Source organism: Bidens hawaiensis, unplaced genomic scaffold, assembly GCF_021521415.1.
Source record: "Bidens hawaiensis isolate Kalapana, Puna unplaced genomic scaffold, B.hawaiensis_p1.1 tig00039069_1, whole genome shotgun sequence".
Taxonomy (NCBI): Eukaryota; Viridiplantae; Streptophyta; class Magnoliopsida; order Asterales; family Asteraceae; genus Bidens; species Bidens hawaiensis.
Window position 1 is genome coordinate 19,045 of NW_027505591.1, and position 72,089 is coordinate 91,133.

The 72,089-nt window shown below is 38.1% G+C and overlaps 4 protein-coding genes and 3 pseudogenes across 5 annotated transcripts in view; 4 read left to right on the forward strand and 3 right to left on the reverse strand.

Moving 5' to 3' along the window:
• The first annotated feature begins 6,809 nt into the window (after positions 1-6,809).
• Positions 6,810-8,344, forward strand: LOC143614155 (uncharacterized). The gene is made up of 2 exons (XM_077087669.1): positions 6,810-6,968; positions 7,938-8,344. Exons 1-2 carry the CDS (start codon positions 6,945-6,947, stop codon positions 8,190-8,192), a joined length of 279 nt encoding a protein of 92 aa, XP_076943784.1. The 5' UTR covers positions 6,810-6,944; the 3' UTR covers positions 8,193-8,344.
• Positions 8,345-9,194: 850 nt separating this feature from the next.
• LOC143614147 (chlorophyll a-b binding protein CP24 10B, chloroplastic pseudogene) lies at positions 9,195-9,680 on the reverse strand (annotated as a pseudogene).
• A 20,980-nt stretch (positions 9,681-30,660) lies between these two features.
• On the forward strand, positions 30,661-32,455 carry LOC143614153 (F-box/kelch-repeat protein At1g22040 pseudogene; annotated as a pseudogene).
• Positions 32,456-38,496: 6,041 nt separating this feature from the next.
• On the forward strand, positions 38,497-45,485 carry LOC143614154 (protein RAE1-like). Its single transcript, XM_077087668.1, has 11 exons — positions 38,497-38,544; positions 38,640-38,726; positions 39,345-39,422; positions 39,513-39,706; positions 44,210-44,351; positions 44,442-44,522; positions 44,601-44,729; positions 44,813-44,890; positions 44,992-45,063; positions 45,150-45,230; positions 45,349-45,485. Exons 1-11 carry the CDS (start codon positions 38,503-38,505, stop codon positions 45,397-45,399), a joined length of 1,035 nt encoding a protein of 344 aa, XP_076943783.1. The 5' UTR covers positions 38,497-38,502; the 3' UTR covers positions 45,400-45,485.
• Positions 45,486-46,372: 887 nt separating this feature from the next.
• LOC143614156 (BRASSINOSTEROID INSENSITIVE 1-associated receptor kinase 1-like) lies at positions 46,373-50,279 on the reverse strand. Its single transcript, XM_077087671.1, has 11 exons — positions 50,198-50,279; positions 49,429-49,561; positions 49,243-49,314; positions 49,032-49,175; positions 48,852-48,923; positions 48,705-48,776; positions 48,514-48,593; positions 47,748-47,882; positions 47,321-47,662; positions 46,799-47,193; positions 46,373-46,703 (listed from the first exon to the last, which is right to left on the reverse strand). The coding sequence occupies exons 1-11, from the start codon at positions 50,277-50,279 to the stop codon at positions 46,389-46,391; spliced, it is 1,842 nt and encodes a 613-aa protein (XP_076943786.1). The 3' UTR covers positions 46,373-46,388.
• Positions 50,280-52,684: 2,405 nt separating this feature from the next.
• LOC143614157 (BRASSINOSTEROID INSENSITIVE 1-associated receptor kinase 1-like) lies at positions 52,685-57,679 on the reverse strand (annotated as a pseudogene). Its single transcript, XR_013150246.1, has 10 exons — positions 57,545-57,679; positions 55,915-56,212; positions 55,165-55,308; positions 54,723-54,794; positions 54,551-54,622; positions 54,400-54,473; positions 54,058-54,189; positions 53,623-53,964; positions 53,101-53,495; positions 52,685-53,005 (listed from the first exon to the last, which is right to left on the reverse strand). The product of XR_013150246.1 is annotated as a BRASSINOSTEROID INSENSITIVE 1-associated receptor kinase 1-like (transcript).
• A 13,510-nt stretch (positions 57,680-71,189) lies between these two features.
• Positions 71,190-72,089, forward strand: part of LOC143614148 (LRR receptor kinase BAK1-like) — a 2,177-nt gene continuing 1,277 nt past the window's right edge. Inside the window, exons 1-3 of the mRNA XM_077087666.1 lie at positions 71,190-71,345; positions 71,535-71,667; positions 71,754-71,825. Coding sequence (XP_076943781.1) covers positions 71,252-71,345; positions 71,535-71,667; positions 71,754-71,825 — 299 coding nt within the window. The 5' untranslated portion in view covers positions 71,190-71,251. The remainder of the gene's footprint in view (positions 71,346-71,534; positions 71,668-71,753; positions 71,826-72,089) is intronic.

The following is a 72,089-nucleotide window of genomic DNA, read 5'->3' on the forward strand; positions in this document are numbered from 1 at the left end:
GTTAAAATTGACATAACTTGAGTTCTACTTATCCGTTTGGATTGATTCCAGCGGCGTTAGGTTCGTTTTTACTTATACTTTCATACTGCTAAGTTTCAGGTTCTGTTGGATATTCTCGTTCGGCGCGTTAATCGGAAGACCTCTATTTATTCTTGATATTTTATTAACTCGCTTAATCTTTAAGGTGAGTTTTGTCATTCCCTCGTTTTCACATATTTTCAAACATTTTGGGGGCTTATACGTACTTATAGTATTTCGTATTATACATATCTTAATCATTAGCAAACGTTGTATTGTGTGTGAATTGCTATACTTAAATTGCTAATTGATTACTTGTTTAATTTGCGCATTCGGAGAGGTTCACCATGTTCTCATTATAGTATGATCATACGACCGTTTAATTGTAACCGGCGCCCGATTCGCTTGGCAATGGTTCACTTGACACTTATTTGCTCATTGGTTTGGTTTATTTACCGCTTTACTTACGTTTTGCTACTTTTCATATTATATATTATTGCAAAGCTTAATGACTTGCTCACTCAACATATTTGTTGACAAAACTATTGTATTTTCTACGTATATGCAAGTTATCGCATAAACTAAGGGATTGAAGTATTGGATTGCTAGTCGAGACTCTAGGAAATCATAAAGACAATATAATTAAATTTTATTTTGGATTATTTCTTTATTTGACATGGATTATTTGTTATGGTTGATTTGCTATTTTTGGATATCTTTGTTTTATTTGAAATAAAATCAATTATTAGATATTGCCATAATTATTGCATGATAGTTACCTCGAGCTATGAGCAATCATGCTCACGCCCCGGCATTTCCACCTTAGGTTGGGGTGTGACAATGACTTCCATGCTAGGGTTTCGGTAATTATGCGTGCACTCGTAATTACTTATTTCATCGCATGGTCCGCATTGGGTGGGTTAAAAATATTACATACACGTTTAAGAAAAATCTTCTTGAAAATCAAGATAAAATTCGGAATAAAGGTGAAACAAAATTTAACGACCATTGAAAAAAAATAAAAATAAAATAAAATAAAGAAAACCCTTGAAGTCAAATATCAATATAACTAGTGCAACACCAAAACGATTGAACAAGCTTAAATATCAAAATTCTTAGAGTTAATGTATATCGAGATAGAACGTTTGAAAGGCGTAACAAGTTGTCAGGTGTTTAAACCAAAAAAATAAAAACTCTTTTTATAGTAAACGAAAATAATCATCAAAATAGTTAAGTCGAATATACGAAACATTGGGAGTCATGAGAGGCAAAAAATAATAATAATAAAAATAAAAAAAATAAAAATTGTGTAAACATATGATAACCACAAGAACTAACAAAATTAGAGAAATAATGACTCAAAGTCGTTAGTTGTGATTTTCTCGAGTAAGTTTAGCCGTTACAGGAGGGTGTAAGTTTGTGACGCTTGTATTGAGATAATGATAAATCTTAAATGAGGATATAAAATAAATAAAATAAAATAAAATGCATAGGGCTCCTATTAGATAGCTATGCCTTAACCAAGTACACACCCCCCGTTCAAAGTAACCAGTCATAGGCAGCCCAAGTTACAGTTCCTAATAGATAACCATGTCCATAACCATGCACATGGTCCCAATTTCCACTAACGATTACGTTTAAGATCACCGGTCATATGTCGTTAAATTGAGTTGATCATGTGCAAACAAATATAATTCTAAATATAAATATAAGGAATGCATGACGTGCTTTATGAAGGGAGTAAATGAAGATAGATATATCAAATGTAACCATAATTTCATTAATAATATCGAAAATTTGAGTACAATGAGATATTATTCAAATGAGAACAACAAAAGTAATAGATGCCAAAAGGATTAAAAAAAATGTTGCTTACAGCGTATGTCTTCTTGGGGTATGTAGGTCTTTAGGCATAAGGACTAGTGTGAAGTGGTGCCATGATTTCTAAGTTGAAATTCATTGGCGTTGATATGCACGCGTCCTTGCGTACCCTAGTTAGCCTGATTCATTTGGGTTTGCTCGGCTTGGTTTGGTTGAGGCTGAATAGCTTGGATGGGTTGGGCTTGCATTGATTGGGCTTGAACGGCTTAGGCTTGCGGTTGGAAAGTTTGGGCTTGATATATTTGGAGTTGGTTAGTTGGGTTTGAGTAGGTTTGGATTTGATAAACGAGTTTTGGACATGTGTTGCGAAGTTGGTTTGGGCTACCGCAATGATAGCAGGCTCGCATAGTTGGGGTTGTTGATGAATATTGGTAGGGCATATGATTGGTGATATGGTTGAATTATGGGTTAGGGGAAGAATGAGTTGTGCTGGATTTGCATAGGTCCTCGGCATGAGTTGATGAAGTGATCGAAGCGGCCATAATTGAAGCATTTTCGGCACTGTGCAGTAGTGGGGTGGTGAAACTTACATGTGTTACACAAAGGGTGTGTTCCCGCATAGGGCTTTTTGTTGGGTTGACTTTGGATATCTTGGGTTAGTGATGAGTTCGAGTTGGTTAGGGCGTAGTTCCTGTGTTTGCGTTTATTGTTGTTGCTGTTGTAGTTGGCGTTGGTGTGAGTGTGGGTGTTGGTGTTAGCGGGTTGTGATATGGTTTCGACCTTGTCCTTGTTGGAAGATTCGGTCGTTGCTTTTTCGATAGGCTTTTTGGTACTTTTACGCGTTAACGTCCCAGCCTTAACATGGTTTTCGGTGAGGGTACCGGAAAGAGTTATAGCATCGTGGAGGATCTTTGGGTCACGACTCAAGACAGAGTCTTGAATTTGCATAGGCAAGCCGGATATATACTTATCGATGGCTCGCTCGAGAGGAGTGACCATATGCGGAATGAGGAGGCTTAGTTCATGGTAACGGTCGTTATAAGACACATTGTCACCACCTTCTTATTTTAAATTCCAAAACTCTTCTTCTAACTTTTGGAGCTCATATTTCGGGCAAAATTTCTTAAGGTCATCCCATGAAGCCAATGGCGACTTCAGCCCCAAGAGAATGTTTCTCACTATCCCACCAGGTGAGGGCATTCAATTTAAAAACGCTTGAGGCGTACATAGTCTTTTTGTCTTCCGGGCATGCACAGTGGAGGAACACGCTTTCCATGTGCTCGAAACATTGAAGAAGGGCAGTAGCACCCACGGTCACCACCACCGTCCACTACCACCACTACCCACCACAACCATCCATCACCGCCACCCACTGTCCGCCACCACCACCGTCCACCACCACCACCCACCACCACCGTCCATCACCACCACCACCCACCGTCGGCCACCACCACTGTACACTACCACCACCACCGTCCACCCACCACAACTGTCTACCACCACTACCCACCGTTCACCGGCTACCACAACCGTCTATCACCAATCGTCCACCATCACCCACTTTCATAGTTCGTACACCACTACCAATTATTTTAGCAGTCTATAGACGTAAAATAAATTTTATCTACTGTGATATGTGTCACACCCCAACCTAAGGCGGAAATGCCGGGGCGTGATCCGATTGCTCAGAGTTCGAAGATACTATCATATATAAAATGTGACAATATCTAATTAATTATTTATTCAAATAATACACACAATAATCAAATACAACCAAACAATTCAAATGAATAAATACAACCATTTAAATTTAAGTTTGTCTTCAATGTAACCCTATGGTCTTTCTAAGTGTCCGTTCTTCAACTCGGGCAACCTGCATATGCGTAGAAAATGGAGTTTGTCAACAACACATGTTGAGTGAGATGATCACCAATTTGACACAACATTAAATAATATATATATATATATATAGTTGATAAACAATATAATATATATATATATATAGTTGATAAACGATAAATGATAAATGCGCAAACCAACCATGTGATAATAATCAATCAAATCATAACAAACATGCATATAACCAAGTTGTACTCGTGTGCCAATGAATCGTTGCCAAGCGAATCGGGCATTGATTACAATGACTAAGGTTGTCGGTTTACCTTTGCCAAGCGAATCGGGCTCCGGTTACTAAGACGGTCGTATGATCATACTAATGAGAACCCTATACAAAAGGGGATATGTTGGACCTCTCCGAAACATTATCAAGTAAACAATTAAACATGTAGCAATTAGCAAATAGCATTCAACTGATATTCACACAATAATTATGTTTGCGATTTTGAGTATATATAGAGCATAGAAAATATGAGTAAGTACGCATATGTCTCCAAAACGTCAGAAAACAGAGTATGAAAAGCGGAATGATCAAACTCACCTTAGATGGAAGGCAAGTGATTAATAAATACGATAAACGAGTAAGGTTTAAGCGAGTCGTCCACTAACACGTCAAACGAGATAACGAATCAGAACCTGAAACTTTGTGATACGAAAATATAAATATAAACAAACTTAATGCCTCTGGAATCAATCCAAACGGATGAGTAGAACTCTAGTTATGTTGAATTTAAGATTTAAGCGAGCTGGTACTGACCAGAATCCGAACAGCGAGCCGGAAAGTCGGGTTTTGGGAAGTAGCATTAAAATCATGTTTGAAGAATAAAAGTCTTCTGGACCGAACGTTGAATCCGACCAGAAGCATGAGAAAACGCAAAGTTAAACTTGTTGACTGTTTTGCCCTTTAACGGGTTTTGAAGCAATTGACCAGTCAAAACCCTTCATCCATCGAAATTGATTGAAGTTTATTGACTAGGGAATATGTATGAACAATTTTACAGTTTACAACTTACCCGGAAAGTGAAAGGATTGATGAGAAACGAAAGTCAAAGATCCTAAAGCAAGCAAAGTCAACGAACAAGTCTTGAATCTTTAACGAATATGCAAAACCGAAGGGTTTACGAGCTGAGCAGAAGGTAGGACGGCTGGAGTATGATCTTTAGGGTTTGATTAAAGTTTACAGCAGATGGTTATGTCTTGTTTATATAGGAAAACATAAAACGAACCACTTATGGGCTTTTTGGCCCGTTTAAGCAGGTAAATACGTTTTAAGGAAAGAATCACCAAAAGATTCATAAAGATCTGATCTTGGACAAGGGAAAACGAATTAAGAGTTGTATTTTAGTTATATTATGATTGCTTGGTCATTAATCCTCTCTAATATGCCTAAAATAAACGATTTTATACCTTAAACGAGTTAACGAACGAAGACGAACAAAGATTGGGTGCAGTGGGGCCACCGCGCTGCGCGGCCAGCAGGTAGGCTAGTCGTCACGTGGCGCTCCGGAGGGTATGGGGGATAAGTTTCACACGTTGTCACATTTAGTCCCTGTATTTTGGTCTTTAAGCATTTTTATGAACTTTTGATAATATAAATAAGATTTAAACACTATTTAAAGTACAAGGGCTATTAGAAACTTAAATATTTATAATTATTTGATTTTTGATTAATAATAGTGACCCAAAATATTTTCGGGTCGGGTTATACGCAACGAATACAGTTTCGAAAAATCCGAGATGCTACAATATGTATGATAGATAACTAATTTTTAGCTTATGCAGACGATATCTAGTTTATAAAACAAACAGTATTATATTTTCAGATTGCAGACCTTCATACCACATTTTCAGTTGCAGACATAAAATCATATTGATTGTTGAAGTAGGAAGTTGTTTGTAAATGGGTTGAAGTAGGTGTGCAAACGAGTTGATCCGAGCCTAAGCTCGACTAGGCTTGAGCTCGGCTCGTTTAACTTATACAGAGCTCGAGCTCGGCTCGTTTCGAGCTTTATTTTCAAAGCTCGAGCTCGGCTCGAGAATAGTTTTTGAAGCTCGAGCTCGGCTCGTTTACTATTTATCAATTATTTTTTATACAACTACATTTATTGTTATATATTTTTTTATTATAATTTTATGTACAAAATAGTATATATTATTTTAAGTTATTTTTATTTGTTTTTTCATTACATTATATATATTAATTAATAATTATTAAATATGTATTTTAAAAAATTATATAAATGACAGGCTCGTTTAGGCTCGCGAGCTCAATAAGTGAAGCTCAGGCTCGGGCTCGTTTATTAAACGAGCTTATTTTTCAGGCTCAGGCTCGATTAAACTTGACTCGATCGAGCTTTTTAACTAGCCGATATCGAGTAGCTCGCGAACTCGTTTGCACCCCTAGGTTAAAGTAAGTTTTGAGTTGACAACATAATCTCCAACAACTAGTAGTAAAGTGGTAAGCGAGAGACACTTCCAAACACCCACACTCTTGATATCTCCGCCATCTTCACTCACTCCCAAACGGTCCGCCCACGTTCACCTCAAATACCATCATCATCCTCTATTCTAAACTCATTCATTCATTCTCCAATAATATAATGGCTCTCATTCAACCACTTGTCAACCCAACAACCACCCAAACCTCTCATTCAACCAACTCTCTTTTCCTACCAAATTCATCGCCACTTGTGCTCTAACAACCAACACTCCTATTGAACTCACTAAATTTATGATTTAAATGTTTAATTCACTGGCTCGTTCATTGATTATGAAATTTATTTATGTATGTGTGGTTTCAGAGTACCCGGCGTTTCCTACTGTCCTTGATATCAATCAGATTCGTGATATCTTACCCAGATAATGCTAGTTTAAGGTTTTTTCTTAAAATGTATAAAAATAATTAAAAACATATATAAATTCATTAATCAATAGTAAATGAGCCGGGCCGGGCCTCAAATCAAGTTCGTGCCCTATTTATTTCTTAATAATTCTCCCTTTTTTGAACAATTGACTCGGGAGCCAAGCTCGAGCTTTCGTAAGTCAAAGCTTGCTCGTTTGATTTCTGACTTGGGGTTTGTTGGTCCAGGTTTCCGTTTCTTTTGGTGGACAGGGTGATTGAGTACAACCCAGGAGTGTCTGCAGTTGGGATTAAGAATGTGACTATTAATGACAACTTTTTTCCTGGTCATTTTCCTGACAGACCCATTATGCCTGGTGTTCTTATGGTTGAGGTACTTGCACAAATCCTGTTCCAGTTTACAGTTTTATGCATGATTTATTCGTTTTCTTTTGAGTGTTTGGATCTATGATTGATTGCCATCTTGTACGAACCTATTGTGCATTTGAGCTCAATTATTCATTTATCAATATGACTGCATATGATGAACATTGATACTTTTTGTAAGGTTGTGTTATTAGCTGTTGATTTTAGGTAAGTTTTAATTGGATAGACAATCAAAATGTGGTATCAAAAGTCAAAATGTGGGTGTGTATTGGACTTGAATGAGCAATTTAATACCGAGTCCTATGTGACCATATCATTCATTTTGGCAAAAATTAAGAGTTTATTTTCTACTCCCACCTACATTTTTTATAGTCATTGTTTGGTATGAACTTTGTAGCATTTAGTAGTTAGTAGTTAGTACTTTCATTTATAGCTCCCAACCCTTTGAATCTCTCTCTCTCTCACCTACATTTTTTATAGTCATATGACTATATGAGTAGGGTAGATTTGCCGTTCGAAAAAAATGTATGCATCTATAGGAAGAGGTTCATTATAGAAGACTAAATTATAGTGAGGATAAAAAGAGTAAATGCAAGTTGTTCGATTTTTCTATCAACTGTATATATTTTTTAAAAACTTTTACTTCTTACATACAAATGTGTATCTTATGTACATTAAAAAACATTTAAATAAACGAATACTGTTTATATATTTTTAGAATGTTAGAAGAGATGAACAAACATTACATTTCAACCATTTTTTTTTTTGTATTTTATACCTTTTGAAATGGAGAAAAATACAAACTAACGTTATTGTACAGATTTTATTGGGTCTGGTCGACCCTTAAACACGTTTCTAAATTAGCATGTTCAAATAGCTAGAAAAAGTCTATTATTGGCTTTTTGCCATATATGTTGACCCATATTAATGGCGTGCAATAATAGATATTAAAGTTCTGGTTTATTATTTTTTGTAGGCAATGGCACAAGTTGGGGGTGTGGTGATGCTGCAACCAGAAGTGGGTGGGTCACGTGACAATTTCGTGTTTGCTGGAGTAGACAAGGTTAGATTCAGAAAGCCAGTGGTGGCCGGAGACACTTTGGTCATGAGAATGACGCTCACAAAACTTCAAAAACGGTTTGGGATTGCAAAAATGGACGGAAAGGCGTATGTTGGAGGCGAGGTCGTTTGTGAAGGTGAGTTCATACTGGCCATGGGTAGCACTAGCTAAGCTGATCTGAGCTTATTCTTCAGGTTTTCATTTTTTTGCTGTGTAATATTTGATAATTTAAGTTTTGAGCGGTTTTTGCTGCGTCAATTTGTGTGTAAGAACTAAATGGAATCTTGCTGTTTTTAGCTTATTATTGGAATGGGGGAATTGATCATTTTGAATTTTGAAGCAAAATAGTTTGGTTAAGAGGATCATGGTTGGGTAGGTCTTTGTATTCCCAAGGTTAGATAAAGAAAACCGTTAAAAGGGTACCCCTCGAGCCTCTAGAGTGAAGCCCTAGACTCTAGAGGCTCGAGGGGCTTCCCTCCATTTATCGTGCCATACTCAATATCTTGACGAGAACATGCAAGACTGTGTATATGTATGTATAAAAGTTGGCGATCAGCAAAAAGACCGAATAGCCCAATCATAACCGAGATAACAAAAGTAAGGTCAAACAACTGAGAAACTGATTGTTTAGTTTGTTCGGTTATTGTTATGTGTATAACTGACCGAATTAACCGCACTGACATTAAAACAACATTTATATCTCTTTATTTTATATAAATGTTATGTTATGCGTTGGAACTTGGAAATGTTTTCGTATAATTTTTATAAATCATATGTTAATTTATGTTTATTCAAAACCAAAATACAATTAGATTTGTAAATTAAGTTAGCTTCAATCCATCAGCGTCTGACGCTAACCGAACCATCATTCCAATAAGCGAAACAAGTCTTTTATGAAAATCTTAACACAAAAACACAAGTATAAATTCGGTTTTAGCTAATAACCGAACCCATCTATGTTGAGCCTTAACGAGAGAGTGAGTTACATATGTCAATCTTTATTCATTTACAGCTTAACAATGAAACGTGCTTGCTACATAAACCGATTAACACACTTTACGTGATTCAGAAACACGTTGTAATAGAAGTTTACTCGTTTCAAAACGCATATAAAGCAAACCAAGCTTAGCTTTTAAATAATTTACATGTTACATGACACAATCATTTAAATTCCTAGAACCCAAGAGCTGGTGTGTTCCCTTGTCCTGCCTCAAAAGTAGAATATCAGCATTGCCAACATTGCTAACCTTGCATGCTTAATCTCAGCCAACTTCAACCTCTCAAGCTTCTTGGTATCCGGAACATAAACCCAGTTCTGGATCATACCTGCGAAGCTTAACGGGTCAAAAAAATGTGCCACCTGGATAGCCCTGTCCTCTAGTGGCATTGGTGAAATTCTCCGCGGTCCTCGACCGCACGGTCACCCAATCAACAAAGTGGGATTCAAGGTTGAAAAAGTTAACCCACCGTTTGCTCTCAACCCAACCCATTAGCATGAGTTGGGTCCCGAGCAGTCCAAAATGAAAACGGGGTGATCGCACCAGGGTCTGCCCCAATTCAAACCACGGGATGTCGCTCCATGCCTGGCCCACAAAAATAACTGAGAACCGCTGCCATAACCCACCACCCGTGAATCAGCCCGACTTCTCGCTACCATTTTATTTAACTCTAAAAGTGTTTTTTGTCAAAAGTGCTTATTGACTTCTGGCTTTTTGAAAAGGAGTTTTAAAAAAGTGTTTGGATTAGCTTATGTGGTTGGAAAAGCCATAAACATTTTTTAAAAAAATGTTTGGCTTAGCTTATTTACATAAAATGACCAAAAATGGTAAAGGGTGGGTAGATTAGTAAAAATCTAATCAAAAAGCCAAATGCATTTTTGAAAAGCCTCAAATTGGGGCTTTTGGAAAAGTGATTTTTCAAGCCAATCAAAAAACCAAAACAAAAAGGGCTTTTACATTTGCCAAACACCTTTTTTGCTTATTGGCTTCTTGAAAAAGCCAATAAGCCAATAAGCATTTTTCAAACTCAATCCCAAACACCCTCTTAATAATTCTACTTTGGCATATTGACCAGTATTAATCCCAACTTAAGAAATTACTTAAGTTAATCCTAACATTCACTTTATTGGTCTCCACCGAGTCTTTTCTTAACAGGAACTAAGAGCATTCTCAATCCGCTCCCTAAAATTATGTGAGGGGGATTTGCAAATTATATGGTATGGTTATGAGTGGTTGTGAGTAGAGGGAGAATATTTATATTGGAAAGTTAAATTTGAGGTTTTACTGTAGATAATGTATAATTTTTTAATATTTTCATAAAGTAGTAGTGAGTGAAAGACAGAGAAAATATGATGATAAAGATATAAAAAATATTATTTAATTAAACAGGATAGAGAAAATACAGTGTTTTTTAGTGTAATTATATGATATATATGGATATAGGGTAGGGAACGGGTTGGGAATGCTCTAGCCCCATTAGTTTTAGGACAAAATATGTCATTTTTCCAAGTTGAAGGGGACAAATGAAAAATATAGTTAAACTTAAAAACTCACCACCACCGCTACGACGACCGTGACTACCGCCGCCGCCACCGCCACCACCTTTTAATGAACAGAAGGTTTGAAAATTTATATAACTATTATTAATTATTAATATATATATATATATATATATATGTGTGTGTGTGTGGTTATGAAAAATAAATAAAATAATACATATTTATATATATATATATATAGGATTAGGTTCATTTCAGAAGTATTTTTAGCGAGAGAAGTGCGAGAAGTCATTATAACCAATCACAAATTTTCTTTTAATTTTATATTTAATTTATATAGAAGGGTATATTTGTAATCTCTACAAATGTGTGCATATGATAACTTGTAAATGTTGTAATACGTTTCAAATAAACATTTTATTTTTATTTTTCTTAAATATTTGTAAGAGGTTACTCAATTAAAATATGAAATTATTTATATATGTTGTACATGAAAACCAACATTTTAAAATGAGTATAACACATATCAAACTTATGCGATTCATGAAAAATAACACAAAAGGAATTTTTAAAATTCTTATTTATCTTTATCTTCAAAATCATTTAACACCTTTGTATTTGATCTACCTCAAGTGTTCTAACCCCTCATATATTAGATCAAACACATATAAACACAAATCAATAAACAAATCAGCGTTTTTATTTTATTTTTTTTGTTTTTATAACAAACAAACAACCATTTTTTTAATTTCGAATTTAACCATGTTTTATTATAATATATTCATAATTCAAATTCCCATAATCGATATTGTTCTATTTATAGATTATCAACAAACAAATATACATCTATTTCATTTTATTTTAATTTCAATATTTTAATCTAAATTATGCATACATACTTCTAAATACCACCTAGACAGTATATAAATGAAACTACACACGATAAAAATTACGTGTACACAATTCGAATACCTCATATACAGTACATAATACATAATTCAGAATACCACATACATAATACATTTATAAACCTAAATAGTACATACATGAACCTACATACGATAAAAATTACACAAGCAATTCAAAATACCATCTATACAGTACATAAATGAACTTACACACGATAAAAGTTACGCATACAACTTCGAAATATCACGTACACAGTACATATATGAACCTACACAATACAAAATAATCATTTCTTTATGACATTAAACTACATATAATAAATAATGAATAATACTAATAACTTACACTTGTAAAATTTTCACATACACATTCGTGATACCAGCTACACAATACATATATAAACCCTACACAGTATAAAATGAACTATTTTTTTTCATATTAAAGCACATATAATAAATAACGTATCATATTAATAGCTTACAATTATAAAATTTTCACGTATACATTTGTGACTTCACCTTTTGTTTAACATTAGTTTGATTAATAGTATCAATTAAAAAATAACAATTAAAAATTTTACATGTAACTTTCAATTAGTTAGTAATAATAACAATTAAATGATATTAATAACTTGAGTTCACTTTAAACACTCCATAAGTCAAAGACCTAACTACCCTTATTTATTAAATTCTTGGTAATTTATATATTCATAATTACAAATTTACTTTAACCAATCTAATCCATTGATTACACCTAGCCATGTTAATCAATGGTTCAGATTGATTTCTCGCACTTCTCGCTATAACTTGACTTCTCGCGTGATCCATCCTATATATATATATATATATATATGGGTTGGTTCAGTGAAGAAGTCATATTAGAGTGAGAAGTGCGAGAAGTGATTTATAACCATTGATTAAATTGATCAATAGCCTACATTGATTATGACATTTTTTGTAAATATTTATAGCTAGTTTTTAATACTTTTAAACAAAAAGGACACTTTTGTAATTTGCCTAAATATGTAAATAAAGAAAGCTAATTATTGTCATCAAAATCCCTAAAATAGCATCTTCATTTCTGCAAATCACGAGCAAACAATATTAACACAAAATATTGAGATTTTCGTTGTTGATTCCTCAAATTTTGACGCCATGTTTGCTGAAGGTTGTGTTGTTTGTATTTAAAAGGCTCGTTTCAAGATTAAACCCTAATGTAATTTGGGTTTTTATTTGGTGCGATAAGGACTTCGGGGTTACTGTGAAGGTTAGTTTGATCGATTTAATTAGTTTAATTCTTTAGTTGCAGGTCTCGAAACCTGCAATAATTTCTTGATCGTTTAATTTTGATGGTTTAATTGTGGTATCTAAACCTAATTAGAGGTCGCGAAGCCTACATTTTGTTCTTTGATATTTAAGATACATGCATCCATAACTTGAACATAATTTTAGCTGACTGAATTATTGATTTGGGGATAAAATTAGGGTTTTTTTGTGTGACACAGGTTTCTTTGAATTTGGGGATAAGAGTGTTCATATAATAGATCCATTTACAAATTCGACTTCTTTGAACTGAATTTTATAAAGAAATTGGATTTTGGTAGATTGTAGGGTTGTGTATGTTCACAGAGTAACGTGTGTAGATAATTTTTATTTTGTGTAGGCCTATGTAAGCTCATTATTTTGTTATTCAAGCAATAAAGAAAAGTGATAGAATTGTAGAGAATAGGGCATATTGCAAGCCCTATACTGTTTCTTTTAATTAAGTTTAACATGCACTACGTGATATATCTTAAACTGATTGAAGAAACACTAATCGACCCCGGGCAGATTACGGATAATCCGGGGGTTAAATAGATGTTTCCCACGAGGATGAGGTCTAGCAGAGAAGGTTGTTCTTCAGGTGACCTGCAAAACAGACACCGTAAGCTCGTCACTGAGAAGGGGTGGGTTCCTCCTTGTGACCACCCTCCGGCGTGAGAATCAGACTAGATTGCTCTGAATATAAGTGTATATTAAGAGATTGCTAGATAAGATAACGAGATATCAGATGATGTCCTTACCATTCCAAGGTGTTGGAGTATTTATAGCCGAAGGTAGGTTTTCTAGAAGGTACAGCCGGCTGAATAGTATTCCTGTTCTACCAACAGTGGGCTACGCTCAAGCCATGCTGGTTGGTGGATAGGCTGCGGCCTACAGTGACAAGGTCGGCTGTATACTGTTCCTTTACTGCCGGCTATGCACTGTTCCACCAACTGTAGGCTGCGCACGTCCCACAGTAAGGGTTGGTGAGTAGGCAGCGGCTAATAGTGACAAACAGTACTAGAGGGTGCTCCTCCTCGTACTGTTGTCGGTGAGCTGTTACCCTGTGATTGGTTCATGGGCGTCTCTGGTCAGATCGTCTGTTTTGCCCATACCTTGGTAGGTATAGTACAAAAGATCTTCCAGAAGCATACGGACTGGCTCATTTGGGCGGGAGTATTCCCGCCTTGCTCATTCCTTCAGGTGACTACTGAAGTAGCAATAGTGCCTTGTGCGTGTAGCCTTGCTATCAGTGCGGGTAGCCTTCCCTGATGGGTTGTATCCGCAACTGCGGGAACAAGCGGGGTACTTCACCATTTGGAGGCTTTCCCTGCGGGTACAGCTGGCGTACTGCGCGTAAGGTCTTCTCTGAGCATGGTGGGTCCTGCGGAAGCAGTTGGTCGTTGCGCAGACGTCCCTGTTCAAGGTGAGTCTTGCGGGTCCAACTGGGCTCTGCTGGGACCTACCTCTTCAAGTCCCCCCAGTCCAATGTTCTTCTCATGAATTATTAATAAGTGAGGTGAACTTTTGGACTAGCAAGGGGTTTTGAAAAGGGTTTTTAGTTTTAAGGTTTTCCGTGGGGATTCTTCCCGCGGTTTTCCTAATGTCACGCATAAATTCCCGACTTTTCTGCTTGATCTTTGGGTATGAAGCGGGTAGGTTTGTAACCTCCTCGCAAGTCAGGAGCGTTGAGTCCCACTTGTATGGATTCTCCATGGGGTTTTGGTAGTTTTCAACATAGTGATCAATTATGTTAAAACCACCAATTCCATCTTGGAGTTTCCAACAATATAGTTCTCGACGATCCCGCCATGCGGGGATGTTATTCCCGATTCCGCAAGCATGGCCCAGAAGATCCTTCCTGGTTTGAATTCCCTGCGGAGTGCTAAGTATGTGAAGGGTTTTGCCTTGACACTGTACCCGCACTCGTCTTACGGTTATTTTACTTCCAAGGTATTCCTGGCGTCAATTCCCTGCGGGTGCTAAGTATGTGAAGGGTTTTGCCTTAACACTGTACCCGCACCTGTCTTACAGTTACTTGGTTGCCAAGGTAAGGGGTATTTTCCCGCTTACTTTTGAATCTTTTTTTTTTGAAATTTTTGAAATTCGAAGAGTTGGTGAAAGGATAAGAACAGTCCAAACTGCTGAAACGTCGTGCGACGGTTTCTTCTGACTGTGTCAGGACGTGCAGGAAGTTATGGTGACGTGACAGTACCTGGTCATTCCAGACGCTTTTTCAGGCGCGTGGGCGCGATTTTTCGGGCGCGTGGCCGCGAAATTAATGGTACGCGTGCTTTCAACAGCCGTTGCCAGCTTGCTTTTTGCCACGTGTCATAGTTTCATTGCACCTGCGATTTCTCTCTCTTCCGCATTAAATTCATCGCATTAATTGCGATTAGTATATAAAGGGGGAGAGGGCTCTTTGTAATCCACACTTTCACTTCTCTCTTCATCTTCCAAACGATTTCCGGCGAATACTCATCTTTTCAGTCGAGCATTCTCTTGAAATCGTTCTCTTTCATATCTGCAAGATGTCCTCTCACGATCTTGAGGCTACAGCCCAGGAGGCTGGGGTGTACGCCGATGACAAGAGTACTGCTGGCGAGTGCCAGTGTGCTCTGCCTGTCGATCTATATCAGTACATCGTCAGGAAGTTCATGCTCGAGTCTCTCGAGCCTGAGTTTCCTGAACCCCACCAGACGGTGTATGATGCCCCCAGAGGCAAGATCGGGGTATATGCTGCATTCTTTGTCTATGGGAATCTTAGGTTCCCATTGACAAAGTTTGTTTACCGTGTCCTTGAGAGGCACGGTGTACACCTGACCGAGGTGCACCCGATGGCGATCGCGAAGATTCGCCACTTCGAGTGGGTGTGCCGGATTCTGGGCATTGAGCCCTTCGTCGACCGCCTGATGACCTTCTACTCTTGGAGGTGCATCCAGGGGTGGTATACTCTGATAACCCGTATAAAGGGTTTGAAGATTTGCGCAACCGAGCGCAGTCTTCGCTCGTGGAAGCGGGAGTTCCTTTTCATCTCCGCTCGCGCCGTCCCCCTTGCCATGAAATTTAAGAATGGGCAAGCTCTCCCCAGCCTTCACGCCTCCAACTACAGGAGGCGGAATGGTTCTCAAAGATTTCCCGAGTCCAATCTCCGGTTTACCAGTTTGCGGAGTCCGGGATGGTGATGCTCGGGATGAGCCGGGTGTGGAAGGATGCGGATGCGCAAAAGATCCCGATCGTCCTCGAATACGGTTTGAACTCTGTTCCTTACGGTATGCTCTGTTTACTTTGTTTATATAGGTTTGTCTTCTAACTGCTGCTTTTATTTCAGAGGGGAACGACTTGCAGTCGCTCCTGTATCCGCGGGAGGCTGACAGTCCCGCTCGGATGGGTACTCGTGCTCTAGATGAGAACGAGTTACCCATCCTAGAACAAAAGGCGGATCGGTTCGTGGAGGTCTACCCGCTAGGCCACGAGATCCTGAGCGCCAGGCGGCCAGGTAAGGCGTTATTCAACCCTCGACCCCTCAATGCTGAAACCTCTGCTGGAATTCCTCTAATCTTATGTTCTGATGAGGAATCCGCAGATGGTCCTCCGTTGGTGCGGAAGAAGAAGGCTGCCGGCGGGAAGGGGAAGGAGAAGGTGGCCTCCACTGCCGATCCGGTGCCTCGGTCTGACTCAGAGGCCGAGAGCGAGGAGGTGGCGGGGAACCCCGGTGGTGATAAGACCACCGCTCCGGAGGCTGCGACGACTGTCACCTCCGGAGAGCCCAGGATGACAACGGTGAGCGGCGTGAAGAGGCCGGCTCCATCGGGTTCATCCCCGCCTGTCCGCACTTTTAGGCTCAAGAAAACCCGTAAGTACAAACTTAATTTTTAACTTCATAGCTTTCCATCATTAATACTTATCTTCTTTGTGCAGGCGTGGATGTTGACGCATTCCAGGGTGGAGCGCGGAGGAGTACCCCCCCACCCATGACGGTAGGCTTGGTCAGCCTACCTGAGGCGACGACCCAGGCGGCTGCGCCTGCTTCCCCTGGTTCAGTTGCTCACTCCATTGAGCCAACTGTTCCAGCTGTGATGACATCACCGCCGGCTGTCAGTGCCATTTTTACCGCATCTTTCACTGAGCCGGCGGTTACTTTTGCTGCGGACTCCGCAGCGGCGACCGCGGCGGCCTTCACCATGCCTCCTCCGTCATCGGCAACGACGGCCGATCCTTCAGGTATGCATGGGGCTTCTCGCCAACCTCTGCCTCCTTCCCATCTACCTGACCTTTTGGACGAATTTCCCTTAGGTTCAGGTGATGGGTTTGGCGGCTATCGGCCTGTTATTGACCCTACAGGTGCGTAGGGTTTTTTTGGCCTATTTTTTATTTATATATATATTTTTTTTATATATCATCTTTTCCTAACTGCTTTTTGTTTTTTGCAGTGTCGGATTCCAATGAAGTGTATGTTCCACGATGGAACATCCGCCGAGGAACAACCCTTCGCACACCTGTGGAGTGCGTGGATTGGGCTCGTCACGCAGCTCCTAGTGGTGCGTTGGGGGAAGCCATGGCTAGCTACCAGGAGGGTAGGCTAACCAATGAGCTTCGGGTTCTTCTGGCCCGGATGCAGCCGCGCGTCGAGCTGCTTTGTCGTGAAAACGACAAGTTAAAAGCAGCTCGCATTCAAGAAGTAGCTCAGGCGCGGGCTGTCCGGGAGGAGAATACGAGGCTCTCCGCCGCGGCTGCGGAGAAGGAGAAGGCGTTCAAGGCCCTTGAAGTTGAGGTTCAGGCCCGTCTCGAGGCCCGTTCCAAGGCTGCCCAAGCTGTTAACGAACAGCTTCGGCTGGCTAAGGAAACTGCTAGGAACGCAACTGAAAGGGCCACCAAGGCTGAAACTGTTGCTGAGCCTCTACGCCTCGAGAATGAGGAACTTAAAGCTAAATTAGAGGCGCTCCAACAGGCTCATGATGCCTTGGCGATAGAGGACGCGAAGAAGCTCCAAGAGATCCTGGACCAGAGGGGCGTGCTTGACCACACTGAGCGGAAGCTAAAGGGCGTCGAAGAGGCTGCTGCAAAGGAAGTGTTGCTTGCCAACCTCAATAAAAGTGAAGCCGAACGCGCCTGTAACCAAGCTCAAGCCGCCCTCCAAGAAGCTCTGGTTGCCAAGGAATGGCTTCTTCGAGAAGCGTTGTCTCAGGTAAGCTTTTCATGTCTTTACGCTTTTCTTTGTAAATAGGAAAGGTTTTGATACTTGTATATTCTTGTAGGTTGTGCATCGGGTCTTCACGGAGACGTCTTATGACGATGCTATGAGAACAGCCCTCAACGCTTCTCATGAGGATGGGGAAAAGGCCGGCTTCCTGCTTGGTCTAGGGTTTGTTAAGAAAGGCATCCCGCCTTCCAACTTCCCTTTGTATGATGTGGATACTGAAGCTGTTTATGACCAAGCAGTGAATCAGTATGCCGCCTTCCCGCATCCGGTGGTGGAGAAGGTAAACGAAGTCGCTGCTGCTGATGATGGGCTAGCTATCCTTAAAGCTTTCCTTGAACCGCCACGCTCTACTGATGGTGCGGGTCCAAGTGGAAGTGGTCCTGAAGCATGATCCTGAAGATACCTTTCCGCCATTAGCGTAGATTTTTGTTTTTTTTGTATAGCTTCTTTTGTATGCGGGTATGCACCCAGCAATCTTTGTAATATTTGAATTTTGATGGAATAAAGATTGTGTTAATTCTTTGCCTTGTTTATTTTACGCATGTTTTGATCTAACTTAGCAATTTCTTTAGTACTTAGATAAGTTAACTTTTTAACGTGGCAAATTATAAGTTTGTTTCGCTTCCTCTTTCATGATTGTGCGGGTATGACCGTCACTTACACTTAGTAGGATGACTTAACTTTACTGATATCTGACCTGCGTGGAAGTTTCCCTCATCTTTTCCTTTGAAATTTTCTAAGTGTTCAGAATAAGTTAACCTTTGGACGTGGTAGATAATAGGTTGAAGTTTTGCCTCCTTGTTCGTGATTGTGCGGGTAAGACCGTCACTTGCACTTAATAGGATGGCTAAACTTTACTTACATCTGACCTGCGTGGAGGTTTTCCTTAAAACTTGAAATTTTTACCGTTGTGTTTATGCGGGTTTTGCCGCCTTCCACACGTAACGACTTACTTCTTCCCCTATTTATGCGGTGAATACCGGCACATCAGTGTGGGAAGTTCATAAATATAAAGGTAAGGCTATCAACACATTGTGAAAGGAGAATCATTTCCATTAGAAGTGGCTCTAGGCCTTTTCTTTACAAGTTTGGAATTGATCTACATATAACATTTGCGTAATTGAGCTCCATTCCATGTTCTTGGGATGGGAGTGCCATCGAGCCTTTCGAGCCGGTATGCGCCCTTTCCCAGAACTTCTTTGATAATGTATGGCCCTTCCCAGACCGGGGCCAGCTTTCCTGGGCGTTCTTGGTTCGAAGCCTCGTTGTTACGCAGTATGTAGTCTCCTACATTGAAGTTGCAGAGTTTTACCCGCGTGTTGTAGTACTTTTGCATTTGTCGCTTGTAGTTCTCTTCACGCACTGCGGCTAAGTCTCTGCGTTCCTCGGTTAGCATAAGGTCCAACCGTCTTTCCGCATCATTGTCTTCTGGCTGAATCAAGACCCTTGGTGAGGGTAAACCAATTTCGACCGGGACCATGGCTTCAGTGCCATAAGTGAGACTGAAAGGGGTTTCTCCCGTACTGGCCTTCTTCAGCGTTCTGTTTGCCCAAAGGACGTGCGGAAGCTCATCCACCCAGCCGGATCTGTGTTCCAAGAGTCTTTTCTTTATGCCTTCGACGATGCTCTTATTTGCTCTTTCCACCTCACCATTACCTTGCGGGTGTGCCACTGAGGTAAAGGTGTGGGTGATTTGAAGTTCTTTCAGCCACTGTTGTAGCTTCTTGTCAGCAAAGTTGGTGCCGTTATCGCTCACCAAATTCTGTGGAAGTCCAAAACGACAAATAATAAATTCCCAAATAAATTTTTTGATATGTTTCGCGGTTGTTTGGGCTAAGGGTTTTGCTTCTATCCACTTGGTGAAGTAGTCGATGGCTACCACTAGGAACTGAACATTTCCTGCTGCTGTAGGAAATGGGCCTGTCACATCGATGGCCCACTTCTGAAATGGCCATGAAGATGTGACTGGAACAAGTTCATTCTTCGGGCGGTGCGTGTTGGGTGCGTAGAGCTGGCAAGACCTGCATTTTCTGATGTATGCCAGCGCATCCGTATGCATCCCCGGCCAAAAGTATCCCGCGTTGTTTAGCTTAGCTACAACAGCGCGTGGACCTGCGTGTACTCCACAGATGCCTTCGTGTACTTCCCTTAGGAGGTAGTCAGCATCTTTGTTGTCCACGCATCTTAAGAGTGGGCCAAGAAAGTTACGTCTGTAAAGGATGTCATCGATGAGTTGATAATTCAGTGCTTTACAGCGTAGTTTTCTTGCCTGTGTTTTTTACTCTGGTAGTGTACCTGCCGCGAGGTATTTTATTATTGGTGTCATCCACGTTTCTGTGCCGGTTTGGATGACACAAATTTCCTTGTGCGGGACCGAAGGTGCCTCGAGGAGTTCAATGCGGATGTCCTTTCCCAAGTGGGTGAAGGCTAATGATGCAAGCTTGCTTAACGCATCCGCAGATTTGTTTTCACTACGCTTGACGTGTATGACTTTGCAATCGTTAAAATCGCGCATAAGGGTTTTTGCTTGTGCGAGGTACAGGGCCATTGTGTCGTTCACGGCCGTGTACGTCCCGTTGATTTGATTGGCTACTAACATGGAATCCACGTGGGCTTCCAAGTGTTTCACTCCCATCTTACGCGCAATTCTCAGCCCAGCCAAGAATGCCTCATACTCGGCTTCGTTATTCGTACTTGGAAAATCCAGTCGAATAGCGTAAGTGTATTCTTGGCCTGCTGGGTTGGTTAGTTTCAGCCCTGCGCCTGAACCCTCGTTATTGGCTGCTCCATCAGTGTAGAGTCGCCAGACATCATTGATGTCTTGTGCTGGAGAGGGTTGAACCTCTTCCTGGCACTCTTTTTCCCGCGATGCAGGCATTTCCGCAATAAAGTCGGCCAAAACCTGGCCTTTTATGGCTGGTCTTGGCTTATACTTTATCGCGTACTCCCCCAACTCAATTGCCCATTTGGCTAGGCGTCCCGATAACTCGGGTTTGCGTAGAACGTTTGCAAGTTTGAAGTTGGAGAGAATGGTGATTGGGTGACCCTGGAAATATCGTCTTAACCTGCGTGAATCGTGTATAAGTGCTAAGACTAATTTTTCGAGGGTAGAGTACCGGGTTTCTACGTCTGTTAGGATACGGCTGACATAATAGATTGGCATCTGGATGCCTTTTCGCTCTACTAGCAGGACTGCCCCGGTTGCTCTATCTGTTGCGGAAAGGTATAGGATTAACTCCTCTCCCGCTTTTGGTGCTGTGAGCGTTGGGAGTTCGATCAAGCGTGACCGAATCTCCTGAAAAGCTGCTTCCGCTTCTGGTGTCCAGCGGAAGTGCGTTTTCTTTAAACAGTTTCTCAACGTTGACACGAAAGGAAACGACTTATCCGCGTGGTTTGCCAAAAAGCGATTAAGTGCCACTAGTCGTCCATTCAGTGTCTGAGCCTGTTTGATGGTAGTAGGTGATTCCATTTTGATAATGGCTTCGACCTTTTCAGGGTTCGCTTTGAAGCCATCTTTAGTGACGATGACCCCCAAGAACTTCCCTTCTTCCATTCCAAAGGCACACTTGCCCGGGTTGAGTTTCATGTTTATCTTCCTAAGCTTGTTGAAAGTTTCTTCGATGTTTTTCAACATCGCTTCTGCGTCAGGGCTTTTGATGACCAAGTCATCCATGTAGACTTCCAAGTTCCTCACAATTTGGGTATGAAACTGGTTGTCCATCAGGCGTTGGTATGTGGACCCGGCATTCTTAAGTCCGAATGGCATCATTTGGTAACAAAATGTGCCATCGGGCGTCCGAAAAGCGGTTTTGTCCTGATCATCAACGGCCATGTGGATTTGATGGTACCCCTTATACGCGTCCAGGAAGCATTTAAGGCGAAACGGTGCTAACGAATCCACCTTAAGATCAATTTCGGGTAACGGATAACAATCTTTAGGGCATGCTTTGTTTAAGTCCTTGAAATCTATGCACATGCGCCATTGTTTGTTATTCTTCGGTACCATAACGGGATTTGCAACCCATGTTTGATATCTACTAACGCGTACGATGCCTGCGTCAAGGAGTTCCTTGACTTGGGTTCTACACGCGTTAGTTTGTTCTGGCCCCATTACTCTGCGCTTTTGTACGATTGGCGTAACAGCCGGATCGCATTTGAGCTTATGCTCTGCCTTACTTCGGGGTACACCAGTCATGTCAGCTGGTGTCCACGCGAAGATGTCAGCGTTTTTCTGTAATAAGCGCTTGAGTAAGGTGCGTGTGGGATCAACAACTGTTGGGCCAATGGAAACGGCCTGGTCAGGGTATTTGCCGTTGAAGGCCCATCTTTCTGGTTCGGTGATGGTTGGTTTAGCCATCTTTGGTTTGGGTTTAGATGAGACAGATGCGATGCATACCTGGGGAATGCCGGTGATCATCGCTACACCCTCAGCTGTTGGCCATCCCATCATGCCGTGGACTGAGGATACCACGGCGTTGAATCTTGCCATCCCGTCTCTTCCGAAGAGAATGTCGTATGTGTGGTGTGGCTTCCTCATTACGACAAAATCCACGTCTTCTGTGCGTGAGTGATTCCCGTCCGTAAGAGTGAAGGGGAAAGATAGGATACCCAGGGGGGTGTTTGTGCTGCCATCGAACCCTTCCATCGAGGCGTAGATCGTTTCCAGGCGTTCCTTGTCTTCGTCATCTAGCTTGTCGAAGAACTGCCTGTACATTACCGTTGACGAGGCGCCGTTGTCAGCAAGAGTGCGAGAAGTGATGTAGTGCCCCAGCTGGCTTTTGATGACGATAGGGCCTTCTTTGCTGGGTCCTCCTGGCACTCGCGGGAAGCGCACCTCAGCTTCCTTCCACGCGCATGGTTCTGTCGTTCGCCTTTTTCTTCCTCTGATCTTACCATGAACCATGTTGATGCTGATGTCAACGGGCTTTCGTCCGTTGCCTCTGTACCGGTTATCATTCCTTCCTCCCTTCTTGATTGATGCCACAAGGTGTGCAAGTCTTCCATCCTTGACGAATGTTTCAACAATATCCTTCAAGGATGTACACTCTTCCGTACTATGACCTTTTGTCCCGTGGAAGTCACAGGATTTGCTCTGATCCGCATTAGGTCGCTGCCGGATCATTGGAGCTTTTGGCCATGGTAGTTTTTCAGTGGCAAATATCTCCGTGACGCTTTTGGTGAGTGGCGTCCACCGGTGTTTTCGGCTTGAAGGGTGTGTGTTATCTCTTCCGCCAACAAGAGGGTGAGAGCTGGATGAGGTGTCAAAGTTTACCCTTGACTGCCAAATACCTAGCTTCCTCTTTTTGTTCTGCCGGGCGATCCGAACATTGTTTTCTCTAGTCCTTTGCGTGTAGAGGTGTGTACTCTGGGGAAGATCCCTTCCCAGTTGCTTCTCCGTCTCGGCAAAGCGCTTGGCCGCCGTCATGATGGCATCCCATGTGGATGGCATGCCGTCCTTACCCGTCAATGTGCGGATAAGCTCTGGGTATTCGGCGCCCTGGATGAAAGCGGCGCGAACAAGATCTTCACTTATGTTGCCCAGACTTAGCTTTTTGGAGTTGAAGCGAGTGATGAAGTCTAGTAAAGATTCATCCTCCTCTCTAACGCAGTTGAGGATCGTCCACTGTTCTTCAGTATATTTCCTTTGTTGGCTGAAGTGTTGGCTGAACTTGTTCTGAAAGTCCGCCCAATCATAGATGTGGTGGACCGGTAAACGATCGAACCATGCCCTGGCCGCTCCAACCAGAGTCATCTGGAACATATAACACCACGTGGGTTCCGTCCAGTTACTGACGGTTGCCCCCGCAATGAATCTGTTCAAGTGGTCGTCTGGGGCGGATAGACCATCATAAGTGCCGATGTTGGACATTTGTTTGGCACTTCTCGGGGCGATTGCTTCCGCAATGTCCCTTGCAAACTTTGACTTTCCTGCATTTGCAGCAGTTGGTCTAAAGGTTTTGGAGAAGTCACGCGGGTTTCTCTCCGCATTCGTTGGTTTAAAGGCTTCCCCAAAATTCCTTGTCGGTTGGAAGTCCGTTTCCTTACGCTTCCCTTTTGCCTTATGGCGAGGGTTTGCGTCGGTATCGGATTCTTCCCGCTCATCGTCTGAGTACTCGCACTCACTGTTCATATTGAGATGGCGAGTACTGCCGAATTCGTCAGCCTGTTGAAGTGAACGCAAGCGTTCATCCAACTCAGCTTGGAACTCTTTCTGACGTGCTTCGGCCCACGCCTTAACTTGATCTAGTGTTTGGCGAGGGACCCTCGTCCGTTTCTCCAACTGGGCATCAGTGAACCCCAGTGAAATATTGTTTACTGCACTTGTCCCGGCTTGGGTAACCGGGGTAGTGTTCGTAAAATTTGTATAACCGCCGGTGTTCCCAGTTGCTGGGGTTGGGGTCACCGGGGTTTCTTGGTCACTTACTGGCCTTGGGACCGGAGTAACGTTAACCATTTCTTCAGAAATTTTGAAAAAACTAAGAATTAGTTCTAGCTTTTATGCACGGATGGCGCCAATGAAGAAACACTAATCGACCCCCGGGCAGATTACGGATAATCTGGGGGTTAAATAGATGTTTCCCACGAGGATGAGGTCCAGCAGAGAAGGTTGTTCTTCAGGTGACCTGCAAAACAGACACCGTAAGCTCGTCACTGAGAAGGGGGGGGTTCCTCCTTGTGACCACCCTCCGGCGTGAGAATCAGACTAGATTGCTCTGAATATAAGTGTATATTAAGAGATTGCTAGATAAGATAACGGAATATCAGATGATGTCCTTACCATTCCAAGGTGTTGGAGTATTTATAGCCGAAGGTAGGTTTCCTAGAAGGTACAGCCGGCTGAATAGTATTCCTGTTCTACCAACAGTGGGCTACGCTCAAGCCATGCTGGTTGGTGGATAGGCTGCGGCCTACAGTGACAAGGTCGGCTGTTTACTGTTCCTTTACTGCCGGCTATGCACTGTTCCACCAACTGTAGGCTGCGCACGTCCCACAGTAAGGGTTGGTGAGTAGGCAGCGGCTAATAGTGACAAACAGTACTAGAGGGTGCTCCTCCTCGTACTGTTGTCGGTGAGCTGTCACCCTGTGATTGGTTCATGGGTGTCTCTGGTCAGATCGTCTGTTTTGCCCATACCTTGGTAGGTATAGTACAAAAGATCTTCCAGAAGCATACGGACTGGCTCATTTGGGCGGGAGTATTCCCGCCTTGCTCATTCCTTCAGGTGACTACTGAAGTAGCAATAGTGCCTTGTGCGTGTAAGCCTTGCTATCAGTGCGGGTAGCCTTCCCTGATGGGTTGTATCCGCAACTGCGGGAACAAGCGGGGTACTTCACCATTGGGAGGCTTTCCCTGCGGGTACAGCTGGCGTACTGCGCGTAAGGTCTTCTCTGAGCATGGTGGGTCCTGCGGAAGCAGTTGGTCGTTGCGCAGACGTCCATGTTCAAGGTGAGTTCTTGCGGGTCCAACTGGGCTCTGCTGGGACCTACCTCTTCACTGATCCTTTTTGAATGTGATTGTATAGTTTTACCTACACTGCGTACGGTTTTATACTTTGTAACGCGTGTGGTTTTCATAGTGAATCTATATACTGCGCATGATAATGTAAGTTTATTGTGTTAAATCTAAAAGTAATATGTATTATGTGTGTATACTATGTGAGTTCATGTGATCTGATTAAGTGTTGGGTTATGTGAGTTCATGTGTGGGTCAGTATCCATTTTTGTGTAGGAATGTGTAACTTAACATAATAAAGTGTGTAGGTAATTTGTATTTTGTGTAGGTCTATGTTAGTTCATGTATATTAGTGCTTGTGATTATGTGTAGGGACTATGTATGGCAAACTTAAAAATATGTAATTATGTTACTTAATTATAACCTAAAAACTACAAGCGTAGGTAGATCAGTAGTATATGTGTAGGTTTAATTTGATATTTATGTATATTAAAACTTATTTTTGCCTAAATGATTTTTGAACAGTGTAGGTATTTGTGTCATTTGGGAAAATTAGTACACAAATTGTTAAAATTTCAATGTTCGTTCTAAACATCACTGGGACTTTTGTTTGTGAAGAACTATTAATTTACATGTTTGATTTGTATGTGTTGGTAATAAGTAAATTGATTTTGGGTTTACTAAAAAATAGAGTTTATTTGGCATTATGTGGATTTTAATCTCTATTTGTTTTATATGTTGTGACATGTATTAGGTGTGTAGGAATGTTCATGGACTTATATACAGACTATATAGTATGTCAAACAAGCTAATACTTGAACCAGTGATGTGTGTAACTGAGGCATCCTAAAAGACCGGTAGACTTTTTTTTACCTAATGGATCCTTACAAAATAGAAAATTATGACGTTACATGCAGTTTTCATTCAAATAGGAAACCATTTTATGATAGTTCTCGGCTTTCGTGCTTTGACGGTGCCCCACAAGCGGTGAAGCATATGGTTGAATTCGATGCAAAGCAAAGATTGATTTGTACTTGATATGATACAGGCTGCTCTTGGTGTTCGAGTTTGCGATCTACCTACTTAATGCTTTCCAAATGGTGCATTTATCAACCAAAAGGCTCACAACTGCACAATTTATCTCTCTTTAGTCCTAGCATCAAGCTACTAGACACGCTCAACTTGCAAAGCATATTACTCATTTATATATCATTCTTTTTATCAGGGGTGCAAACGAGACGAGCCGAGCCGAGCCCAAGCTCGACTAGGCTCAAGCTCGGCTCGTTTAGCTTACACAGAGCTCGAGCTCGGCTCGATTCGAGCTCTATTTTCAAAGCTCAAGCTCGGCTCGTGAGTAAATTTTCGAGCTCGGGCTCGGCTCGTTTACTATATATCAATTATTTTTTATATAATTATAATTATTTATATATAATTTTTTTCTATTATAACTTTATGTATAAAATAATATATATTATTTAGTTATTTCTATTTATTTTTTCATAATGTTATATATATTAATTAATAATTATTAAATATATATGTTAAAAAATTATAAAAATGGCAAGCTCGTTTAAGCTCGCGAGCCGACTCGAGCTCGATAAGTGAAGCTCGGGCTCGGGCTCGTTTATTAAACGAGCTTATTTTTAGGCTCGAGCTTGGACTCGGGCTTGATTAAGCTCGGCTCGATCGAGCTTTTTAACGAGCCGATCTCGAGTAGCTCGGCTCATTTGCACCCCTACTTTTTATTCAATGAGTTCTCTCTAAACTATTTAGCTATTCATATTTTAAATGTTGTTACTTGTTAGTTAGGATAGCAATTGATTATTTTTTAATCACTAACTTGTTGCAATTGCATAATTATCAAGGTAAAACACTTGGATGAGAAGTCATAAAATCCTAGAAATTTAACTATCTTTCACCTTCTATAATTATTATGTAAATGACAAAAAAAGGTATTTTCAGTTCAATATATTTTTGTTTGATAATTAAAACGTCGTTATCAAATCATCCATTACGACCGTTTCAAACCAAACATCACATCTGAAGTTCACGCATCGTGAATTACAAAGTACGTTAAGAGATTACGATAAAGAACTGGTCTTCTCTTCGGCTCTTTATTCCATGATATTCCTTTAATATACACAAATATCATTTTTGTTTTATTTATATTCCTTAAACTATAAGTATGCGTATTTGTGCTTACTTGGACAAAATTGAAAGTAGGACAACTCTTTGTTTAGTACTACCATAATAAATAATTGAAGGTAGGGCAATGCTTTATTTAGTACTACCATAATAAATACTTATTCGACGTAACACTCTATAATCTGATAAAATTATTTATTAATACTTAAGATAGATTTGTAATATGGTTATTGGTTAGAGATATTTTGTTTCACGTCATACCATTTTTCTTTATTGTAATATTGTTAATCTTATTCCCTCTCTTACAAACTTAATGGACCTATTCTCATTGAAAGATATTGGGTATGTTTGGCAAAACTAGAGGGTAGCTGTAGCTGGAAGTTAGTGGCTGGTGGCTTTAAACTGGTAGCGTAGTTTTTTAGATATATTTAGATGTTTGGAAGAGTAGCTGGAGCTTTTAATAAAATATATAAAATGACCAAAATGAGCATAACTAAAAAATATAATAGTAAATGTATATATTTTGGAAGGCTATTTAAGTAAATTAAAATGCTAAAAGCTTGCAGCTTTTTCTAAATGATACTAGTAGGAGCTTCAAGCTTTAAGCTTTTTCTCATGACCTAAAAGCTTCAAGCTCATTCAACTAAACAAGGTTTTTAATTAAGTATGAGTTTTTTCTTAAAAGGGGTGGGCAACTCGGGCGACCGGCCCCTAAAAGCTCTCTGCCAAACATGCCCTTAGTAGAGACTGGAGAGTCCGTTTAGACAAACTCACTTTCTAAAAAATTAGTTCAAAAATAACAAAAGTAAACAAGAGATGGGTGACTCACGTGTGAATCTAAAATTATATAAAAGGGGTTTTGGTTTTCAAATGACATCGTCTTGTAATGAATTTGAAGCAAGAGTCTAAAATAGTGTATTAAAACATATTATAACAATTCACAGAGTCGGCTGGAGGGCTGGGCAATCCGGGTGACCGGTCGAGGCATTTAATTTTGGGACACAAATTATATATATATATTTTTAAATTTTTTTTTCATAAAATAAGTACAAATCTTAATCTGGGCCTAATCTTTTTTTAGCCATAACCTGTTTGAGATATTAGACCTACGAATCTTTTTATTTTGTTACCCGTTAGGGCATACGAGCCTTTTTATTTTAGCACGGCCAAGACCTATAAATTGTCAGAGAGACAATTTATAATTAATATTCATCAAATATCAAATCTTTAAACTTGGATGTATTATCGTAAATGTTTGACATGCCATATTAAAAACACAAGTAAAAAATCATTGCAACACCAGATTAAACTTTCAAGGTTTCACACACAACTTTATGGTTTTGTCACCCCACTAGATACATATGCGTTGTAATTCATTCGTAATTACAATTGATGTGACACAAATTTATAATTAAGATTGTATCATTGTATCAAACTAAGTAGTGTTAAAAATGTATTCTTTTTCACAAAAGTATACAACAAAACAAGACATATTCTAGAAGTTACGAAACAAGTTAAAAAAACAACGAAACAGTGGTTAAAACATTCGAGAAGGAAAATTTGATAAAATTATGTATGTATATTAAATTAACTAATAATAATATATTGCCTACAGATATTATAAAATATTCCTTAATTTGTCGATATTATTCCGTATAAATAACAATAATCATAATAATAATGTAACACGCACGCACGTACCACATGTGGCAAACAAATGGAAGCCTACGAAAACACGCATAACGTCACGTCACACTCTGAGCAACTAAACACATATCATATCATATCCCTAAATAATTTCACTATTTCCTTTCCCCCAAATTATTATATTAATTCACGTCTCGTATCAGGTAATTAATTACTTTGTTTTAATTTCATTTTAGGGTTTTGTTTCATGCTTGTTGCGGATTTGATCGGATCTTGTTTATGTATGTCTCGTGGGATTTGTTAGGGTTCAATTCGTTTATCTGGATGGATGCATGGTTGTTAGGTCCAAATTCATTGATTGAATTCGTGTTTTCCGATGTTAATTTCACTGTTAATGTATAATTGAAATTGAAAATTGAATTGGTTGCTTCTGTCTTCAACTGTTGATGGTATGTTAGGTGTTTGTGATCTAGAGTAGAAAAGGTATTCCAATCTTCGATTCCAGGACTTTTCACGAGCCAGGGCAAGCGCGGGCCCGGTTAGGTAATAAACTGAGCTGGCTCGGCTCCGGTGGCGGCCCTTGAGAATTCACGTGCCCCAGCTGAGCTGGAAAAATTATATACCATAGGCCTTAACGAACTAAATAATGTAAGCTAACTTTTTCTTAAATGACAATTGAAGTTATAGCAATAAACATAACAATTAGCAAAATCATGGTATTAGAATGAGTTTATCACGGCACTGGGGTTATAAGTGTTTGGGTATTACACATCAAACGATTTACAATGAAGTGGCAGGTAAGCGGGCAACAAGCTGCGCCACAACCCCCTTTTGGATAGCAAACCCAATCCTACTAAAAACAAAGTTTTGATTCTTATGAGCCGATAAATTGCTATGCATGACTTTTTGAACTCTATTTAGAAGGTCCACGGCATCTGGAGCTAAGTAACCAAAAGTGTCAAAGGAAAGGGGATAAACACGTGTTGATTCTCCAAACAAGCTTTCTCATGTTTAACAACCTTACCCGAGGCCGCCTTCAATGCTGCCTGACAAGCAACAAACCCATTGTCCCTTAGCCCAACAAGGGGGGAGACTCCTGTGAGATCCACACAAGCGTGTTTCCCCCCTACCCACTTAAAAACAAGAATATCGGCCGGTCGTAACGTAGATCTTCCTTCAAGAGGATCCGTAAGAAAGTTTACGGGAGCCTCCTTTTTAGCTGAAATTCCGGCCCGTTTAAGAACATCGCATAGAACATCCCTCACCAAATCATGTCTGTATTTAAACCCAGGTAACTCTTTGCAATGAATTGCGTGCTCGCCAAAAGAATCCAAACAGACCTTGTGGCAAACTGGGCATGGCTCATCTACCGGGAACAAAGGGTGCCCTTTGAAAAGGGTGCTCCGGCCGGGTGCCCACATTGCATGCCCCTTGCCTTACTAGGGTCGGATTTGAAACCGAGCTGAAAATCTGAGCTCCGGCTCTGCTCGAATTTGACTGGATACAGCATTTTAGTAGTGATACAACTATTAGGTTTCCTTGTTCCTGGAGATAAAGTGGGGGTTATTGTTTTGCAACTTTTGATTTGCGTTTCAAAGTACTGTAGATCTAGATTCTTGTGGTGGTTAGTTTTTGTTTAACAAGAAATAGAATATGATTGAGATATAAGAGTCTGAATCCAATACTCTTTCATTTCAGGCAATCTTATACAGATCACGACGATTAGTCAAATATCAGTTAAACCGTCATTTTGATGGGAGGTTTATTAAGCAAAAACAGCTGCAAACCAACTGAAACCATACATGTTCCAAATGGTGACTCCTGCAAGAGGCAGAAAATATTATCAAGCTTTTGGGATGATAAGCCTCGGTTAATCCCCATTCTTCCTGATGAAATCTCACTAGAAATTCTTGCTAGACTTCCGAGAATCTGCTATTTGAACGTGAAAGCAGTATCACGAAGCTGGAAAGCTGCAGTAACAAGTTCTGAAATTTACAAAGTTAGGAAAGAATTAGGCACCACAGAAGAATGGCTCTATGTTTTGACCAAAAACCAAGGCGATAAACTTTTCTGGCACGCATTGGACCCGGTTTCCAACAAATGGCAAAGATTGCCACCTGTTCCTAACGTGCATTCAGAAGATGATTATAAAAACGGGCTGTCGGGTTCTCGTATGTGGAACATGGTGGGATCAAGTATCAGGATTGCAGATGCTGTGAGAGGATGGCTTGGACGAAAGGACGGTTCAGATCAAATCCGGTTTTGTGGGTGTGCAATTGGAGCCGTTGATGGCTATATTTACATGATTGGAGGGTTCAATAAAGCTTCTGCTATGAACTGCGTTTGGAGATACGACCCGGTTTCAAATTCTTGGAGTGAAGCAAATTCTATGTCAGTTGGTAGAGCTTATTGCAAAACGGGCGTGCTGAACAATAAGTTATATGTCGTTGGGGGCGTTAGCCGCGGCCGTGGCGGTTTAACACCGCTACAGTCAGCAGAGGTGTTTGACCCACAAACCGGGTTATGGTCTGAAATACCAAATATGCCCTTTTCAAAAGCTCAAGTGTTACCGACCGCGTTTTTAGCAGATTTGCTTAAACCGATTGCAACTGGATTGACATCTTACAGAGGGAAATTATATGTTCCTCAAAGTTTATATTGCTGGCCTTTTTTTGTTGATGTTGGTGGTGAAGTTTATGACCCGGAAACTGATTTGTGGGCCGACATGCCTATGGGTATGGGTGAAGGGTGGCCCGCTAAACAAGCAGGGACTAAATTGAGTGTGATTGTCGATGGTGATCTGTACGCGTTGGACCCTTCTACTTCATTAGAAAGTGCTAAAATTAAGGTTTATGATCATCAAGATGATTCCTGGAAAGTGGTTGAAGGTGATATACCAATTTGTGACTTTGCTGAGTCAGAATCGCCATATTTGCTAGCTGGTTTGTTAGGAAAGCTTCATGTTATTACTAAAGATGGTAATAATAATATTGCGGTTATGCGGGCTGATAAACGAAATGATCTGATGACATCAGCAGGTGAAGAAGGAGAAGGTGAAGGTGAAGGGACATCTGGATCGGTAAGAGTGCCGGTATCAAATATTTGGAATGTGATTGCTTCCAGGAACTCGGGATCTACCGAGCTTGTGAGTTGTCAAAATCTTAATATATAATCCTCTGGTTTTCTGTATATGCTGCTGTCTTTGCAGGTATGTTTTACCATGTGGAAAATGTTGTAAATAATATCGAGAAACATTGTTGTGCTAGCTTACTGTTATTGGTTTGAGACCTTTATCAACTTTAATATATAATCTTCATGATTACTAAAAGAAGTTCATTGGAGCGACACAGATTTTAATGAAAGTAAAATGATCTGATTTTACAAACGTTTTATTTGTATGTTTTAATATCTTTTTATGTAATTATGCTCATGGGTATGACAAGCATCTGCGTGGTACGTTTAGCTTAGACCCTAATTTAATTATGAGTCGGTTTCTGTCAAGTTAAAATAGCTTTGCTGGGACTCGGCTCAGTAGTTATAATACAAGTTGATTTTTTATAATACTAGTTTAGTAGTTTAGTCAAAAGATGGTATAGTAGGTAGGTATTGCTGTTTGGATTAGGTTGGATAATCTCTAACTTGTTTGCAAATCACTATCAGATTAAATACTGGTATTATTAAAATCTTAAATCCAATAATTCAAAAAGAAACACGAGCTTGTTTTTTATTCGCTATGCTCTGGCTGGATGAATCCTCCGTGCTCACTCGATCAATCGATGGACGAGGGAATTGTAAAGATATGGAGTGCCATTTGATGTGCATTTAATGTACTGGAAACATGTAACTAAAACAGACCATACGCTTGCATTTTATAGGTGTGAACCAAATAACAAGATTTTGTTGAAATGACGCAATGATTCGTGAGAGTGTTAACTTCATTAACTTGAATGTTATGTCAGTACCAAAGGTATTCATGGCTATGTTCGGCTTCTCTTTGGAATTAACACCGTCTCTGACCCAAATTCAGGTTGATTTTCTGTTTAGCGAACCCGATGGAGAGGGTAGAGAGGAAAGCCACCAACCAATCAAAATATTCCTTATTTTATTTTTGTTTATTTTGATTCATCAATCTTCATACACCCTCTACTTTTGACATGGCAACATAGTTACTGTCGGTAACTGGCATGCCCATAGGAACTTTGAGTAATTTACTTATTGTTGATTGTCTAAGTTGCTCATGATGCCTAGTTAAAGTTGATAAGTCATTGCTACTGATTGCCTAAGTTAATATTGATTGCCCAAGTTATTACGATATAATAGTTAATGTCGATGCAGTTACTACTAATAATTTGCATACTGATGATGTGATTACTACCGACATTGATTTTACTGTCGTTCATAGTTGCTAATCACGACCAGTTATTATTCACAAACTGAAATGCCGGGCCGGACCAATTCAATTTCCTAAGGCTTTCAATATAATAAATCATTTTTTTTTTCTTAGCCCACGTAGCAACCTCTAAACCTCTTTATTATAGTTTTGCCCCTTAGACCTTAGTACTTAGTAGGGCGCCCGTCTAACCCCTTAAAAGGCTCTCTATGAACACTCGAGCATGGGGCTTTGCTTGCTTGAATCCTCAAGGAACCTAGGTGTCAAAAATCGAAAAAGAGTATTGAATGAGCATGCACTCCTTAAATTTATTTAGATTCAATTTGGTTTTATACAAATCCAACTCGCTACAATGAGTTGATGACATCAGAATCATCAATATATGATAACAAACCAACAAGAAATGAGCCTAAACTTTTGATATAAGCTTACTGTAACGTCCGTAAATTTCCGATAAAAAGGTTTAGCCTTGTAGTGTTGTGTACACCTTCGGGCTTGACCCGGCATTCTTTCGTGAGCTCTTGGCCACCCTCGTAAACGTTTCTCACTTAACTTTTCTTACAAATTCGACCATTTGTAAAGTGGAGGGGCTAGGATGTATTATTATTATATTATAATACAAAAAAAAAATAAAACCCTAACACCCTAGTGGTCCGATCGGCGCCCCCCCCACCTCCCCCTCTCTTCTCGATTTTCGTGCAAGACCAGCTCGTTCCGGCCATCCAAACTTCAATTCCAGGTCGGTATTATATGTATACAACTCTTTTTCACCTTAATTCATCCTCATGGCGTGTTTATTCGTCGAAATTCGGTTGTTTTTAGGCTTGTCGGGTGGCTGTCCAAATGGGCAGTTTCGGGGCTGTTTCGGCTAAGGTTTTTGCACCACAAACTTCCTAGGTATGTCACTTACAACGTACTAAAGTTTCATGGTCATTGGAATTGGTTAGGTCGGCCAATTGATAATAGTTTGAAAACTAGGATTCGGTTGACTAGTTTGTGAGTTGTTGTGTTTAACGCGTTGTTTGAGGGAATGGACAACCAATTCGAATGTTGTAGACTCGGCATGATATGTTGGCTGTGAAAAAAAACTGATTTTTTTTAGTATTTGGGGTGGATTGGTTGTCGGTTACTTGAACGGGTTGGTACGGCGCAAATTCGTGTTTATTGGTAATTTGTGCATCGTGCTTGTGAATTACCGACCCATTCAACTCGTGTAGCATCGTGTGGACTTGTTGGCTGTGATTTTACTAAATTTGGTCCACACGGGGCTGAGTCGGTATCTAAGTGCATAAATAACCCGTTAACGCGCGTATTTGATAAAGTTAACAACTTTCGGGGGTAAATTGGGAATCCTTTGTCCCCGGAATTAACTAAGGGTGGTTTTGGTAAATACATGGCCTCGGGGGCTGATGTAATTGGATTTGGTAATGTCAAGGCTTTAGGTCAATCAAATCATGTCAGAACGTCTCGTAGGATAAGCGAGTCGGTACGTTTAGTTAGTAATCTTTGTGTGCAATCCGACAGGCTTGTAAACTGTGGATTGGCTTTGAAGTTCTCATACCTATTGTTATTTGATTGGCTCGTTTTAGGTGAGTTCATGATGTCCTTTTTAATCTTTTTACGTTTTGGGCTAGCATACACACCTTATTATGATTTTAACCGATTTTAATTCGTTTAAACTATTGGTTTGGTATTGTATGATCTTGTTTGTGGTTGTGCCTTTATGAAGACATGTGTAAATTATATTTTATGCCTTAGGATATTTTAGACTCGTTTAAGGTCATATATCCCTTAAGGTTATACATTTTACTTGGGCTCTAAGCCTCGAGGTTGCTATTAGGCTTAGTATTGAATGCCTAAATTGTTCATTATTTATGGATTGTATATGGTGATATTGTTGGTTGGATGTTTGAATTAGATGTTTGTATGTGTGTATGTGAATGTGTATGTGATGGTAAACTGTGACCGGGTCAAATATATTACTCGGGGAGGACCCGGGGTGAGGAGGCCCGTATTGCATGTTTATGACCTAGCGGGTCAAATATATTACTCGGGGAAGACTCGGGGTGAGGAGGCCCGCCGTTCTATAAACCGTGGTCGGGTCAAATATATTACTCGGGGAAGACCCGGGGTGATGAGGCCCGTATCACGTGTTTGGTATGTTAAACCGCGACCGAGTCAAATATATTACTTGGGGATGACCCGGGGTGAGGAGGCTTGTGTTGCGTGATTTTGTTTTATTAAACTGTAACCGAGTCAAATATATTACTTGGGGATGACCCGGGGTGAGGAGGCTCGTGTTGCATGATTTTAACGGTTTTGTTAAACCGCGGCTGGGTCAAATATATTACTCGGGGAAGACCCGGGGTGAGGAGGCCTGTGCTGCGTGAAAAGATGTTTAATGTTTTATTTACTTATGATTTGGTTAAGAAAAGCTATTTGTGATTTTATGGACTCATGATTTTCCCCTACATTCCATACTCATGGAATTTAAATTTTTAATGAATGTCGTTTATGAAAACTTGAACTTACTCAGCTTAAGCTGACTTTGTGTGTATGTTAGATTGACTTTCAGGTTAAGAAGTGGATGCTACCGCTTGGACGTGCTGGATGCTACTCGGGAGGTTGAAGGCATTTCTGGCCGAGGATTTCAAATAAAACAGATATTTTATTTATATTTGATTTTGGACACTTGTACCTGTGTTTGGGATTTTTAAATACTTACACTTTTTCCGCTGTTATTTACTCTGAACTTGTTTTAAACAAAACGAATCGTTTGGTTTTAAATATTTGTGAATTTGTGGACGTGATTACCAACACTTGGATTCCCGTGATTCGGGGTCTTACACTTGGTTATAATTTAGGTTGTGTAAAAAACTTTTGTATAAAAATAGTTTGTATAAAAATAGGTTATAATAAAAAATTAAAAAAATAGGTTATATAATTTAGTTTCAACACTAAATATACATATTGTTTTAATAAAAATACATATAATAAAAAAAATAAAAAAATTCGAGCCTAACTGGGTGTCGGGCCTGCGGCCGTCGACCACCCCGCCACACCTTATTGCCGGCCTTGCTCATATGTTGCATATTGTTTACAATTGTCATTTGTTTTGCTACTGGAAAAAAAACACTTGCGTTTTAAATCAACTGTGCCAAACACATGCCGTTAAAAAAAACAAACAAACAGAAACTAATGGAAAGCTTGATATGTATAAAACTTGAATTGAATATAGTTTTGAAAAGAGTAGGACAAGCTCTTAGTAAGGGTAAATTTGTATCAAACTGGATTTTAATAATTCAACATGTAATGTAATAGTTTTTAGTGTTAACGTGATCAATGACACTATTAACTTAAACTTTCGTTTCTAATGATAATCCCACCCTATAAGAAAAGTAACCTAGTTTCCCATAACTAATTTATGTTGTTTCAAATCAATTCACAACATTCCGAATTTGAACAATAAAACTCAATAATTTGTTAGGGCATGTGTAGTTAGTTTCTTCTTATAATGATACTATTATTGACAACAAAATGAAAAGCAAAAATAAAAATTTATAAACATGATTAAAAGATAAAAACGATGTTTAAGTGTCTGTTACATATAACTAACTGGATTAGTAACTAACACATGCCCCTAATGATAATGGATCGAGCATGAGATGAGTTTTAATACTTCAGTCTCATACCTAACACAAACCTAAGTGTCTGTTACATATAACTAACTGGGTTTGTGCATCTGAAAATTGCCAATGTGAACTCTTAAATCCGTTATTTGATCTCAAACTCACTTAAAAACGGACTTGAATATAAAATACTTAACTACACTTACACTTTCAAGCTTCTAACAAACACAAAACACACTCATCAAATTGCTTAGATCACATTTAGTTTTAAACTTTTAATTAATGTGTAAGTAAACGAGTTCAGTTATCAGATAGGTATCACTAGAGGTGCACAAATCGGGTATTAGAAAAACCCGGGTTCGGATATGGAATCGGGTTCGGGTATGATTGGGTATTGAAAAATCGGGTATTAGCGATACCCGGGTCGGGTTCGGGTCCGGGTATTGGCTTGAAAAACCATACTCTATATATCGGGTTCGGGTCGGGTATTGAACTGGGTTTTCAATACCTGAGTATTTCAATACCCTATTTCCGGGTATTGAAAAACGGGTCTGCTTCGTTTTTTTATCCTAACTCCATTTTTTTGCATGCAAACTTTAAAGTTCATTCAAACATATATAAACAACTAAACAATGATATAAAAAAACATATATTTTATGTGTTTTCAATTGTTGTTTGGTAAATTAAATGTGCTACTCTAAACAAGTATTTATATCAAATATTTGCTCCAAAAAGATTTGTTGGAGAACGGCTATAGATCGGTGGGCAGCCACACAGCCACTACCAAGTGCCAAGTGCCACACAGACACGTGTGCATAAACACTAATATCCGAGTATGTAAAAAAATCCGGTTCGGTATGCAAAAAACCTAGTTCGGGTATGCAAAAAACCCGGGTTTCGGGTATAACTAGAACTGGGTTTTGGGAATTATCGGGTTTAGATCGGGTGCGGGTTTCAGCATTGAAAGTTATACCCTATCCGTACCCTACGGGTAGGGTCGGGTTCGGGTATTAAAAACCCGGGTTTAAGAAAACCGGTTCCGGATTTTTTTTCAGGTCTGGTTCTGTTTTTTTTTGCACCTCTAGGTATCACCTAACCTCATATCCGTCTAAAACTCGTAAGGTTTTATAAAACAAATCCTTAATGGGCTTAACGTAGAGTAGCCCAAAATCTCTTATAAAACCTTTAACTTCTTATGCTGCTTCTTCCCTGTTTTGTTTTTGAAAAAGAAGAGTTGTGCTGTGCGTTAGGGTTGATTGAAACACATCAATATCTTCAGCAACTAGTTGTTGTCTTCTACTACATTCGGCATGAATTCAGCCTCCAATACCAATCCAAACAAGTCCACTGAGGTACTTACATCAATCCCAATTTTACTAACTTCTCTAATTAATTGAAAAGGGTTTGTTTTTGTGGGTTTAAGGGTTTGAGTCATGATTGTGTGTAGGTTGTATCGCCTCCTACTGATGCTGTATCCAGCCTTTGCTTCAGTCCCAAAGCCAATCATCTTGTTGCTACATCATGGGATAACCAGGTTACTTATTCTTTATTCTCTTGTTCTTCAAAACTATGTTATTTTACTTTTGCAAATTGTATAATATGCTTTGTTTGGCGTATTGTATGTTTAGTAATAATTATCTAAAAACTGAGTTTAAGCCACATTCCAACACCCTAGTATTTATTCTTTATTACACCTAGTTTGAGACACGGGTAGCTCTTGAAATTACAATATTTAATAAATAATCGATATACAAGAAACAATAAACCTATTAAACATTATTAATACACAATCGCTGTACAATACTCTTTAAAACAATTTTAAAGTAAGAGATTATTACAAATATCAAATATTTGAAAAAAAATAGAAAGTAAATATTAATTTAACTAATTTTGAAGCATAAATTTTAATAATGGTAAATATTATTTACTATTATAACTTTGTTAAAAAGGGTGAGGTTTAATGTGGGATAGATATAGATATAGATATAGATTATTGTTGTTGTTGTTAGTATTATTATTATTATTATCTCACCAATATGCTTATTTTTCTTTTGTAATTTGGTTTTCATATGCTTAGCAATCATTTAAAGACTGACTTCACTCTTGTTAGGTATATTATGCATCTTTCCATTAAATTAAAATATTGTTGCAGGTTAGATGTTGGGAAGTAACGAAAAATGGAAATACAGTTAGCACTGTAGCAAAGACATACATGGCTCATGATCAACCTGTAAGCTCTAACTTATTTTACTAGTTTTGATACTTTTTTTGTGTGTGTTTTTTTTTTGTTTTATTTTAATGAATGATGTATGTGATGAAGGTTTTATGCTCATCATGGAAAGATGACGGAACCACGGTCTTCTCTGGCGGCTGTGATAAGCAAGTTAAGATGTGGCCATTATTGTCTGGCGGTCAACCGACAACTGTGGCGAGGCATGATGCACCCGTGACTCAGGTTGCTTGGATTTCAGAGATGAACCTTTTGGTTTCAGGAAGCTGGGATAAAACTCTAAGGTGTGTACTTAGTTAGGTATTGGGCACAGGTGTGCATGAATTGAAATCGAAATAATCAACCTATAATCCAAATAACCAACTCATAACCTAAATAACTAACATATCCGAACCGAACTAAATAGACCCAAACCAAAACGATTGTCTGGTTTTATGTCAGAAACCGAATTTCAGGTCTGGTTTTGTCTTTTTATGTAAAATCGTTTTACTTGATTACTTGTTATGGAATTTGTGGATTGAAATTTATTTTAAATGCTAAATAATTTATAAAAATTTAATAAATGGTGTCTTGCAAAAATTTCATGCCCAAATGTGTAATTACTAGTTGATTATTAATATACAAAATTTAGGCCCAGATGTGTAAATAATCAATTTATTATTAAAAAAAATACAGGCTCAGAGTTTCAGGCCCAAGTTCATTTTTTGGGTCATTTTTTCAGCCCACAAGTTAGAAGCAAGTTAGAAGACTGAAAGGCAAAATAGAAAAAATGAAGCCCAAACCATTGTGAAAACTTAAAAACTGATGCAGAATTATCTCCATATTTGAATTTTGATTTTTAATATCTTTTATTATTTTATGTTTATCTCGTTTCCTAGTTTATCTTTTCCTTGATTAGTATAAGTAGGGATCTTGGTTGTTTAGTTTCTTAGTTTTGATTAAGTTTATTATTATATAAGAACATTGTTCTTGGAACTTCGGTTCAATTTATCGTCTTTTGATTAATCATGAGTCTCTCGAGCCATTGATTGCTTCCGAAACGGCATCAGTTGTTATCAGAGCTTTTGGTTCTCAAATGGCTAGACGTGAGGATGAATACTATCTTGCTCGTAGATTCGCCGCCTGAGGCAACGGCAGAAGTATGTCTAATTCATGTGCCTACGGTAGAGATTGGTATTCTACTAGCAGAGTCGCCGCGAGAGGCAGCAGTGGAATCCATCCCGACCCGCGGGATCTTAAGATCGAACGATTCCGACAACGAGTCCGTGATCTTGAAGAAATTAAACGACTCCGCCAACGAGTCCGGGATCTTGAAGAGATCAAACGGCTCCGAAAACGAGTCCGCGATCTCAAGTTACAAAGGGAGACACGCAAGGCGGAAACCGAGTCGAGCATCGTTGTCTGGGACGAAGGTGGCGACGGAGAGTAGCATCCGTTTGGCGGTCACCAACCTCGGTTCGATGAACCAATCTATCATGAGTATGTATCGGAAGAAGGTCCGAAGTTTGATGAAGACGGATTTGATTTCGATGAAGAATGGTTGTTTTTGCAAAATATTCGTAACGGAGTTACCGATGATGGGATGGCTACAACTGGTTCTGCAGTGAACATGGATGGTGAGGCGGTGGCTTTGGGCAATGACGAGGTCGCTAGTGGTTTTGATTTGAATTTTGAAATCCCATTATCTTTGCCCACAATTATAGGTAATTTTAATGTTGCTAAAGATAATGATGATTTATATTGTGAGATGATTCTTGAACCCTTTAGGAGTAAATCTCACACCAATTTGCAAAGTAAAAATCAAAATGCCGAAATTAGTGGAGTTGCCAACGGTGAGAATATTTTAATCAAAAATAGGAGTAAATCTCCTTGTGTCAAGCAATTAATAACAAAACCTTTAACGGAGGAACCCACACAATTTGATGGAAATCATTCTCAAAAGTTGGAGGTTCCATTTATGGGTAATTGCATACCTATACATAGCATTTTATATGGGCTACCTGCTAAAGCTCATGAGGAAGCACAAATTAATGGTGGGCGTAGGCTTTCAAAGGAAATTCAACTAAATATGGATCATAATTTATCTAGTGATGCTGGAACTAAATTTATTGGACTGGATGATAAGGATATTTCAATTAGTCGGGAGCCCAAGAATACAAATGTTGAAGTTCAAATGAAGCTCAACAATTCGAACAAATCACGAGCCGAGCTTCCGTTTGATCCGGGTGGCTTTGATCGAAAGGCGAAACTTGAGGACGAGTTTTTTCGAAGAAAGGGAGAATGATGCAGGATTATTTCATAATTTGAATTTTTATTTTAATATCTTTTATTAGTTTAAGTTTATCTTGTTTCCAATTTTATCTCATTTTATTTTAGTATAAGTTAGGGTTGAGAGTTATGTAATTTTCAGTTTTTTGATTAAGTTTATTATTATATGAACATTGTTCTTGGAACTTCGGTTCAATTTATCGTCTTTTGATTAATCATGAGTCTCTCGAGCCATTGATCGCTTCCAAGCTGCATCAGTTGGTATCAGAGATTTTGGTCTCAAATGGCTCGACGTGGAGGTGAATACTTGTTTGATCGTAGAGTCGCCGACAGAGGCAACGACAGAAGTATTTTCTATTCACGTGCTCGTGGAGAAGATCAATGTCCTACTTGCAGAGTCGCCGACCGAGGCAGCGGTGTAGTATGTTCCGACCCACGGGATCTTAAGAAGACCAAGCGACTCCGACAATGAGTCCGCGATCTTGAAGAGATCCATCGGCTCCGAAAACGAGTCCGCGATCTCGAGTTACAACGGGAGATGCGCGAGGCGGAAACCGAGTCGAGCACCGTCGTCTGGGACGAAGGTGACAACGGAGACCAGCATCTGTTTGGCCATCAACCACCGTGGTTCTATGAACCGATCTATGAAGATGAATCTTGTCATGAGGGTTTTTCGGAAGACGAACCTAAATTCGATGAAGACGGGATTAATTTTGATGAAGAATGTCTATTTGTGCAAACCGTTCTTAACGGGATTACTATTCAACAGAACGAGCCCATGAAAGAAACAGACGGTATGTTTGATTTATGGCATACAAATGTGGGTGCCAACTGTGTTGCTACTGTGGCAAACAATGGTCAGGTCGGTAATGATGAATTGGTTGTTGAGACGATGACAAAAATACAGCCAAGATACATGAGTGAATTGCAAGATGCATCGCAAACTTCGGGATCACGGGATTTGAAAGTCAAGAAGATAATGGTTTGACTTTTGAATCACAATTTTTGGGATTTATCAAGGATGAGCAGATTGGTTCGTCGCAAAATAGAGAGGTATTAAATGATAGATTGATTAATATGGTAGCTCCCTCTTTTTTGGAAACAAGAATTAGCGAAACTAATATGATAAGTGATGGTGCCAATTTTGAAGATTTCCATGCACTTTTTACGGCCTCCTCTCTAAGGATGAAAGTCAAATCAACTTTATTTTAAAAATACACAAGAGATGGTGAGGCCTATTACTAAAGATGCATGGGTGGAAATAAGTTGTAGATTGTATGCAAATTCTATACCGAAATTCTTAAATGCACCAAACACGACTAAACACGACTAAACACGACTGGGCTATGTGATCCTAATGGGTGTCACGATTATGTTGAAGTAAAACATCAAATCCCATTTGGGTATGTTCCTCTCAATTAATGTAAACAAACTATTCTGTGTGAACTGCAGCCACAAGAGAACTGGGAAACTCGGTTGTTATACAAAGCTCCTCGTGCTAATCAAAATCAGGAAAAACGAGCCGATCTTTTCAACTTTCTCAAGACTCGAGGACGAGTCTTTTTCAAAGACGGGGAGAAGGAGGTGGCGAGACCCGACAACCCAATAGACCCAGGTGGTACAAGTTTAGGGTCGGGTGAGACGGCTCGTGAAGTTCAATTAGTCGAGCGGGTAAAGTCGAGAGCAAACACGAACCGTTCTAATGCTACATTCGACCGGGGTGGTATACGTTCAGAGTCGCGCGGGGTGTTTTGCAAAGTTGAATTGTTGGGGCATGTCATGAAGTTAATAAATAAGGAGCGTGTTGATGTTCCTTTCGATCCAGGTGGCTTTGGTCCGAAGGCAAAACTCGAGGACAAGTTTTTTCAAAGATGGGGAGTATGATGTAGAATTATCTCCATATTTGAATTTTGATTTTTAATATCTTTTATTATTTTATGTTTATCTCGTTTCCTAGTTTATCTTTTCCTTGTTTAGTATAAGTAGGGATCTTGGTTGTTTAGTTTCTTAGTTTTGATTAAGTTTATTATTATATAAGAACATTGTTCTTGGAACTTCGGTTCAATTTATCGTCTTTTGATTAATCATGAGTCTCTCGAGCCATTGATTGCTTCCGAAACTGCATCAAAAACAGTTTTCAAAAACTCAGAAACTTACTTTTTTGTTTTTGGTTCTGTTTGAGCCAAAATTGAAAATTCGAAACCAAACAGTTTACAAACACTCAGAAATTGAGTTTTCTGTTCTTTGTTCGGTTTGAGCCAAAAGCGAAAAACCAAAACCGATCGGTGTTCAAAATCCCAAAAACGAAATTTTAGTTTTTGGTCGGTTTGAGTTCCAAACCGACCCAAACCTACCCGTGCACACCCCTAGACTAGAGTTGATTTTAAGATTTTTATGTAAGATGCTACTGGTGGTCTGGTTTCTCGTGTTTAGTTTAGTTTAGTTTTTCTTTATATATTACTTCACACATGATTTGATTATAATTTTTTTTAACTTTTATTTTATGCCATCTGTTTTAGGTACTGGGATTTAAGACAATCGACTCCAGTTCACACACAACAACTTCCAGACCGTTGCTATTCACTTTCAGTGAAACATCCCTTAATGGTTGTGGCCACTGCTGATAGAAATCTTATTGCATTCAACTTACAAAACCCACAGGCAAACTCAATTTCAGATTATTATTATTGTTATTATTATTATCTTCTTTTTTCTAAATGGCCAAATTGAGTTGACTTTTATATCAAACAGGCAGAGTTTAAGAGAATCGTGTCCCCTTTGAAGTACCAAACAAGATGTGTTGCTGCCTTTCCCGACCAAACTGGTTTCTTGGTATGTGTGTATTTTGGTGTTTATTATACGTTTTTTTTAACAGTTGCGTATGTAATGATGATGAGTTTTGGTTTATAGGTTGGATCGATTGAAGGACGGGTAGGTGTGCATCACCTTGATGAACAACAAAGTAGTAAAAATTTCACATTCAAATGTCACCGAGAGGGAAATGAGATTTATGCAGTCAACTCTCTTAACTTCCATCCTGTAAGATATCTTTTTTAACTTCTACTTATGGTTATGAATGCTCAAATGTACAAACCTTAAATTATATATTTGTTCTTGTTCAGGTTCATCATACATTTGCAACTGCAGGATCGGATGGTGCTTTTAACTTTTGGGACAAGGATAGCAAACAAAGACTAAAGGTATATCCATATTCTTAGATCTTAATTGTGAGTTTGATGGATGACTCAAATACAAAGTTAAAATTTTAAATATTTATGTATGGTTATTCATGGTCATGCAGGCAATGTCGAGGTGCAACCAACCCATACCTTGCAGTAGCTATAACCATGATGGCTCCATATATGCATACGCGGTATGCGTTTATTATCGCACATGTAATTTAGTTTTAAATTTTTTTGATAGCTGAGTTTGATAAATACGCTTGCTATTTGTTTGTAGGTATGTTATGATTGGAGTAAGGGTGCTGAAAATCATAATCCAGCTACTGCAAAGACCTCCATTTACTTGCACCTGCCGCAGGTATGCGAAAGTTATAATTAATAGGGGAGATTATTATTTATTTATTTTTTTTAAGAATAAGAAATAATGAAATGGATTGTTGTTTTGTAATAATTAATATGATTTGTGTGCTTGTTAGGAGGCCGAGGTTAAAAGCAAGCCGCGTGCTGGAGCTGCTGGAAAGAAGTGAAAACGTCTTTTTGATTCTTTTCGGGGACCTGTTTTTGTTTTTGGCATTCAGCATTTTTTGTGGGTCTCATTGTAGGGATTAGTTGATAATGAAGAAATTAAGACATGCGTGTATAATATTCTTTTGCTATTAAACGATCTTGCAATTTTGACCAAGTTAAAATTATTGTTTTCATAACCGGACCAGTCATCTGATTTATTGGTTCACCTGGACTGGTTTTAAAACCGGATGAAGTCACAATAATCAAAAAGCTTGAAAATATGTATATATAAAAAAAAATGAAGTCACAATATATTGAAAATTTTCACAAAAAAACGTGTTCTAATTTGATTAGCATTTATGTTGATAAAAATGGATCTTTTATGTAATATTCAATTATAAGTCCAAAGATTTAATATCTTTTGGGGTTCCATGGGTGTTTGCATGAGAAGTGTGATATAATTTAAGTTTTATTGTACTCTTTCTATAAGAGTATTATGCATCTTATATAGTTCTATTATGATATGATATATCTAACAAAATTTAAATTCCAGCTAACCTGAGTTAACATAGCAATGACAAACCTCTCTAAAAACCATGCCTTAAGGTTTCTTGAATTCGTGAAATTTTGTACAGTGAAGTAAAACACAGGGGTTTCATCTCTACAAAATATAACCAACCACTATACTCTTGAGTTTGCTTCAATCACCACACACATTTCTGGTTCAACCCGATTCCTTAATGGGCGGTTTTCCGACAAAGATAAGCTGTCACAGCTTCTGGTAATTGTTTTTTTGGAAGATAAAACAGGATGATTTATGCTATATTTATATTTTTATTGGGCTGAATATGCAAGTTTTTCAACAAAGTAATCCTATTTTATACGCCAACTACTTGTAAAATTAAACAGAAGTTGACAGGTTAAAATCAACCTCCACAGCCTATGGCTATGGCCAACATATAGACAACACAACCCTTAACAGCATTGCACTAATTAAGTCATGGTTCAATCATCTAGGACCAGACAAATGGTCGTTGCTTGGGTTATATGAATCCGGCTTAATATAATATTGATACTGAATATCTGTCTGACTAAATTCTTGGCCAGAAATCCCTCTTTCCTTCCATTCCTCCCATCGACGGGCTAAACCTTCGCCTTCAACCATTCTAACCACTTCTGACATCGCGGGGCGATCCGACGGTGTAGCTTGCGTGCACAGTAAAGCTATTTTTATAAGTTTTTCAACTCCCTCGTTCACATAATTACCTTGTAAAGCCGCATCCACCAGTGTCTCCAACTTCTTATCCTCCAAAAGCCCTTTAACCTGTAAACAATTTCAAACTCAGATCATAAAACTAAGAAACATGAACTTTGTTAAAAACAATCAAGAAACAAATGGTGATGTTGGAGCACGCTTACCCAATCGAGCAGCATGACCTCATCATCTTTCTCAAGGCGGGCCAGATCATAGGCCCGCTGGCCCGTGACAAGTTCTAGGAGCATTATACCGTACCCAAAAACATCTGTTTTTTCTGATGATCTGCCAGTGGACAGATACTCGGGAGCTATGTGTCCAACTGTACCACGAACCGCGGTTGTAACATGCGTATCTTTGAACTCCATGAGTTTAGCCAACCCAAAATCTCCAACAACCGCTTCAAACTCATCATCCAATAGTATATTGGCAGCCTTCACATCCCGGTGTATGATCTTCGGGTCACTTTGTTCATGCAAGTAAGCTAGTCCCCTCGCAGACCCTAGCGCGATCCGTTCCCGTGTCGCCCAATCAAGCACAGCTTGTCTATCGCGTCTATCTAAAAAAATATGCATTTGACCAGAGAAAAAGGTCATGCATTTGACCAAAGAAAGTCAAGCAATTGCCCAAAAAGTCATGTATTAAAGCAAAACAAGTCAAAGATGGTAGAAAAAATAGTCAAATACCTCGTAGACATGATGCAACGCTACCGTTGACCATGTAGGGATAAACCAGTAACCGTTCGGTTGGTGTCATGCAAAATCCCTGCAACCGGAGAAGATTCCGATGCAAAGCCATACTGATAAGTTCAACCTCGGTTTGAAACTGCAATTCACCACTGTGAGAGCGATCCTCTCTAAATCTTTTAACCGCCACCAGACCACCATTGGCTAAGCGCCCTTTGTAAACTTTACCAAATCCACCTTGCCCGAGAATGTTTTTGTTACTAAAATTTTCAGTTGCAACTTGTAGTTCATGCATAGAGAACCTCTTTAGTTGTGCCAGGTTAATTGTGGAGTCTTCCTCAGATGCAAATATCAGAGAGTTAATGAGTGAGTAGAAAAAGACCAATAGAAGCCAAAATCAGAAACTTATCTTATATTATTAATCAACCTGGTATATCAAAGAAATGATTTTGTGGCTTTCTGCGCAACCACCAAACCAGTGCAATGAGACCCACAAAAAGAAGGGCGCCACCGGCAGCAACTCCACTAACAATAGCTCTTGTGGTTGTGGCACTGGTGCGGCCTGAAATCATGGTGGCATATACAACTAGAAGACATGCATTACTACTATACAAAATATGATTACCACATAGGTGATATAGGACCCAAGAGATCACTATTCAACTATCAATCAAGAACATAACAAGAAGAAGAACAAACAAAGGACGAAACCCGAAACACGAATTGTATTATTGAACGAACAAGGAACAAAGGCACGACAAACACACACACCTTTACAAACGTTTACAGCGATCCTATATATAGACATCATCATCATGGCGGTTAACTAACCACCAACTGGCGGTTATATAACTATCTTGGTGTTATAATGTTATATAACTAACAAATAACTACCTGTAACCGCTAATGACAGCCTATATACACAAAGACCCCCTTGACTTACAAATGTTACATAAATGATTCAAAACTAAACTTTAACTAATTACATAAACGACCTGTATCTTCCATGTCGAACTTGATCACACAATTAAGGATATTTAAGGCGACATGTGATATGGTAATGACATAGATGTATACCACTGACTTTTATAATACTATAGTTACTACTTAATGGAATAATTTTTTTATCGTCTCCAATGTTATAATTTCTTTCAAAACTAAAGGGGTTAAGTAATAATAACAATAAAGCATACCTGCAGGAGGTTGCAAATTAGCTGGACCCAGAGCTTGTGGAGGATCCAGAAGAAATGTCAAGTTGGAATTATTTTTGAAACTGAGAACAAAACTTTGAAGTCAATATCATGAAGACAGATTAAATCGTCATCCAAGTTATTTATTATTTTACTAATAACAAACAAGATATTGTTATCAACTAACAGCAAACCTGACGTCTTTGAACAGCGAAAATGAGCCATTCAAAGGGACAACTCCTGTCAAAAGGTTGTTTGATAGATCACTGTGATAGAACGAAGCCGAACAGTGTTAGCATTTTGCATCAAAATAAGAAAAATGGGCTGATTTTTATACTTACAGAACTTGTAGCCTACTTATGGTAGTTAAGGAATATGGAATAGTTCCCGTCAAAGAGTTGCTACTGAGACGGCTATCCTTGCACACAACAACACTGGGATTGATAACTTACCTCTAAATATCACAAAAAAGATAATAAATATTTCATCACCAGAATAATCTGGAAGATGTCAAATCATACAGAAAACGAAGTTTCTGAAGGTTGCCCAATGACTCTGGTATGCTTCCGTTTAACCGGTTCAAGTAAAGATCCAAGCTCACCAAGCTCTTTAGCTTCCCAAGTTCAGTTGGAATATTTCCAGTGATGTTATTATTGTATAGCTCCCTGTTGCATAATTGTGTTAATTCACAAAATCATTAAACATATTTATTAGGCAAAAGGCCAGACTTACAAATACTGTAAGTTTGTAAGTTGACCAAGCTCAGGGACCAGTTGACCAGACAAACCGGCGTTTCCAAGATCACTGCGACAGACAACCCCCAAACCATAAGTTCTTCGAATTTTAAACCATCTGATGCAACTAAATAAGATAAAAACTTGAATATATATGGAAACAGGTTGACAACCATATGCTTACACTCTAGTAACATCACTGTCATTGTTGCAAATAACATGATACCATGCACATGGATTGGTTTGGGTCACATTCCAACTTTTCAATACACTGTTAGGATCAGTTAAATTTGTCTTCAGGGCAATCAATGCATCAACTGTCTTGCACATATAAACTTGATTATGTGTTCATCCTAAAAGCTCCATATCAATAAAGCTTTACAAGGAATTTAAGATTTTCTGGAGATACAACCATTTCAATTCTAATAGTTCAAGATTTCATTCAGTCAAATAAAACAATAGTTTTATGAGAAGCATAAGAATAGATATAGGCCATTGCATCTAAGATCTAGTGGTTGAGATTAATATTTCTAAAAACTGTACAACGTCCTATTTATAGTGGCGTGCATTATTTTAAAGTCTTCTCAACACTTCTCACAAAATAAATGTTTTTTATTTGAACCATCTCTCTCTCTATCTCTATATATATATATTAAAGATTTGTGGTTATCTGTTATACATACATACAATAAAATAAAACCATTTACTTATAAAAGTCAAATGTATAGGAAAACATTATTGACACAAATGATTTATAAAAGACAAACCTTACAACCTTGAAACATTTTAAAGCACAAATCTTGAGCAAGAAATCAACACTAAATCCTCATTTTAAATTAAAAAGATACTAACAAAGGTATTTTTTTCATAAGATCCTATTTGTGAGTGTGAATTTTAACCTTTTAGAAGGATACATATGAAAAATTAATCGAAAATCATGTAAAACCACGTACCTTCAAGATTCCCATAGATTGTTAAGAAATTATAGAATCCGAAAATAGACCAAAGGATGATCATAGCAAGGGTCCGTTCCATTCCCCCGAAGATACTTGGTCAACTGAACACAGCTCATGCAGACAATACTAATATTAATTAACAGACACAAATAAAATCTACAAACTTGAAGTAAGTAATTATGAAGTAGTCTTAGTGGATGGAAGAAGTCTATGTGTAGTAGTAGTTGGTCAATGGCTGTATATTTTTATCCTAAAAGACAAGGCCATTGGGCCAGAATAACGTACGTAATGGGTCTAGTCATCCAATTTATATCTTTCATTTTCTGAAGCAAGGAAGTATGAATATGCACTAATTAATATCCAACAAAACTAATTCCCAGTTTCTACCAAAGAAAAATGCATTCTTTAACCATAAGTTCATTCCTAAAACGATTTTCTTCTAAATAATAATCCACATAAACTGTTATGGGATTTAAAAATAACAAATAGCTAGTCAAAACCTGTCATGAGAAAGCTCACATTCACATATACGGGCATCCGTAATGGACCCACGACAAAATGGAAAATGCCCCACAATGTCATTTCCATATAGGTGAAAAACGCCTAAAGATAAAGGTGCATAATGGTTTCTCCTGGAAAATAAGCAATGAGAAAAAATTTAAAAGAAGAGAATTATTTGTAATGGTTTGATTGGGTAAGAAATTAAGCTAAATTCGCGCCCAACTCTCTTGATTTAACCATCCAGAGAATCGCTGAACGGCCGCTGAATCGCTAGTTGGTCAATGATTGTATATTTTATTCTAAAAAGGCAACTGAAGCAAGGAAGTATGAAGGTGCATTAATTTCCAACAAAACTAAATCCCAGTTTCTACCAGAGAAAATTCAACACTCGTCTGTAATCATCTACAAATGAAAATGAGGTGTTAATTATAAATTATGCTTTTATTATTGTTGTTATTATTTTTATGTATTATTCTTTCTTAGGTTTAGTCTGATCTTATATATCCAACAATAATTTATCAAACAGTTAAATGTGGCCAGTTTAATCTAGATTTCCCAGGATTGGAACGAATTGTTACAAAGATTCCTCTTTTCGACTCTAACTCTCCCACTCCATTCGTTGCTTTTCTTTCTGTTACTTTGAAATTAGCTGTCAACCACTTGAATTTTCGATATTCCTTTTTATTTGTCATCAAACAAATGACATCTTATTCTGGAAATCCTAGCTATTCTTAGCATGATATTGAGGAATCTCATTGCTATTACTCAAACAAGCATGAAACGTATTGATGCAGTTTTGGAAGCGATCAATGGCTCGAGAGACTCATGATTAATCAAAGACGATAAACAGAACCAAAGGTTCCAAGAACAATGTTCTTTATGAATAAACTTAATCAAAAACTAAGAAACTAAACAACCAGGATCCCTACTTATACTAAACAAGGAAACGATAAACTAGGAAACGAGATAAACGTAAATAATAAAAGATATTAAAAATCAAAAATCAAATATGAAGATTTTCTGCATCACGTATGCTTGCATATTCGTCCATAGGGCAAATTAGATATGTAATTATTGGAAAAATTGTTAGAGACTCAAATAATGAATATGCAAGCATGATAACTTATATGTTGTTCTATACACGTTGGTTTCTCTTTGTTAGGTTCTGTACTTCAACATTATAGTTTATAATTGTGGTTAAAATATAGAACTTGAAGAAATCAGAATGTGCTCAAGAAAGATATTCGTTGAAGGATGCCTCATTTGTCAAAAATAACAACTAGCTAGTCAAAACCAGCCATGAGAAAGCTCGCAGTTACATCTAAAGGCATACGTATTGGACTCACGACAAAAATGGAAAACGCCATGCCGCATCATTGCCATGTAGGTGAAAAATGCCAAACAAAAAAGGTGCTTAACGGTTTCTCCTTGAAAATAAGTAAGAAAAAAAATGAAAAAGAAGAGAGTGATTTGTAATGGTTTGATTGGGGTAAGAAATAACATAAATAACCTAAATTCATGCCCAACTCTCTTGCTTTAACCATCCAGACTCCAGAGAATAGCTGAACTAATGATGGATCCATATATGCTTAATCAATATGAGTGCGCATATATTTCCGCGCTTAAAATTTGCCATTTTAATAAAGTGATTTGTTTGGTTCTTCATAACAAATATGATTTGTCAAGCGTCTGAGGTTAACCGCGAGCAGAGATTAGATCTGGAAAATGAAGAAATTAAGACATAGCCTGCAACAATAGTTACTTTGATATGAAAGTTACTAGTGTTTTCAGAGGTAGCAATTTTGGCTTGATTTACAGCAGATTTTCTTTTTCTTGGTTTGAATATGCCAAGTCTAGAATCATATATTATATACATTAACTAATTATAAATTTAAACAAAAGTTGACAGGCAACTTGACCCAACAAGCTAGTTTTGACTAATTAGCATATCTGTCACAAACCCTTGGCATAAGTCGCGTTCAGTTATCTGGGACCAGACAAATGCTCGTTGCTCGGGTTATATGAATTCGGGTTAATATAAAACTGATACTGAATTTGAATATCTGTCTGACTAAATTCTTGTCGGGAAATCCCTCTTTCCTTCCATTCCTGCCATCGACGGGCTAAACCTTCGCCTTCAACCATTCTAACCACTTCTGACATCGCGGGGCGATCCGACGGTGTAGCTTGCGTGCACAGTAAAGCTATTTTTATAAGTTTTTCAACTCCCTCGTTCACATAATTACCTTGTAAAGCCGCATCCACCAGTGTCTCCAACTTCTTATCCTCCAAAAGCCCTTTAACCTGTAAACAATTTCAAACTCAGATCATAAAACTAAGAAACATGAACTTTGTTAAAAACAATCAAGAAACAAATGGTGATGTTGGAGCACGCTTACCCAATCGAGCAGCATGACCTCATCATCTTTCTCAAGGCGGGCCAGATCATAGGCCCGCTGGCCCGTGACAAGTTCTAGAAGCATTATACCGTACCCAAAAACATCTGTTTTTTCTGATGATCTGCCAGTGGACAGATACTCGGGAGCTATGTGTCCAACTGTACCACGAACCGCGGTTGTAACATGCGTATCTTTGAACTCCATGAGTTTAGCCAACCCAAAATCTCCAACAACCGCTTCAAACTCATCATCCAGTAGTATATTGGCAGCCTTCACATCCCGGTGTATGATCTTCGGGTCACTTTGTTCATGCAAGTAAGCTAGTCCCCTCGCAGACCCTAGCGCGATCCGTTCCCGTGTCGCCCAATCAAGCACAGCTTGTCTATCGTGTCTATCTAAAAAAATATGCATTTGACCAGAGAAAAAGGTCATGCATTTGACCAAAGAAAGTCAAGCATTTGCCCAAAAAGTCATGTATTAACCAAAACAAGTCAAAGATGGTAGTAAAAAATAGCCAAATACCTCGTAGACATGATGCAACGCTACCGGTGATCATGTAGGGATAAACGAGCAACCGCTCGGTTGGTGTCATGCAAAATCCTTGCAACCGGAGAAGGTTCCGGTGCACCGCCAAACTGATAAGTTCAACCTCGGTTTGAAACTGCAATTCACCACCGTGAGAGCGATCCTCTCTGAGTCTTTTAACCGCCACCAGACCACCACCGGTTAACCTCCCTTTGTAAACTTTACCAAATCCACCTTGGCCAAGAACGTTCTTGCTGTTAAAATTATCGGTTGCAACTTGCAGTTCGCGCAGAGAAAACCGCTTTAACTGTCCCAGGTGAACCATGGGATCCTCCTCAGCTGCAAATATATCAGAAAATTAATATAAGTGAGCAGAAAATGGTCATTAAGATCTAAATTAAAATTATGATGTTGTTAAGTTATTTAACGAACCTGGTATATCGAAGAAATGATCACGTGACTTTGCGTGGCGCCACCAAGCGATTGCTATTAAGGGTCCAATAACAAGGATGGCTGCACCAGTAGCAACTCCAATGGCGATAGGCCCGACTGCAGTGCTGCCACCTGAAGTCATAGTTGCATATACAATTAGAAGATAATTGATCCTTATAATAAAAATGATCACCTTGTTTGTTGCAAATATAGATAGGCTTATAAACGAATACCAATGAAGCATGTTTGTGTTTGTTCGTTTAGAATACGTAACACTTATATTGTGTCAAACATAAAGAAGTCTTCAAACACGCGTAAATTAATAATGGCAGTGAAAAAAACCTGAAGCAGGTGGCACATTAGGGGCAGGAGCTTGTGCAATCACAGGAAATGTCAAGTTGGGATTATTGAAGAAACTGAAATAACTGAAACTTGTAGTCAACATCATTAACGAAAACAATCTATACTATATAGTATCAACTAACAGCAAAACCTGAGGTTCGTGAACAACGAAAATACACCATTTATAGGGACAGGTCCTTCCAACAAGTTATTTGATAGATCACTGTGATATACAGAAATTAGAACCGAACACTTTTAGCCGATTATTATAACATAATGAAGATAAGTAAAATGGGTATGGGCTGGCTGGTTTTTATACTTACAGAACTTGCAGAGTAGTTATGGTAGTTAAGATAGATGGAATAACTCCAGTCAAAGAGTTGTTATTCAGACGGCTATCCTTGCACATACAAGAGAGACAACACTGTCATCCATAATTAACAAATAGCGCTATAAATGAGTTAAGCTATCTGCTCGCAAGCTATTCGAGCTAGCTTGCGAGCCTAAACAAGCCCACTATTTATACAAATACAACTTTTATTTGGTAATTATATATATATATATATATATATATATATATGAGCAAACTACATTTTTAGTTATATAGGATTTTATTTAATACTATGCTAACTTTTTTACAAAATGACTATTTTACCCTCACATCCGAAAAACAAAACGTGTGATTTTCACACCCCTTAACTTTTCTATTTTTCTTTTTTTAAATAACAAAGCTACGGTCTAATCAATTCAAGTAAAGATTCATACAGGAAACGAAGGCTCTTAAGGTTGCCTAAATCGCCTGGAATGAAGCCGGTTAAGTCGTTCCCGTAAAGATCCAAGCTCACCAAGCTCCTTAATTTCCCGAGTTCAGTTGGAATCTTTCCAGTAATGTTATTACCGTATAGCTCCCTGTTGCAGAATAAAGTTACACCACAAAAGTAATTAATTGAACATATTACTTTAAATGATGTGCATGAAACCAAAATAACCCATCTGTAACTGACATAACCGAACCCATCATAAAACTTACAGTTTGGATTTATGTTTATTTTCAAAACCAAGTTCCTGGTTCAGTTTTGCACATACCAAAAACCAAAAAAAGTGAAAAGAAACAAACCCGCTAAAATCCGAAAGAAAAACCCACCTTTTTTTTAATTCATGGTTTTGTTTATTTTTTAATATTAAAGAGTTCATAAGAAAACTAATAAATGGTGTGCCCCAAAAATTTAAGGTCCAAGTGTGTAATAATAAATAATCAATTAATTATTATTTAACAAAAACTAGGCCCAAATTCATTAACTTGGGCTTTTTTTTCGCCCCAAAATTTTCAAGCCTAAATTGCAACACCGAAAAACCAAGCCAAACCCATTGCGAAAACCAAAAACTTAAAACCGAACTGTTTCCAAAAGCCCAAAAACTGGATATGCAGTTTTTGTTACAGTTTAAGCCCAAAACCAACCAATGCAGATCTCTAACTTTAATATGAAAATTGGGTAGACAAAAGGCAAGAATTACAAATACTGTAAGTTTGAAAGTTGACCAAGATCAGGGACTAGTTGACCCGACAAATTGGCGTTTCCAAGATCACTGCACCAGACAAACCAAAGTTTCTTCTTCAGACTATTTGATGCTGCAACAAAATGGTAACAAACTTGAAATTTTATTAAGACATAAGCTTACACCCGAGTAACGAAACTTCCTGGGTTGCAAGTAACATGAAACCATGTACATGGATTGGGAAGGGATGCATCCCAACTTTGAGTAATACCGTTAGGATCAAGTATTTTGTTCTTCAGGGCAGTTAATGCATCACCTGTTTTGCACATATAAAGTTTACAACAAACCATCATAATTTTCATGAGATTTCTAAGCATACAAATGTACCCAATAAATTCTCGAATCGAGTTGAGCTTAAACGAGCTTGAGCCCGAGCCCAAAAATAAGAATGTGGAATAAACGAGCCCGAGCCCGAGTTCCATTAATCGGGCTCGAGTAGACTCACTAGCTTAAACAAGTCTATATTTTTATTTCATATGTTAACAATAAATTAGACGGGTGTCCGCGCATAACTTGGTAATCACATAATAGATTTATGGGTGTTTATTGTTCTACTTGAAACCGTTTGTTGGTATATGTAGATTAATAATTCTTATTTTAAGCTCAATTTATTATCGAAGTACAAACCAAATAAGAACCAAATTGTTGGTAATGATTCGGTTTGGTTGGCTTCAATTTTCAACGGCCTGGTTTTAGTTTTCGACGACAAAATACCATTACTAACGATTTGGCTCACGGTTTAATTCAAAGCCATCAAAACCGGACCACAAACACCTATACATAAAATGCTATTTTTATAACTTAAACAAACTATGGCAATATAATACTCAAATTAAAGAGAATAAAATGCTCGTTTTTATGGTACAATTTTTTAAAATTGTGGTGGAAGTTTGGTTAAAAGTGAAATTAAAAAGAGTATATAGGTAAAAAAAAATAGAAGTTACATTTGTAACTATTCTTTAAATTCATAAAAAAATGATTAAAGTAGAGGGACTAAGATTATAACAATATTTGAGAAATATGAAAGACAAGTGATATTAAGTATTACAATTACCCCTTTGCCCCTCTTTAAACTTGTACCATGTGCTTAAACAATTGTGAAACTGTTAAAATTTTACCTTGCTAATTTGCCCATGACTCCTATATTATATTTAGTATAAATTTGCATGATAATTATGATCATATGTAAAATTATGATAAAATAACTTAAATATATAACTAAATTAGTAAATAACAAACGGGCTGAGCTCAAACTTTAAAAACTACTCACGAGCCAAGTTCGAGCTTAAGTGAGCTCGGCTTGGATAGGCTCACCTTGTTTAAACCCCTAGCACATTTACAGAGAGGTGAAAGAAGATAACTATTTCTTATATTGCATAGTTTACAAGCAGATAAAATATTTATGTTACCTTGTTTGCCCTTGAGTATAAAAATATTTAAGGGACACATGTTTAATTAATTGCAAATCCTTGTTATTTTCCCTAGAAACAAAACTACTTTTATATGATCTATAAAACTTTCCCTTGAATTTAAAGCTAGTCTACAGCAAGTTACTAAACTTGATCAAGAACAATGAAAAAGCACATACCTTCAATATTCCCACAAACTCTTGATAAATTAGAGAACCCGAAAATAAACCAAACGATGATCACGGGGATGGTTGGTCCCATTCCCGTGGAGCTAACAAGGTTTCGTTAATTAAACTAGACTCAAGCAAATAAAATGCTAGTTTTGAACACAGGTCAAGCAAACAATGCTGCTAATATTAAGAGCTAGCCACAAATAAAATCAACAAAATACAAAGACTTGAAAATGGATGGTAATTATGAAGTAGTTTCATGTGGGGTTTGGAGTGTTAGATATGCTGAGCATATTTCGGTACAAGTCTTTGTGTGTACTAAGTCAGTCAGTCAGTCAACGGCTGCATGTTTAATATTTTCTCCTAAAAGGACAAGTGATTGTATTGTGGGGACAAAATAGACGTCAGTGGTGATGCATTTTCTTCCTTTTATTTTCTGATGTGTTAAGTTCATGCCTAAAAACTAAAGGTTTTCATTCTTTTTTTTCTTTTAAATGATCAACAAAATTTTATTAACATGAGCAAGACGCCAAAAAGGCCGAAAATCACACCACCAAACAAAAACAACACCACAAGCACACCAGCCCCACCCGATCATTCAGGCATTTTATCAAACACTTAGGGCAGTATATTATTTAGAGGAAAATTAGAATTCAGAACAAAGAAAGCAATCATATCATACCTATGAATCGCTAATGTCTGGAACTAAAACGTCAGTTTGAGGCTGGAATCACATTTAATTGGCCAATTTCTAAGACTGCCCAAGATGACCTCGGTAAACTGCTGAAACTTAAAAAGAATTGATGGAATGGCACCACCAAGAGTGGAGGCATGCGGCTTAATTTGACTCAACATGGTGAAACTTACCACATCTATAAAAAAAAAAGCTTGTAGTTTTACTGGTTCGGGTCATCGACATATACTGAAAATTAGTTGCAATCGCACTAAACATAAGTACGAAACACTTGTATAAATAACTAAATATCATATGTAAAATGCACCATCATCATCATCATCATATAAGTTGTTTAAATAGTCGATCCAAATACTTAGCTAGCGGTGCTGAGAATGGATGTATAATCAACCTGTCACAAGGTCATTTGTAATGAAATGCTCATCTAGTCACCCAATGTAGCATTTAAATACGTACAAAGTTAGAGTGTGTCTCTTATTTTCCTCTCTTTATGATTTATAAAGAAAGAATAAGTCATTTTTATGTTTATATAGTGTTTGGATACCAATAAGTTCTTTTAACTTTCTCCTTATTGATTAGGCTAAAAAATGGCTTTTTAATAAGTTGGGATATGATAACTTATCTCCTTATAGGTTTACAATACCCATTCCACCCTTCCATTCCATCCATCTCCCTTAACACCCAGCTCCTATCATTTATTCCACTCCTCCTACACCCTGCCAATATGTCATCGATCATCATTATTCCACCCAGCTCCTTCTCTGTAACACGCAGCTCTCTTCAACCCTAAACCCTACCTTGATCATTGAATTCGCTCCCCTACTCATCGATTAACATTGAATTCGAGTATCTGTCTACACCGAACTCATCGATTAACATTGGATTCGCTCCCCTACTCATCGATTAACTTTGATCAGCTCTCTGTAACATTCTGCCTACACCCAACTCATCAATTAACATTGAATTTGAGTATCTGGCACTTTCAACGACCCCTGCTAAAGTTGAATTCGCTCCTATAATCTCCTTATTAATATGAACCTTCCACTAGGTTTGTACAATTCGATTTTAAGTCTATTTCATTCTCATGTAATTGGTGTTTAAATCCGTTTGCGAGTTGTTTGGTTGAAACATGTTTAGTGTTTTGGTGATTTTAGTAGTCTTGGATTTAACTTAAGTAGTAGTGGGGTTTATGTTTATGGAGTTTGATGTTTTAGTTACTAGTGTTATTAGATCTATATTATGTTTATGGTGTGTTATTAGATTTATATTATGTTTTGTTACAAAAAATCTTATATGTGTGACACATGTTCATATGTAAAAGAGCTTAGTTGTTCATGATCTATTTGCTATACTTAAGTTAAAACTTAATACTTTAATGAATTAGATGACACATGTTTAGTTGTCTGCTCATTTTTGTTTCATCTCTAGCTGTTGTCTAATCTTCACTAATGTGTGTTCACCTTAGTATATCGGATTTGCTTGTTTATGAATCATGGATATAGTATGCTTAAGACTACGAAGAATAAAAAAGTCTTGTGGGGTAATGATACGTTTGATGCGTGCTTGCTTGAATTAGAAAAGGGAATAGACTCGGTACTCACTTTAATAAGATTGGGTGGAAGAATATAGTTCAAACCATGCACGAAAAAACGGGCATAACTTTTGATGAAAAACAAAAACAAATGGAATGTCATGAAAATAGAATGGAAGCTTTATGACCGCTTGATGAGGCATGAAATGGGGATTTGTGGGACGAGAAGCTTAATCGATGCATCGCCTGCATGGTGGGATGAGAAAATACAGATAAGTTCTACACTCCTATTGTTTTTTTAATCATTTGTAGTTATAATTGTATCGGGTTCATCGGTTGTTACTATTCCGAAACTAAAACAAAAAGACACCGGTCATCAGTTTGGAAGCAGGTGTACATCCGCAAACTAAGAAATCCAAAACAATTCTAAAACAATTTTAGCAAATAACATTTTAAAGCATGAACTATATTAAGATATTCAATTCAGGTTATTAATAACATCAAGAAGTCTTTAATCCCAAGCTAGTTGGTGTATACTAAAACTAAAAGGAGAATATTGAATTGAGGTTTTAAAGTGTTAGGAACAAGGCGGCGATGCGGCAAAACAACCCACAAACGAGCACAAACGATATAAACACGCAGTACATAAAATATAAACGACACAAGAATTTTAACATGGTTCACCCTAGTGGGAGGCCTGTATCCACGAGCTACAACTAGGGTTTCTCTTTATTAGCTCAGAACCAAATATTACAATTATATGACATTATTATATATAGTGATAGAGTTAGGGTTTCTATCTTGGTGAACAAGAAACTAAGGGTATATTTGGCAAAACTGGCTGGTAGCTGTAACTTTTTAGATATATTTAAATGTTTGGCGGAGTGGCTAGAGCATAAATAAAATATATAAAATGACCAAAAGGGGCATAATTAAAAAAACATAATACTAAATGTATGTATCCTGAAGGTTATTTAAGTAATTGCAAATACTAGAAGCTTGTAGCTTTTACAAGCTTCAAACTTTAAGTTTTTTTTCCTAATCTAAAAGCTTCAAGCTTCTTCAACCAAACAAGGCTTTTTATTAAGTAAGAGCCTTTTTTATAAAAGCTTGAAGCTAGAAGCTTCTAAAAGCTCCTAAAAACTTCCTACTAAACATACCCTAAGAGTATGTTTAGTAGGGAGCTTTTAAAAGCTTTTAGGATCTTCTAACTTCAAGCTTTTAAGAAAAAACTTATACTCAATAAAAAGCTTTTTTTGTTTGAAGGAGCTTGAAACTTTTAGGTTATGAGAAAAAACTCTAAATTTGAACGCTACTAGCGTTTGAGAAAAAGCTTGCAGCTTTTATATTTGAAATTTTATAAGTTGGTACTTGAAATTTCAACAATTTTTGTTAATTTATATAATACTTACACATTTAACCCTTATTCAAAACCAACTACCCCATGACTTTTTAAGAGGACATAACTTTTTTGCGTGTTAATATTTTATTAAAAAAATTTACATCATAAAAACGAGTATTTTATTCTCTTTAATTTGAATATGATATTGCTATACTTCTTTAACTTTAAAAAATTAACATATTTCGTGATTAACGGTTAGGATCGGCAATAAGTCGAGTCAGGCGAGCTCGGGTAATGTGTAAGACCAAATTAGGGTCGGAACGAGTCGATACAAAAAGATTAATTTAGTTCAGTTTGTATCGGTACGGTTTTGAGTCGAAAGGGGTCAGGTCAGAACATGTTTCAGATTAGAACAGTGTCGGGTCGGAACGGGATTCAGATCAAAACAGGTTGGTTTAAAAAATTATCTATTCGAAATTACTATATATTTTAACTATGCTTCTTGATTTTCGCCACTGGTTACATGCGTACTGGCTTTGCACGAATTAAGCGTCTGCATTCGGGTTATGTGTGCACGGTCATTAGGTGAATCATGTACCGACACTGATTATGCGGTTGATGTCTGGTTACATTCCCACTCCGCCGCGTGGGCATCAAGCTAGTTTTATTAAAAGTTCCAGCTACTCTGCCAAACACCTAAATATATCTAAAAAGCTACAGCTAACAGCTACCAGCTACCAACCACTAGCTTCCAGCTAACAGCCACCAGCTAGTTTTGCCAAACATACACTAAATGGGCCATTAATTAACTTAATAAAACCGGCCCATCATTAATCTTTTAACCAAAAGCCCAATAACCAAGGACTTTAAACCCAACAATCAACCACTTGAAGGCCTTGAACTCCAGCCTGCCATCCAAGCACAAAGCAATTAAGTCACCCAATAACTCCTATAACATTTAATAGCATAAATCCACCAAGCCTCCAGTTCCAAGAACAAGCTAAAACTTCAACAACAAAAGTTCTCCAAGCCTCCAGTTCCATAGGAACAGGCTTAGATTTCAACCAATCCACCTAGTTGCAGCGACCCTTGCTCAGTTTCCCGAAAGGCCTATTGAAACTCCCAAGAGCTTCAATCCAGTCATCACAGACTCACTCATGGCAAAACCCATCAATGACTCATCCTCAATCTCAACCGGCTCCCACTGATTCACACTACCCGCTCCAGAGACTTCCATAGCAAATAACACTCTCCAAAACTAAAAGCACCAAGAGAGATTTTACCATTCGAAATCCTGGTCTCAAAACCCAACATCACAGTGTAATTGTACCTGAACACCGCTCGCGGTCCCATTGTTACAAAAAATCCCAGTCTAGGTTTAAACCTCCGAATATGCTTAAACTGGCATCTATGTGGTTCCATGATTCATGCTTGTAAAATGAATCCACTTAGCTCTACTTGATTCAGTGAGCCAAGACTTTATAACTTGGAAGTTTGTTCACTTCTTTCAGCGATACAAATAAAAAAACATGTACCTTCCCACAGTCTTTAATAATAATATTCACCAATACTTCATTACAGTGGGTAACATGAAATGAAGTATTCTAGAATCTTGAACCCAAGAGTCTTCACTGCCTTCCACTGAGTTCTAATGCATCATCCTAGACGCATTCCCAGAAGCAAAATTTCCTATCTTTGGACATCGACTCTAAAGAATGTCCACACCTTCATACAGCCCAATCAAGTCAACTATTCCCAGCTCCCACTGTCTCTGTTATCCCAAACCATTGCCAAACCAACACTCCATGGGATGAATCCCTAATTGGACTTCCTCGACAAATGTCTTCACCTAGCACAAGATCCCGATCCCATCAAATGTTGTACTACTGATCACCACTGAACGAGATAAAACTTCACGGCTCCAAACAAACAAGAAGATACAAAAACAGTTCCAAATAAACTAATAGGCAAACGGTTATAACAACAGCAAAGCTTTTAAGGAAAGAAAGCGGTACCAAGGGTTCTATGACCATGCACGCGATCAGTTAACGCAAACCTTAACCGAAAGTTTATCCAAACGAGCAATAGTTCACATGAATTGCCACCGAGCTCTTTTTTCACTTATGTCGTCACCATCACACACAATAGGACCACTTGATTCCTCACACATGCTTAAAAGAGCCCATATCATGCCATAAACTGTGGTCTCCATGATACCGAAAGCAGCGCTCCTCGTCAATCAAGAGTAATCACCTCGTTTCATTACCAAAATATTTCAAACCCGCTGGTTCCATTTTCACAGGTTTATCCCCGTCAGTACCACATCCAAGTTCCATTGACAAACCAACCAACCGAAATACAAACCGTTAAAGCTTTTGATCATGACCATCCCATCTTCAGTCATAACAATAGCAAGTGGAAACAAATCAAAAACAGTGAACACAACAATGGCACGGGCCTAAACATAACGATTATTCTACTGAACACTGTTAAAATAATCGATTTGTTCATAACTCAGAAACTATAAATAAACTGTAAATAGTTACCTCTGACTGATCTCCTGTAGATAAATCTAAACCAAAATTCGTTCTTCACAAAACATGGTTCCCTAAAGCATAGTTGATAATTAATAGCCAAACCTGAACTTAAAAACAAACCCTAACCTTTAACCCGGTCGAATCCAAGAGCCCTTACACCAAGAGACACTACTTGACCAAACAAACCTTAACAATCACTCTTCTATTTCTATTGTTTCTTGTTCAGATCATTTAAAGCAACCTGTTCAAAATAAACGAGGACAAAAAAAAAATCCAATTGAATAAAAGGCTCCCAAGGCTTCGAATTAAGTGTCACCCAAATTTTGATCAAAGCTAAAAAAAATAATACTACTATGACTTTAAGTTCTATGTCGGTGGCTTGATTACAAAGCACATCCCTTGACAAGAAAACTGATGACGTGGGTACCACCACCCACTCACAAGCTAAAGAAGCTTAGGAATAAATGAGCAGCAAACATAAGCTTACAAGCCATGGAAACTTAGGAATAAAAAATCTACGAACATAATCTTCCAGATGGGGAAGCTTGACACTTGCCCAGCAAGGTTCCTAAGTTAACAAGGAAACTCTTGCTACAGTAATTTCAGAAAAAGTCATGGTTGACGAAAAGCTGGTGTCTGCCATAAAGTAAAAGTAACAAGAAGACAAATAAAAGTTGGACAAAGCTTATATAGAAATGGCATACACCCAGTCTGCATAAACTGAAAGAAGAGCTGACCTTTTCCCCTTAAGAAGCTTCAGCTTCCCCCAGGGAAGCTTCTGACTGCCTAGAAAAGGAATATTTCACCAAAGGTATTTCATTATATTTTCACTCAATTCTCTCTAAACTCTCTCTTTACACTCCTACAACTTTATCATCGTATCATATCACCGATTCTCATGCCGGAGGTCGATCGTAGGAGACCCCCTCCTATGGTGAGACTAATCGATCGTGTTTTCTTTGATTCTTAGCATGTATAGAAGCTCTTGTTCGGATACACTCTTGGACTGCCATACTCTTGTTGTTAGCTACATCATTGTAGCAACAAGTGGCGCCCACCGTGGGGTTGCGCTACTTAGAACAAAGATTCCGGTAGTTTCAGCTCCATTGTTCTTAAGTATTATCCTTTCATGGCTGACAAGAGTAATCCCGAAAAGAGTATCCCTTCGAACGATGATCGGCCACTTGATAACTCCTCCCCAGAAGAAAATATCGGTTGTATTTCACCAGAGACGAGCAGGCCGACAACCACATTGTCACAATATTTCGAGTTCCAAATACCACTTTCAACTGGAAGTGGAATATTCTTTCCAAGGAGTGATTTCTTACTTCCGGTGGAGAGAATAGATATGACGCCGGAGGGTGTCTAAGACAGAACTTTCTCCAGCTCAGGGAGCTAATGAACAATTATGCTTAGGAGGAGCGTGCTAAGGGGTGAGAATAAGGCTAGATTATACCGAGGAACCTGAAGTTACACTCTCCCCTATGCCTGGTCCATCAAACATGAGCACACCTTCTCCATCAATAAGAAACGCTCAAGGACTTAGGAGCTCACAAACCAAGGAATATGTAAACATGAACTCTCCTTGGGAAAGGGTAAGCCTCACAGCTTCACTCATAACTCCTAACAGAGCAGGAGAGTACACTATGGAACAGCTTTTTCAAAGCTCACATGCTGTGGTACCTCCCCAAACAAGCACCTCCTTGGCAGAAACTCTGATGTCACTACCTCTGGCAAGTAGCATGATGACCTCACGCATGGTAGAAGCTGCATGTTCCATGCCACAAGCTTACCTACAACCAGGTCTCATGCTACCCGACATGACGTATCCTCATATGGCCGCCCTCATTATGTCTCAATATGGCCAAACTTGTCCGGGAAACCTACAATGACTAGCTTCTCAAGGCTTCCCAGCCACAAGCCAACCTGTGGTTACTCAAGTTCCAAGTATTGTTACCACCAGCATAAATGACTTGACACATTTGGAACCTTACCAGCCATACAAGCCTTCAACCTTGTCATGCTTTTCAGAACAAATAGCTATCTTTGTGTTCCAAACTAAAATCAAAATTGCAGCCAACATCAAGACTTATGACGGAACAGAAGATCCCGAAGATCACCTTCAGATCTTCATGTTGCACTCAAGTGTATTCTGCTTAAAGTCGAGTGTTACATAAAGTGGGTTCCAAAATGGGCTTCATCATCTGAAGAAATTAATCATAATACCCAAAATGAGTCACCGACCTCACAACCCGATGGGCCGTTGATTAGTGTTCCAGATCCAATTGCTCCCGACCTAGTATCTCAAGTAAGTAATTCTTAAAATTCCAATACTGACCTAGAATCTCAAGTAAGTAATTCTTAAAATTCCACTCCTAGTAATTCTTAAAATTCCATTCCTAACAATATAAGTCATGAAGATGAAAATTTTGATACAACTAACAATCATGAAGTTGAAGAAGAACAAGCAATGCAGGAAGAACAAGAAGAACCGATACAAGAAGAAATAAGTCAACAAGAAAAAACCGAGAGATATTTCCTCCCACCAAGAATCAACAGAGGAATTCCTGCAAAGAGATACTCACCAAAAAAAGTATCCAAATCCTCCAGATACTCTATGACCAACATAGCAGAAGAAAAATTATCTAAAGAGCTAAAGCCTTCAACGCTTCTTTATACGCGAAACAAATTCCAAATTGTGTGGAACAAGCTTTAGGATCAAAGAATTGGAAGGATGCTATGGAAACAGAGATGAAAGCACTGATATAATGCATGGGAGATATGTGATCGCCCCATAGGAAAGAAAATCGGTGGGTTTTCATGATTAAACATAAACTAAATAGAACTATTGAAAGATACAAAGCACAGTTGGTGGCTAAAGGCTGCACTCAAACTTATGGGATTGACTACCAAGAAACATTCTCTCAGGTAGCCTAGACTAACACAATCAGTGTCCTTTTCTCGATAGTTGTAAATGAAGGATGGCCTCTTCATCAATTTGATGTTAAGAATGCATTTCTTCATGGACAATTAAAAGAGAAAATGTATATGGAAGCTACACCCGAGTTCACGGAAAATTTCAAAGCAAAAGAAGTTTGTCACTTAAAAAGAACGATCTATAGGCTAAAACAATCTCCTAGAGCTTGGTTTGGTAGATTTACCCTAGCAATGAAGGGATATGGATTTCGACAAGGAAATTTTAATCATTCACTCTTCCTTAGAACCAGAGGTAACCTTGTAACTTGTTTAATCATATATATTGATGACATGATCATTATCTGGAATGATGATGAAGAAATGAAGAAGTTGAAAGCAAACATTTTTAAAGAATTTGAAATGAGGACCTAGAAAGGCTTAAATACTTTCTTGGATTTGTAGTACTAAGATCTAAAAGAGGTATTTTTATATGTCAAAAAAAAATATTCTTGATGTTTTAGCCGAGACAGGTATGATCGACTGCAAACCGGATGATATGCCAATGGTGGTTAATCATAAACTACATATGGAGGAAGGAGGGGAACTGATAGATAAAGAAGGTACCAATGCTTGGTAGGAAAATTAATGTATCTTTCGCATATTCGTCCAGACATCGCATAAGCAGTGGGAGTAGTCAGCAAATGTATACATCAACCTCAAGTTATTCACATGGAAGCAGTATGAAGAATTATCAGATATCTCAAAGGAACAACAGGCCACGAGGGTCTCTTCCAACCAAATAGACACCTAAAATTTCAACGTTATACTGATGCAGACAGGGTAGGAGACAAAGATGATGGAAGATCAACATCGGGTTACTTCACTTTAGTTGGTGGAAATACATGGAGAAGCAAAAAACAGAAGGTCGTAGCATTATCTAGTGTCGAAGCGGAATTCCGAGGGATTACACAAGGCGTGACAGAGGTTTTAAAGATGATAAACTTATGACAGAAATTGGTTTTCTCCAAACCGACGCCAGTAGAATCATTTGTGATAACAAAGCCGCAATACAAATTTCAAAAAATCCTGTCCAACACGACCGCACAAAACATGTGGAGGTCGATAGAAGTATCATCAAAGCAAAACTCAAAGCGGGGATTATAAAGCTTTCATTCGTTCAATCAGAAGACCAACTTGCAGACATTCTAACCAAAGCCGCCAACGGAAGAATATTCAACAGTTGTCTTGACAAGTTGAGGATTGGAGACCCCACTACTCAACTTAAGGGAAAGTGTTAGAAATTATAACAAAATAATTATATGAATATTGTAAGGGATCAGTTTCCATCATTTCCCCATTTAGAGATCTCAACAAATTTGACAGCTAACTTTGTACCGTTGGAATCAATGTTTTAAAAACTGGTTTTTTACTCATACCGGATTGGACTAAAAAATGATATAACCGGTTGAACCGGGTTGTACCGGAAGGTTCAACCGGGTTATGTAGTTTACCTTGTAATTTGAGATATTGCAACTTCAACTAAAACATAACCCAAAAACATATGATTCCATAATAAAATATAATCCATACTTAAAAAATAATACAACACTACTTGTTTTTTTAAAAAATAATTCAAAAGTATACCCATTTCAATGTTAATCGCTAGGTTAAAAGTAATTTTTAAAAATATAGGCCACAAAATATCAAAAATCTCTTGGGCATTAAACCGGTTTGCCGGGTTAAACCGGTATTTTAAAAAAACAACCGGTTCGATATTCTAGCAAACTGTTCAAAAATATCAGGCAAAATACCGCCCTGATATGCGAAACCCAGTATTGCCGGTTAAACCGGCCAGCATGAACCGGTATTTAAAATATTTACAATCAAAACATAACACAATCCTTTTTAATTTTGTATTTCCTTGTTAAAGGACAGAACTTTCTTTTGTATTTCAAGGTTTTCTTTTCTAGCTTGCAAATATAACAAAAACAAGAATACTTAATAAAAACTCTCTAATTATCAAGTCAATAATGGAGATAGAGAAGATAAACGTCGTAACACTACATTTTATTCAACTCACGTGTTTCTGATATGTTATTACAATAAATAAATTGAATATTAAGAAACGTAGTCAGATAAATGACAAGTTATAATAAAATTCTTTGACCGGGCCGATTAAAATATTTTGTTATTATTGTACGACTTGACCGTCAGGATCAACCATTATGTTCTTGGAAATATATCTATTTAACTGTTATTAAATACTAAATATTAGATATAAAAATATTAAGACCATCACCAATACAAAGTATGTAAACGTACTTATCATTTCTTTTTCCTTTCACACATTCTATTTCATCATTTTCTCTCTCATTCTCCCTCACATGTACTTAGCCAAGGATTTTTCAAAACTCTCTTTGTCTTGTCTCTCTCCTCCAATTCATCATTCATATCACAAATGCAAGCTAAATACATTGCATTGGGTTTGGTCTAACTTCTAAGAAATATTTATCACTCTTTTAAACAGTCCATATTTAAAATTAACAACTTAAACTAATAAAAGATCACTCTAATATAAATGATTATAACGGATATTCGTATTTCAACGGTGAAATCCTTTAATTTGTCCATGGTTAGGGATGAAGACAGCCGAGACCAATCTCATTTAAGTTGTGCTCGACTCAACTAAGTTACGAGGACTCCAGCTAGAACTTGTCTCATTTCAGACGCTAATAATTTTTGAGATTGTCTCGTTTATTCATACACCAATTGATAAATACACAATTATATCTATTTAATGTATGACTATAGTTTTCATATATACATATACTAGATTTTATCCTCTGTATTACGGGGTTGTTTTCATTTTTTGTTTCTAATATTTATATATTTTTTATTTTAATTTTATTTATTGTTAGGGAGCTAATAATATACTCAGGGTTTGATGATGAAAGAGATTTACAAATAAATAAGATGTTATAACCCGTTTAAAAGATATATGAGTTTGGTGAGACCCATGACCCACCCCGTATTACTAGGGTTGTTTTACATTTTTTGTTTTTTAATATTTATGCTTTGGATTTTAATTTTCTTTATTGTAAGAAAGTTAATAATATACTTATGATTTGATAATAAAAGGGTTTCACAAATAAATGATATGTTATTAGCAATTTAAAAGCTATCTGGATGTGGTGACCCATGACCCACTTATTTTTTTTTACTATAAAATTGTTTCTTAATTATATAATATCTTTTTTTTTAATTTGGATATTAATATTTAGTACACCCTATTTTATAGGATTTTCATATAAAATATTTGGTAAGATTAAATTTTAATTTAATGAGATGTTATAACCCGTTTAAGAGCTATCTGGGTTTGGTTAAACCCATACCCGTTAATTCGTGTCAAATGCACGAGAAGACTCCATTTACAAATAAAGCAATCTGATAACTTAAAAGAATTTAGGAAGTAACCATAGAGCTTTTAAAGGTTTCATTTATATATATATATATATATTATAGATATTGATTATGGATACTTTTAGTTACTTTAATGATAATTTTATATATAGTGATCATATAGTAACTACTGTGTAAATATATATTTAACAGGACAGAAAAAAAAAATATCTTGTTTTGGCTTACGAGCCTACTTGAGTTTGATAAGTGAAGCACGAGCTTGTTTAATAAACAATTTTTTTTACACGAGATTGTTTAAGCTCGGATCGATATGAGCTTGTGACTAGCCGATATCCGATTCTTTTTGCTGGATTAGGTGATTTTACCAAAAATTAATGAATTTAGGTGGCTTACTAAACTTTAAGTGCTTTTAGATAATTTGCTATATCAGATAACCGGATTATGAGAACACATCAGCTAACTTTCCAAATGACAATCCATATCATCGTCCAAGTCCAAGTCATTGTTCAAAAGTGGCAGTTTGCGTAATCCGCTATTTGAGATAGCGGCTTCCACATGTCACAATTGGATGACTTGGGCTGCCATTTGGAAAGTTAGCTTATGTGTCCTCATAATCCGCTATCTAAGATAACAAATTACCTAAAATCATTTAAAATTCAGCCAGCACCTAAAACCACTTCTCATTTTTTATTCATATATTTTTTTGTCAAACCACCTAATACAACAAAAATAAAAGCCAACATCTTGAATAGCTCATGAATAACTTGCCTTGTTTTACACTCCCTACACCCCATTAACGATGATAATAAAACAAGCAAAAACCCTTGATTAAAGTGTTTGAACCATGCATGCAGCAAATTTTGCATGGGTTTCGGTTCGATTCCAACAAATGTATATCACTAATAGGATAGAATAAAACACTATATTTTTAGGATTCGAACTTAGTTAAAGATGGGTTGCAAAGCCTTTCAGAGTCCTGACATGCAAATTAATTTTGAAATTAAGAAAAGAAAAGGAAAATGTGAAATAAAAAAATCCGGTTAAATAACCGGCTTTTCCCACCACCACTTGTGTTTTTTGAAGAGAGAGGATAAGAAAATTTCTAGAAGATTTGATTCCCAAAAGCCCATTCAACTCTTTCATTTGTGGACTGTAGAACTTGACATAGTCAATTTGAGCTGTTTTTAAAGCTACAATAATTTGTCATATCTATATCTTTTTCTGGTTCAGTAACCGTTAGGCTTTAGCTTGACCCAAACACAACCCATTTGTCGAAATGGGTCGGATCCACTCTCTGATTTCAACTTCTGCTCTCATCTGGTTTGTTTCTGTATCATATGATATGCCCATTGTTTATGGGAATGCTGAAGGTATGTGATTTATTGATGTCAGTTTTAATTAAATGCACTAGTAATTTACATTTACCTCAACTGCTTTCTTGAAATCTTGAACAAGTATTAAGTAACCTTGTACTATGCATGCTCTGAAGAACTTAAGTAGAAAATTCATTAATTTGATGTGTTTAAGATGAGCAAGTAACCGAGTTATGCGTAAGACAGGTGATGCATTGTATGCCTTCAGGAAGCAGTTGCGCGATCCTTACAACGTTCTGCAAAGTTGGGATCGAACTCTAGTCAATCCTTGTACTTGGGACCATGTTACTTGCAACTATCAAAACTCTGTTACAAGAGTGTAAGCTTATACACAATTTTAACAAATTTTTGAAATATTAGTAATTTCTCCATCATCAAGTCTTACAAAGAATTCTACATTCGCAGCGATCTTGGAACTGCGAACTTGACTGGTCAACTTGTTTCACAGCTTGGGCAGCTTGCGAATCTGCAGTACTTGTAAGTGTTACTTTATCTAACAAAGTTCCCTTGTTTAATAATAATTTCGGTGTTTTTAACTGCTAACGGGTTGAATGAAAAAAATAAAAGATTTCGTGTAAAAGGAAGCAGATCAAGAGGCCAAACAGCAAAAAAGTCACCAAAAATATTTTTGATACATAAAACATCTTAATTTTTTTTATTGAAGACAAATTATATTGGAAATAATGTAACAATCATGTTTGACCCATTAATTATCTGTAGAAAAGGTGAGAGTTTTGGACA

Coding starts and splice junctions, on each gene's coding strand:
- LOC143614156 (XM_077087671.1), bottom strand. CDS start 50,279: ATGGAACGGACCCTTGCTATGATCATCCTTTGGTCTATTTTCGGATTC. Junction 47,194..47,320: donor CGTTGCATCATGTCTACGAG/GTATTTGACTAT, acceptor ATATTTTTTTAG/ATAGACGCGATAGACAAGCT. Junction 46,704..46,798: donor AGGTCATGCTGCTCGATTGG/GTAAGCGTGCTC, acceptor AATTGTTTACAG/GTTAAAGGGCTTTTGGAGGA.
- LOC143614154 (XM_077087668.1), top strand. CDS start 38,503: ATGAATTCAGCCTCCAATACCAATCCAAACAAGTCCACTGAG. Junction 38,545..38,639: donor ATCCAAACAAGTCCACTGAG/GTACTTACATCA, acceptor GATTGTGTGTAG/GTTGTATCGCCTCCTACTGA. Junction 44,730..44,812: donor ACTCTCTTAACTTCCATCCT/GTAAGATATCTT, acceptor GTTCTTGTTCAG/GTTCATCATACATTTGCAAC.
- LOC143614155 (XM_077087669.1), top strand. CDS start 6,945: ATGCCTGGTGTTCTTATGGTTGAG. Junction 6,969..7,937: donor CTGGTGTTCTTATGGTTGAG/GTACTTGCACAA, acceptor TATTTTTTGTAG/GCAATGGCACAAGTTGGGGG.